The 72089-nt window shown below is 35.9% G+C and overlaps 2 protein-coding genes and 1 long non-coding RNA gene across 5 annotated transcripts; all 3 read left to right on the top strand.

Moving 5' to 3' along the window:
* Nucleotides 1-3833: 3833 nt before the first annotated feature.
* LOC110887994 lies at nt 3834-5505 on the top strand. Its single transcript, XM_022135546.1, has 4 exons — nt 3834-4055; nt 4163-4241; nt 4454-4976; nt 5043-5505. Exons 1-4 carry the CDS (start codon nt 3834-3836, stop codon nt 5503-5505), a joined length of 1287 nt encoding a protein of 428 aa, XP_021991238.1.
* Nucleotides 5506-38973: 33468 nt separating this feature from the next.
* Nucleotides 38974-41561, top strand: LOC110891892. Of its 3 annotated transcripts, XR_002565646.2 has the most exons (5): nt 38974-39141; nt 39251-40603; nt 40711-40926; nt 41041-41157; nt 41239-41561. It is a non-coding gene; the product is annotated as an uncharacterized LOC110891892 (long non-coding RNA). The 3 variants fall into 3 exon arrangements; XR_004872293.1 differs by having other exon boundaries at nt 39251-40589; nt 40711-41157; XR_004872292.1 differs by having other exon boundaries at nt 40711-41157.
* A 16388-nt stretch (nt 41562-57949) lies between these two features.
* LOC118483916 (G-type lectin S-receptor-like serine/threonine-protein kinase At4g27290) lies at nt 57950-59572 on the top strand. Its single transcript, XM_035979677.1, has 2 exons — nt 57950-59252; nt 59352-59572. The coding sequence occupies exons 1-2, from the start codon at nt 57956-57958 to the stop codon at nt 59531-59533; spliced, it is 1479 nt and encodes a 492-aa protein (XP_035835570.1). The 5' UTR covers nt 57950-57955; the 3' UTR covers nt 59534-59572.
* Nucleotides 59573-72089: the final 12517 nt, after the last annotated feature.

Raw genomic sequence — 72089 nt, 5'->3', positions numbered from 1 at the left:
TGGGCCTATACGGATCCAATCAAAAGAAAAGTCGTTGGACCACCACCGTCTTAGACCTAGTCTCGGCCCAATCCTGTTTAGTAATCTTGGCCCAATTCCTGTTTAATAATTTCGGCCCAATCCTCCCTATATGTGCATGTATAGGTAACTTATGCACACAAGATATTTCAAACCCTACTTTCCTCCTCTCCCTCTCGGGGAACGATAACAACCTTTTGTTTCTTTGAAGCCCTCTTCCTTTTTGCAACATCATCTTCCTGATTCCTACACACACTTCACACCCTCATGGTTAGTAATTCTCACTGTTCTATCTGGTAGATAATGGTTGTGTTTATGTTTATTGATTACTTGCATGAAGGGCATGACGTTAATATTGTTTGATCGCATAGAACGTGGTTGATATAATCTGATAATGTTATGTGATGATTAAACTAGTGACATGAATCTGGAAACATGACTGGTGGTTATCGAAGAACTAGGATTTACATGAAATTGGTATTTTAATAATACGTACAGGATGCAATTCGTAGACCCCTCAAACGATTCCTAATGATGTGTCCATTGTTGTGCATAGGTGAATCTTTGATGATAATTGATTGGGTCACAGTTGGGTATTGGGCCAGGTAACACTCAAACGTGAACCAGATTGCATGCCCGGCTCATTGTCATCAATCGCACACTACGGCCTGAGCCACACATCTGATTGTATCGCACAACAATGTTGGGCTTTGGCTTTAGTTGGGCCGATACCAACTGGGCCGCACACTTTTGAGAAAACCATAATAGGCTGGTTTGTAGTGTAGACTAATTAATGTGTTTGTGTATGTGTTGTACGTGACCAATTCTAGTTAATGATATATTGATGGCTTAGAGTTTGTGAGTAACCAAATCTAGATCTTGTCTCAATCAAAATAGGAGCCTGGACCGTATGGTTAATATTAATAATTATAGGGACTTAAATACCAGGGTCTTATTGATAAAACATGAACATTACCTGAAGAGTAAGGGTTGTCAATGATGATGGAAAGGCCGACTGGGTTGTTGATGTTTGTTATCAATGATTGAGAGAATTAGTACATGATGTGGCGTTCTTGTGTGATCTTAGTGATCGTGGAGATTCATTGGAAGCAATGAAAGTAAAATGCTTGAATCAAAAACTGAAAGATGATATGTTAAACGGACTGGGCCCGGGTTGGGTAAACACAATTGGTGGTACACTTTGTTGGATTGGACCACATTAGCGGGCCGCATGATTTACACTTGGTCACATATTACTTTGGGCCGCCAAGTTATTGTTAGTCTAGTATGCTTGTCATATGAAATTACTTGTAACCCAATTGTTTGTTGTATATATTATGTGAACTTGCCTAATTACTTGAGTGTAAACCGAACTGATGATATGTACCATACTTGTTTACTACTCGCGGAATATGTACAAAGAATATGTGTTGTATATGTATACGGAAACTGACTGTCATTGGAACCATATTAGGATTGGGTGTCTAACTGTAAACAAGTAACAAATCTTACCGAGCAAACCAAAGGTGAGTTCACTACTCTTTTTCCAAGCATGCATCCCGGGGAGGGATATCGGGTAACGTTCCGGTGAGGAATGTCAGGTTAATGGGATGTTTGTTATTACTCATTTCTATCATATAAGACCCCTTACATCTACCGATAGTTGCCGGGGAGGCAACGAGGTTATTAGTTGATAACGCTATTAGGTTTGGCACCCTCACACCGTACCGGGGAGGACGGGCTTGAATTAATTTCCTTAAAGCATGACCAATGTTTTGATAAAGACATTGGGGTTGGGCAAATACATCTTGTTAATTACAACATCAAATCAAATTATTGAGCTATTGAATTGGTGAACTGTTTTATACACATACCTGGTAACTAAACGCGTTAACAAAACTTTGAACTCACCAGCGTCGTCTGACACACTTGTCTGCATGCTTGCAGGTCGTTAGATATCTTGGATTTGGGAACTTGCTGTCTAAAGTAGCTGGAGTGGTCATGGGTCGACCGGAGGGATTCATGTGATTGAAATATTGATATCATACATTGGTTTTTGAAACAGTTTAACATTGGTTTACTATTTGCTTCCGCTGAACATGTTGGTTTTCATTTAAACTCGTTGATGGTATTTTACATTAATAATTAAGGATTTTATTTTGAAACTTATACGCGTTCAATGTAATTAGTGGCTCGTTATTGGTACGTCACACGCCTAACATGGACATTCCCTAGGTGGTTTTTTGGGGGTGTGACATTGAAGACATGGATGTTTTGTTTTCTTTACAAGCGTAAATTGTGTTGAACTGTGAAAGAAAGAAAAAATTGTATTTATTTGCTTAAAAATCTATTTTGACTATGAAAGGCCAAGAAAGATAATATTCTCTTTGGAAAGAGTAAACTGCAATTTTACCCTCTGTGGTTTAGGCTAATTGGCACTCTGACCCCCTCTAACGAAATAATTGCAACCCCCCCCAACGTTGATATTATGTCATAATTTTACCCCTTGTCCCATGTTTCCGTCACTGATCAACGTTTGATGTTAATGGTCAAAGGGCAGAAAGGTAAATTCACCCTAATCTTTACCTGCAACCTCATATAATTCCCATTTCATCACTTTGAAACCCTCAATTTAACCTACCTCTAAAATCAAGAATTGTACATGGCGACCTTTTGCTGTGTTAATTTGTTATTGATGTTTGTTTACAGGTGAAACCCAAACTCAATTTACCATTAAATTTCACCATGGAGGTAATTTTGTAGAAAACCCAAATAGGAAATACTTTGGTGGGAAGATGAACTACATTGATCATGTAGATTTTCGAGTGTCGAATACGAATGTTTTAGAGGAGATGGTTAAGAAATTAGGATACAATGATGGTCTCTTTTTCTGCATTCATTACAAGGAAGCCTACTGTTCTTCGGATTTTTGGTCTTAGGACATTAAAATGTGATGTTGACTTAGAGCCTATCTTTGATCATGTGCGTCAAGGAGTCCACATGATAGACATGTATGTTGAACACCGGAGGTCAACAATCTTGATTGAGTTAAGTGAAGTTCCTGTAGGGCCATGTAAAGCAATTGTTCCAGCATCATTTCTAATAAATAATCAGAATCAAAGTCTGAATGAAGATGAGGAAGAAATTGAAGATCATAATGAAGAGAGTGAAGAAAGTGATCCTGATTATGAGTATATTGAGGAAGATAATTTGGTTTATGAAATAGAGGTGGATATGCAGAGGTTCAGGGCTAATGTTGAATTTACTAGGGAAGAACTGGATGGTTCAAGTGATAGGGATCATGATGATGGGAGAAGCGAAGAACTGGAAGGTCATCTGCCTGTAGACCTGGAGGACTTTGAAAGTGGGTCTGATGACAATTCAAGCCTTAGAGATAAGGTTGCCCGGAAGATAAGGAGGAGAAACAAGGGTGGTTTAAAAGGACCAAATGATCTGCCATTCTTTGTTGGTCAGCTTATTGATGACAAGAATAAGATGAATCAGATGGTCAAAGATTATGCTCTTAAGGCAAGGAGGGATGTGTTTATCCTAAAAAAAGAATTGTTAAGGTATAGGGTAGTATGTTTTAGAAGTAATCCACCACTACTTGGTCCTGTAAAAAAAAGGGAGATGAGGGGCAAAATAGTAAATGCAGCAAAGTAGGGCAAAAATACAAGCACTTTAAAAGGCATACCAAGCCCACCTGCCCTTGGGCAGTTCACATCTCAAGGCATACGGCCAAGGATAAGTGGTGTGTGAAGACCATTCATAATCAAGATAATTGTTTGACAACAAGGGCCGTTTCTTTGTACACAATGAGTTCGATTGCCAGAGAGATCCAACCTATGATTGAAAGCAACCCAGACATGCCAATTCATGCAATTCAAAGTCAACTGCTTCGGAAGCATCAGCTAGAAATATCACTACATAAGGTCTTTAAAGCCAAGAGGATAGCAACTACGAGGATTTATGGTGATTACCAAGAACAATATGGTCTTCTAAGGTCATACTGTGATGAACTTCTAAAAGCCAACCAGGTATTATAATTAAAATTGATGTGGAGCCATGTGGGAACTCAGGTAGTCCTACAAGGCAGTTTCGAAGGATTTATGTCTGTTTTGCATCTATGATGACAGAATTTAAGATGATTGGAAGACCGTTGCTGGGTGTCGATGGTTGTTTCATGAAAGGTCCATTTCCTGGACAAATCTTGAGTGTTGTTGGTATAGATGGGAACAATAGCATATATCCAGTTTGTTATGCCCTTGTTGAGGTAGAAACAACACAAAGCTGGAAATGGTTTTTGCAACTGTTGAGAGATGACCTAGGATGTACGGCTGAGTCTTGTTTTACCTTCATCAGCGACAGACAAAAGGTAATGAGTTCTTAAGTGTTAATTCATAATTTTCAATTAACTTTGGTTGCAAAATATTAGGATTAATTGCAATTTGTATCACAGGGTCTGATACCAGCTATGCTAGCTGTTTTCCTAATGGTGAGCATAGATTTTGTTTGAGGCACATCCATGAGAACATGAAATCCATGTGGCGTGGAGATCTTTACAAGAATTTGCTTTGGTCAGCCAGAAGGAAGAAATCTATTCCATATTTTAACAAAGCTAAGGAAGAAATTATGACAACAGAACGAACTATGTATGACTGGCTGAATGAGATCCCATACACCGCTTGGTCAAGAGCATATTTTTCTGGAAGAGCTAAATGTGATATGTTGCTGAACAACATATGCGAGGTTTTTAAGAGACAAATCATAGGAGAAAGGGACAAGCCGATTATCACATGCCTAGAATTCATTAGGGAGTACATGACCAAGAGGATAGTGAATGTCAAGAAATTGCAAGCAAAGTGTATGGGGCCACTGACTCCTCATGCCACTGAGGTCATCGAAGAGATCAAGAAACAGGCTGCTAAAATGTCTGTTTTAATGGTTAATTCAGACAAGTATCAAGTAACAGGTCCGTGATCACAGTGTGTTGTGAATGTTAAACATAAAACTTGTGCATGCAGGAAGTGGGATTTGACAGGGATGCCTTGCAAACATGCAGTTGCAGCCATATGGGATATGTCGAGGAATAGCATTGATGCTGGCATACCAGAAGAGTGGGTTTCTGATGTGTATTGGATGTCAACAAGGAAGAAAGTTTATGAGAATGTGATAGAGCCAATCAATGGGCCGGAGATATGGACTCCTTCACAGTGTCCAACAACGCTCATCCCACCAAAGCATCATACACAAGTTGGAAGGCCAAAGAAGAAACGAAAGAAGGCATTTGGTGAAAAAGAGCTTAAGCAGGAGTTCGAAAAAGGAGGTAAAATGACCAGAAAGGGAACCAACATCAAGTGTGGTAATTGTGGGAACATGGGTCACAATGTCAGGAGCTGCAAAGGACAAGGGGGTGAACAATCCACTGCTTCACAGGAATCACATACTGCCACTCAAGGTGCACCAGTTTACAATCTTTATGAGTGATGGGTGGTTTTTATGGTTTGTAGTATCTGTAGTTGTTTGGTTGTTTGTCAAGTTTCTTCATGACAATGTTTGTTTTCATTTCTGCACGTTTGACTATGGTTTGTAACTTTAGACTATCTTTGTAAGTTTATTATCTTGTCATGAAGATGTTTGGTTGTTGCTGCTTTATTATGTTCACATTTGTGTTCAAACAGAATTTCGGCGAAAAGTGATTCGATTACATTGCAACATTTAGTACAAATAAGTGGTCCAAAATACAACATACAACCAAACAAATCTAGATGCTGCTTTCTACCCTATTTCCAGTGATAATCATCCAAACAAGACCAATCCGAATCAGAACTATTCTCCCCTTCATGTGGGTCAAAGTACCAATCATCCTCTTCATCCCAATATGTGTAATCCCATGCATGTACCAGCACTTCAGGGTCATAATCCTTTGTCGGATCTCCAAATATCTTTTCATTATCTGTTTCTTGCTCCAAGTAAGGTCTGAGTATCTCAGAGTCTTGATCCTCAAAGTATACATAACTGTCTGGTTCTTCGGCTGCAACGACGTCTTCATCCGTAGCAATGTCTTTCTCATTCTCAACTATATCTTTCTCTTTGTCAGCAATACCTACAGAATTACAAACAGGCTACCAAAACAAACATATTCTCAACTATATCTTTCTCTTTGTCAGCAATACCTACAGAATTACAAACAGGCTACCAAAACAAACATAAAGTAAGAACTTGAAAAGGACCATTGCATAATCTTGAAAACTCATAACTCAAATACAATTAGGGTCAAAATACACAAACTAATCCAATTTCTCTCATTTAACTACTTAAGCAAATAAAGTAGAACACTCAAGACCCAAGTAATCCCTAAGTACATCTTCAGTTTGAACACATCGCCATTCTTGTACCGAGCCAACTGGTCTTTGCACTTAGCCAACTCATCCTTATCTTTAATGCTTTGAATTAAAGCAGGCATTACCTCTCGACAAATCGGACATCCCTGTTCTTCACTAACATCAGCCCATTTGAGGAATCTACATCCTCCAACCTATAATCGGACATCATAAGCAACACCACAACTCGTAATAATGACAGAAGTACTTTCAATAAGCATAAAACAGAATTAACTTACACATCGAAGATACCATCTTCCAGGATTAGCCTTGCTTTCTGATTGTTTGTAAACTGTTTGCCCACCACAAGGACAGATAATGTCTGAGGGTTGAGTTTTGGCCATTGTTTCCTTCGATCGAAGCACAGAGGAAGAAGAGCTTGACATGATCAGCAACAACGATGAATTTAAGGCTTGCAGATTTGGGTGGCGATTGAACAATTGGGGGAGAACGGTTGAATAGCGATGGAATTAGGGCAAGAGGTTGGTTTCTTAAATGAGGAAGAGGAAGGGCAGAATGGACAATTCACAAAGGGGGGTCAGAGTGCCAATTGGGTAGGTATTGCAACATAATATCAACGTTGGGGGGGGGGGATTGTAATTATTTCGTTAGGGGGGTCAGAGTGCCAATTGGCCTAAACCCCAGGGGATAAAGTTGCAATTTACTCCTTTGGAAATAAAGAACATAATTTATACGTAAGTAATGGTACTCGAGGATATATATGACATGGGGTTTTGTTTTTGATTTCTTGATTCATTTATGGAGGAAATAGTGACAAAGACCAAATTGGTCTTTGGCTTCCTTTTTGTACTTTACGCATCAATAACTTTAACTTTTAACGAGGCAGGTACCAACCTGTACTGATACCGAAAATCTTTAAAAGTGAGTATCGGTATTGAATATATCCGGTACGGTATGTTTCGATATCGGTAACGGTATTTGAGGGTTAAAACCGGTAAATGTCAGTATTGAAAATGTACATGATTTGATAAATATGGTACCGATACCATTTCCACATTCCTAGGCAACATAGCATATTAAAATTTTTTGTTGTTAATATGTATAATGAGCAATAATATGTTTGATGAGGAGTGTTATAAATCTTCATAACCGTAGACATAATGTATCATCATTATCCCTTTTTATGATTTATTATTATATGTAAATTGTTGAATGGAACGAATGAGTAGTACTTCTCCCGTCTTTCTCTCTTGTTTATTTTAGGAACATTCTTTTATCATTTAAAAATTCAATGAAAATAGAATTTATCATTAAATTCAATGAACAACAAGCTGCGTTACAACCCATTTTTGAAATTGCAAAACTGATCCTATTTTGGTCGATAATCAATTGCAAAGCTGAACTATTAATCGACTAAAAAACTTAAATGCAATAAATACTAGATGCCAAAATACTCGGCTCCAGATTATAATCAAAGAAACATTCACAATATCAAGAACGTGTACAGAGACATGAAGTTTAGAAGTTTAGACTAGTAGGTGTGGTGATGATGCCACATTCTCAAGAGATGAGCCTGTATATCATCCGCCATGTCATCTTTGAAAGGGGATGACCCTTAAGGGATGGAGTAATATATTAGATTACAAGATATATAGTGCATACCAATAATAATGATCGTTGTTGTTATTATTATTATTATTATCTAACTACTATAATAAAAGAAACCACTTTACGGACACTTATAGATAATTATTATTTTAATTTAATCTTTTCTAATTAATTACAGATAATCCTCCTATAAAATATTATTTAATTTAATATCTTATATTATAGATAACTCTCACACTAAATATTATTAGTTTAATATCTTATGAATAATTATTATTTAGTTTAATCTCCTTCTCATTTATAATATTATTTATTTGAATTAATTATATTTGAATGTTTTGTTTAGTTTGGTATAAAATAAATTTTATGAAACTTAAAATAAAATTAACTAATATTATTTATCATTTATACATTTACGGAGTTTTAAATAAAGGGCTAAATTTATTGAGATTTTGTTAACAAATTTTGCAACAACAGAATAATCTATTTTTATCACCAAGACCAAAGTTTGTATTAATATATTAAATATTTTATTTCAGTCTAGTCTTCCTGCACAGATACGAGATGCTCAGGTGGAAGCATTGAAACCAGAAAACGTAAAGGCTGAAGCTTTACGTGGTTCGAGGCAACAAATGGAACAAAAGGAAGACGGCGCCTACTATGTAACAAGGCGTATTTGGGTCCCACTTTTTGGCGGTTTACGCGAGCTGGTAATGGATGAAGCACACAAGTCTCGCTACTCGGTACATCCAGGGTCGGATAAAATGTACCACGATCTCAAAACTACATATTGGTGGCCTAGTATGAAGGCCCACATCGCTACTTACGTCGGCAAGTGTTTGACCTGTGCGAGAGTCAAGGTTGAATATCAGAAACCCGCAGGCCTACTTCAACAACCCAGGATACCACAGTGGAAATGGGAAGAAATTTCCATGGATTTTGTTACGGGCTTACCTAGATCCCAGCGTGGGAATGATACCATATGGGTGATCGTGGATCGACTCACCAAGTCCGCACACTTCCTGGCTATAAAGGAAACGGATAAGTTCTCCACTCTCGCAGACATCTATCTTAAAGAAGTTGTTTCAAGGCACGGGGTGCCCATCTCCATCATTTCGGATCGGGACGCACGATTCACGTCAGAGCTATGGCAAGCGATGCACAAATCTTTTGGCTCACGTTTAGACATGAGCACAGCATATCATCCTCAGACGGATAGGCAGTCTGAGCGAACGATCCAGACTCTTGAAGACATGCTTCGGGCATGTGTTATCGATTTCGGCAACGGCTGGGAAAAACATCTCCCTTTGGTGGAGTTCTCATACAATAACAGTTATCACACCAGCATACAAGCCGCTCCATTCGAGGCATTGTACGGGCGTAAATGCCGGTCACCAGTCTGTTGGGCAGAGGTGGGGGATAGTCAGATTACGGGTCCAGAGATCGTAGTGGACGCCACAGAAAAGATTGCACAGATACGACAACGCATGGCGGCAGCACGCGACCGTCAGAAAGCCTACGCGGGTAAGCGTAAAAAGCCATTGGAATTTCAGGTCGGGGACCGGGTATTACTTAAAGTCTCACCCTGGAAGGGTGTGGTACGTTTTGGCAAACGGGGTAAACTAAATCCGCGATACGTCGGGCCATTTGAGATTATAGAAAGAATAGGCCCAGTAGCCTACCGATTGAACCTACCAGCTGAACTCGGGGCAGTTCATAACGTTTTCCATGTGTCGAATCTGAAGAAGTGCCTGTCAGATGACACCCTTATCATTCCTTTTAAGGAACTCACTATCGATGAGCGGTTGCAGTTCGTCGAGGAACCAGTTGAAATCACGGACCGGGATGTTAAGGTCCTCAAACACAAGAGAATCCCTCTTGTTCGAGTTCGTTGGAACTCCCGACGTGGCCCAGAGTACACCTGGGAACGCGAAGACCAAATGAAAGAAAAGTATCCCCAGTTATTCGGAACCAATACAACTACTGCTGAGGCCGAAGCTACTACCACGGAATTTCGGGACGAAATTCCAGATCAACGGGGGGAGGATGTGACACCCCAGGAAAACCAGTGAACGATGCAACCTATCTAGCTTCCTCAGTAAGTACGTACCAAATTTCGGGACGAAATTTGTTTCAAGTTGGGGATAATGTGACAACTCGAACTTTTGACTTTCACTTTGTATTTAATGCACGTCGACTTTGACCATTGACTTTGACTGTATATGTTGTAATTAGGTGATACGTGTTGTGATTATTACATGCTACTTGTATGGTGTTATAATATGGAACTTGTTTAGAAAAACTTAGATCGTTTAGCACATGAATGAACTCGACGGATCAAGTGATTCGCCAGTCCCAATCTCGACGAAACACAAGCTTGATTCGTCAAACTCCAAAGCTCGACGAAACAGATGGTGATTCGCCGGCCCATCTGATTCGCCAAGCCCAATATAGGCCCAACCCTTGTACGTGATTATATTAATTTAGGAGGTGCACTTAAAACGGTTACTAAAAACTCTCAAACCCTAGGGCTTATCATCTAAGCGACGGCAACCTGGTTACTTCGTAAACCTCAATCCCTCATTCTCTGTGGTTAGTGTTAATTATTACCCTACGTTTATTATTTGATCATCATGTATCGCCTGTGTGTTTGTCGTTTTCTCAATGTCCGAATATAATAGTTAATGTAGTATTGATCATGGTGACTTGTTTAGGGTAATAATTATTGATGTCATAAGATGACGGCTAGTGCATATGTTGGTCCAATCACAGTATGAGAACATAAACAATTACCTTGTCGGCATTTATGTTTCATCCTTGCATAAAAATTGTCAGTAGACATGTGGGAATCGATTGATATGATTATGTGTGCATAAAATATAGATATTTTTGTTGGTCCAATGATCTCAAGTGATGTTATCTAATTGTCGGCTAACATGAATGATTTGTAATGATTAATATGGAATAGAGTGCACATGCTCATAATTCAATGTCTCTAACGTATAATATGTGTGTGTTAAGATATTATTTTTCAAAGTCATGCACTTGTGTGATTGGAGGGATGGGGCGGTCACCCGAATTCTATTGGTTGTGGGCTTGGCCCAATAGCGCTTGAGAACCAAGACTTGGGTAGCTAAATTACACGTGACCGTCACATCTAATTTGACTAATATGTGGTCGGCCCTATGGCATTTGGCGGTGGCTACTGATGTCGGCCACTTGGGTCTGGTGTCATGATTATTTTAGTGAAACGGTTTTGGCTTTGACGAAACAAAAGGGTGTTTCGCCAAAGGGGATCTTGACGAAACAAAAAGTGTTTCGCCAAGGATGTGTTGACGAATCAGAGGGGGTGTTTCGCCAAGGGTAGTTGGCGAAACAGAATGTGTCTCGTCAAATATGTGTTTCGCCAACAAGTGTGATTCGCCAATTTATATACCTTGCACAGTAACATGGTCTAACTCTGTTAAATGATAACTGGATAATTTAACTGCTGTTAAGTGATGTACATAACTTATGTGATAACGATTACATGCTGGTACTTGTATGATTACCTATACGTGCACAACTTGGATATAAACTGATTATGTATACATGCATACTCTAGGACGTGACTGATTTATTTGAGCACATACTTAGAATACCGAGCAAACCCAAGGTGAGTTCACACAGCCAAGGCATGGGTTCCCGGGTGGGAATGGGATTTGATGGATTATTGTGTATACTCAGATGGTAGAACCTAACGAATATGAACCGACTAGACTAGTAACACCTATTGAACTGATCTTCGCACACCTGCCAAGGGTTGGCCGCGATATTATGACTTACTTCGCACACCTGCCTTTGGAAGGCCGCAAACTGAACTTACTAATCTTCGCACACCTGCCTGGTAGGCCGCGATACAAATAAACCTAGTCTAGAACACTTGGGAGAAACATCCCCTAATATCTTCGCACACCTGCCTGGGAGGCCGCGATGGAAATATGATACACGATATAATCGAACGAACATACTATTACTCATACCATACTATTACTGAACTGTTAACTGTGAACTCGCTCAACTAGTTGTTGACTCTCTGCTGCATGCCTTGCAGGACCTTAGGTACTTATGGAGCTTGCACTGGAGGAGCGGGTCGTTGTGGGCAATGGATCATGAATACTATGTTTAACGTTTCGAATATTTGAACTTATGATTTACTATGGGTTTACATTATTATGCTTCCGCTATTGATACTATGTTTGGTTTAGAACATCAATTGTATTGAATTGGGTTTTACGAACTATTTTATTTATATTATGCTATGTTCAATATGATTGATGGCTTGATCCTGGTCAGTCACGCTCCCAAGCGGTGATACTCCGCAGGTGGATTTTGGGGGTGTGACAGATTGGTATCAGAGCCATTGGTTATAGAGAACTTGGTTTTAATATGGGAAAACGTTTTTATTAAAACCAGACTATAACCAGAACAGTGCTCTCAACGATCCACAACGACGCTTCGCTCCACGTGCAAGACTCGACATCCTAGGTAATAAGGTTTATGTTTATTACCTGCTTGCTAGAACTGCTTAGAACTTTGCTCGTAGTATGCTATATTACATTGCTTACCATACGTCGTTATATGAGAACCCTTATGTGCTTACACTCTTCTGTCATCGCTCTATTCGTGAACCTCTCTAACTCATGTTGCATTTGCTATGAAGATCATGTCTGGACGAATTAACATGACTCAAGCCCAGCTAGAGGCTCTCGTTCAAGCTCAAGTTGCTGCGGCACTTGCAGCTGCTCAAGCAGGTAGTATACCCTGCAGTATAGACTCACACTAGGATCTATAGATCCTACATTAACTCTCGTATTTAACTTTGTCCTATTCGTACACAATAGGTCAACACGCGCAGCAGCCTGTCTGCACTTTCAAGAACTTCATGGACTGTCGTCCAAGCTCATTCAGTGGCACCGAGGGGGCGGTGGGACTCCTCCATTGGTTTGAGAAGCTAGAGTCAGTGTTTGAAATGTGCGAATGCCCTGAGGCTCGCAGGGTCAAGTATGCCACCGGCACGTTGGAAGGGATTGCGCTCACCTGGTGGAACGCGCAAGTACAGATCCTAGGGTTGGCAGCTGCTAACGCCACACCTTGGGAGGATTTCAAGGAATTGATCAAGCGAGAGTACTGCACGCGAGACGACATTCACAAGCTGGAGAATGAGTTGTACCACTTGAAGATGACGGGGTCAGAGATTGAGGCCTACACGAAACGATCAAATGAACTGGCTATCTTATGTCCAACGATGGTAGACCCTCCAGTTAAACGCATTGAGTTGTATCTCAAGGGGCTTGCGCCAGAGATTCAGAGCCACGTGACGTCGGCTAACCTCAACAACATCCAAGACATTCAGCGTCTTGCCCACCGACTCACCGATCAGGCAGTAGATCAGAACAAGCTGCCAAAACGCATCAGTGCTACCACTACTGCTACTACTACTCCAGCTACTACTACTTCTGCCACACCCAGCGAGAACAAAAGAAAGTGGGATGGGGATTCCAGCAGGGGATCAGTATCTGTTCAGTCCCAAACACAGCAACGCCGCACCAACGATTATCAGAGTCCGAATCAGCAATTATCAGGCAGTCAGGGGCAGAGTGGTTATAGGGGAACTCACCCGTGGTGTAATAGGTGCAACAAACACCACAGTGGAAGATGTCGCAAGGAACGTTGTCAAAGATGCCTCAAGCCGGGTCATGAGGCTAAGGATTGTAGAAGCTCACAGCCAGCAAATCAGAACCAGCAACTCCCACCGCCAGCTCCACAGAACCAGCAGCAGCAGCCACAGCGTGGAAACCGGGGATGTTTCCAGTGTGGGGCTGAAGGCCACTACAAACGTGATTGCCCTCAACTGAACCAGAATTAGAATCGCAACAACAACAACCACGGCAACGGGAACAACAATAATAACAACAACGGGGGAAACAACAACAACAATGGCAACGAAGCTCGTGGTCGTATGTTCGTGCTAGGTCGGGGTGACGCAGTGAATGATCCCAATGTGGTTATGGGTAAGTTTCTTCTCGACGATATATATGTTACTGTCTTATTTGATTCGGGTGCTGATACAAGTTATATGTCATTGAAAATGAGTAAATTGTTAAAACGTACCCCAACACCCCTAAACACCAAACACATCGTAGAACTAGCAAATGGTAAAAGTGTAGAAGCGGCACATGTAATCAAGGATTGTAACATCGTTCTAGCTGGTCAGACTTTCTCGATTGATCTTATACCCATAGTTTTGGGTAGTTTCGACGTCGTCATCGGTATGGATTGGTTATCCAAACATCACGCAGAGATCTTATGCAAGGAAAAGGTTATTCGTATTCCTCGCTCTAGTCAGGAACCTCTCGAAGTTCAAGGCGACAAGAGTGGTGCTGTGGTTGGCATCATTTCTTTCTTAAAGGTGCAGAAATGTTTACGAAAGGGGCACACTGCAATTCTGGCACTTGTCACTGACGCATCAGCAAAGGAAAAGAAGCTGGAGGATATTCCAGTTGAACGTGACTTTCCTCAGGTGTTTCCTGAAGATTTACCTGGTTTACTGCCTCACCGCCAAGTCGAATTCCAGATTGAGTTAGCTCCTGGAGCAGCACCGATAGCCCGCGCACCGTATCGTTTAGCTCCAACCGAACTGGAAGAATTGTCGAAGCAGCTACAAGAGCTCTTGGAAAAGGGCTTTATTCGTCCAAGCTCATCGCCTTGGGGAGCTCCAGTACTTTTCGTGAAAAAGAAGGATGGCACTTTCAGGATGTGCATCGACTACCGTGAACTGAACAAGGTGACGGTGAAGAACCGTTATCCTCTTCCGCGTATAGACGACTTATTCGACCAGTTGCAGGGGTCGAGTTACTACTCCAAGATAGACTTGAGGTCAGGATATCATCAGCTGAGAGTCCGGGATGAGGACGTCTCTAAAACCGCATTCAGAACTCGCTACGGTCACTACGAGTTCCTCGTCATGCCATTTGGGTTAACGAACGCGCCTGCCGTATTTATGGACCTTATGAACAGGGTGTGCAAGCCGTACTTAGACAAGTTTGTGATTGTCTTCATCGACGACATTTTGATTTACTCCAAGAGCCAAGAGGAGCACGAACAGCATCTACGATTGATTTTGGATCTCCTTCGAAAAGAACAATTGTACGCCAAGTTTTCCAAGTGCGACTTCTGGCTTCGTGAAGTCCACTTCTTAGGCCATGTGGTGAACAGGGATGGGATTCATGTCGATCCATCCAAGGTAGATTCGATCAGGAATTGGCCAGCACCGCGTACCCCAACGGAAATACGCCAATTCTTGGGTTTGGCGGGTTATTACAGGCGATTTATTAAAGACTTCTCCAAGATCGCTCAGCCGCTCACTATGCTGACACAGAAGGGTGTCACCTACCGTTGGGGAGATTCCCAGGAAACGGCTTTTCAGTACTTAAAGGATAGGCTTTGCAGCGCGCCTATTCTCTCATTGCCAGAGGGCACGGAAGATTTTGTAGTCTACTGTGACGCGTCAATACAGGGACTCGGGTGTGTATTGATGCAACGGGATAAAGTTATTGCCTACGCTTCGCGACAACTTAAGATTCATGAACGGAACTACACGACGCACGATTTAGAGCTGGGAGCTGTTGTTTTCGCGCTTAAGATATGGCGACACTACCTGTACGGTACCAGGTGCACGATTTACACCGATCACAGGAGTCTCGAGCATATTCTTAAGCAAAAGGATTTGAACATGCGTCAACGGAGATGGGTTGAACTACTGAACGACTACGAATGCGCCATCAAGTATCATCCAGGCAAGGCCAATGTTGTGGCTGACGCCCTCAGTCGGAAAGACACTCTACCTAAGCGCGTGCGAGCGCTACAGCTTACGATTCAGTCTAGTCTTCCTGCACAGATACGAGATGCTCAGGTAGAAGCATTGAAACCAGAAAACGTAAAGGCTGAAGCTTTACGTGGTTCGAGGCAGCAAATGGAACAAAAGGAAGACGGTGCCTACTATGTAACAGGGCGTATTTGGGTCCCACTTTTTGGCGGTTTACGCGAGCTGGTAATGGATGAAGCACACAAGTCTCGCTACTCGGTACATCCAGGGTCGGATAAAATGTACCACGATCTCAAAACTACATATTGGTGGCCTAGCATGAAGGCCCACATCGCTACTTACGTCGGCAAGTGTTTGACCTGTGCGAGAGTCAAGGTTGAATATCAGAAACCCGCAGGCCTACTTCAACAACCCAGGATACCACAGTGGAAATGGGAAGAAATTTCCATGGATTTTGTTACGGGCTTACCTAGATCCCAGCGTGGGAATGATACCATATGGGTGATCGTGGATCGGCTCACCAAGTCCGCACACTTCCTGGCTATAAAGGAAACGGATAAGTTCTCCACTCTCGCAGACATCTATCTTAAAGAAGTTGTTTCAAGGCACGGGGTGCCCATCTCCATCATTTCGGATCGGGACGCACGATTCACGTCAGAGCTATGGCAAGCGATGCACAAATCTTTTGGCTCACGTTTAGACATGAGCACAACATATCATCCTCAGACGGATGGGCAGTCTGAGCGAACGATCCAGACTCTTGAAGACATGCTTCGGGCATGTGTTATCGATTTCGACAACGGCTGGGAAAAACATCTCCCTTTGGTGGAGTTCTCATACAATAACAGTTATCACACCAGCATACAAGCCGCTCCATTCGAGGCATTGTACGGGCGTAAATGCCGGTCACCTCTCTGTTGGGCAGAGGTGGGGGATAGTCAGATTACGGGTCCAGAGATCGTAGTGGACGCCACAGAAAAGATTGCACAGATACGACAACGCATGGCGGCAGCACGCGACCGTCAGAAAGCCTACGCGGATAAGCGTAAAAAGCCATTGGAATTTCAGGTCGGGGACCGGGTATTACTTAAAGTCTCACCCTGGAAGGGTGTGGTACGTTTTGGCAAACGGGGTAAACTAAATCCGCGATACGTCGGGCCATTTGAGATTATAGAAAGAATAGGCCCAGTAGCCTACCGATTGAACCTACCAGCTGAACTCGGGGCAGTTCATAACGTTTTCCATGTGTCGAATCTGAAGAAGTGCCTGTCAGATGACACCCTTATCATTCCTTTTAAGGAACTCACTATCGATGAGCGGTTGCAGTTCGTCGAGGATCCAGTTGAAATCACGGACCGGGATGTTAAGGTCCTCAAACACAAGAGAATCCCTCTTGTTCGAGTTCGTTGGAACTCCCGACGTGGCCCAGAGTACACCTGGGAACGCGAAGACCAAATGAAAGAAAAGTATCCCCAGTTATTCGGAACCAATACAACTACTGCTGAGGCCGAAGCTACTACCACGGAATTTCGGGACGAAATTCCAGATCAACGGGGGGAGGATGTGACACCCCAGGAAAACCAGTGAACGATGCAACCTATCTAGCTTCCTCAGTAAGTACATACCAAATTTCGGGACGAAATTTGTTTCAAGTTGGGGATAATGTGACAACTCGAACTTTTTACTTTCACTTTGTATTTAATGCACGTCGACTTTGACCATTGACTTTGACTGTATATGTTGTAATTAGGTGATACGTGTTGTGATTATTACATGCTACTTGTATGGTGTTATAATATGGAACTTGTTTAGAAAAACTTAGATCGTTTAGCACATGAATGAACTCGACGGATCAAGTGATTCGCCAGTCCCAATCTCGACGAAACACAAGCTTGATTCGTCAAACTCCAAAGCTCGACGAAACAGATGGTGATTCGCCGGCCCATCTGATTCGCCAAGCCCAATATAGGCCCAACCCTTGTACGTGATTATATTAATTTAGGAGGTGCACTTAAAACGGTTACTAAAAACTCTCAAACCCTAGGGCTTATCATCTAAGCAACGGCAACCTGGTTACTTCGTAAACCTCAATCCCTCATTCTCTGTGGTTAGTGTTAATTATTACCCTACGTTTATTATTTGATCATCATGTATCGCCTGTGTGTTTGTCGTTTTCTCAATGTCCGCATATAATAGTTAATGTAGTATTGATCATGGTGACTTGTTTAGGGTAATAATTATTGATGTCATAAGATGACGGCTAGTGCATATGTTGGTCCAATCACAGTATGAGAACATAAACAATTACCTTATCGGCATTTATGTTTCATCCTTGCATAAAAATTGTCAGTAGACATGTGGGAATCGATTGATATGATTATGTGTGCATAAAATATAGATATTTTTGTTGGTCCAATGATCTCAAGTGATGTTATCTAATTGTCGGCTAACATGAATGATTTGTAATGATTAATATGGAATAGAGTGCACATGCTCATAATTCAATGTCTGTAACGTATAATATGTGTGTGTTAAGATATTATTTTTCAAAGTCATGCACTTGTGTGATTGGAGGGATGGGGCGGTCACCCGAATTCTATTGGTTGTGGGCTTGGCCCAATAGCGCTTGAGAACCAAGACTTGGGTAGCTAAATTACACGTGACCGTCACATCTAATTTGACTAATATGTGGTCGGCCCTATGGCATTTGGCGGTGGCTACTGATGTCGGCCACTTGGGTCTGGTGTCATGATTATTTTAGTGAAACGGTTTTGGCTTTGACGAAACAAAAGGGTGTTTCGCCAAAGGGGATCTTGACGAAACAAAAAGTGTTTCGCCAAGGATGTGTTGACGAATCAGAGGGGGTGTTTCGCCAAGGGTAGTTGGCGAAACAGAATGTGTCTCGTCAAATATGTGTTTCGCCAACAAGTGTGATTCGCCAATTTATATACCTTGCACAGTAACATGGTCTAACTCTGTTAAATGATAACTGGATAATTTAACTGCTGTTAAGTGATGTACATAACTTATGTGATAACGATTACATGATGGTACTTGTATGATTACCTATACGTGCACAACTTGGATATAAACTGATTATGTATACGTGCATACTCTAGGACGTGACTGATTTATTTGAGCACATACTTAGCATACCGAGCAAACCCAAGGTGAGTTCACACAGCCAAGGCATGGGTTCCCGGGTGGGAATGGGATTTGATGGATTATTGTGTATACTCAGATGGTAGAACCTAACGAATACGAACCGACTAGACTAGTAACACCTATTGAACTGATCTTCGCACACTTGCCAAGGGTTGGCCGCGATATTATGACTGACTTCGCACACCTGCCTTTGGAAGGCCGCGAACTGAACTTACTAATCTTCGCACACCTGCCTGGTAGGCCGCGATACAAATAAACCTAGTCTAGAACACTTGGGAGAAACATCCCCTAATATCTTCGCACACCTGCCTGGGAGGCCGCGATGGAAATATGATACACGATATAAACGAACGAACATACTATTACTCATACCATACTATTACTGAACTGTTAACTGTGAACTCGCTCAACTAGTTGTTGACTCTCTGCTGCATGCCTTGCAGGACCTTAGGTACTTATGGAGCTTGCACTGGAGGAGCGGGTCGTTGTGGGCAATGGATCATGAATACTATGTTTAACGTTTCGAATATTTGAACTTATGATTTACTATGGGTTTACATTATTATGCTTTCGCTATTGATACTATGTTTGGTTTAGAACATCAATTGTATTGAATTGGGTTTTACGAACTATTTTATTTATATTATGCTATGTTCAATATGATTGATGGCTTGATCCTGGTCAGTCACGCTCCCAAGCGGTGATACTCCGCAGGTGGATTTTGGGGGTGTGACACCGAGCACTAAGAATCTTCATGATGGTCTCATAAAAAATGAGATTGAGCTCTAATAAGTTACGTATATATGTATATAAGTAATTGTATAAAATTATCATAAGATAAATCAATAATATATTTTTTATTATATGTATAAAAGTTATAATAATGTTTGAAAATAAATATAAACGTATAAAATTTACTTAATAATTAATGAGTTCAGGTTTTATAAATACTTGAGTTTAAACCTCATAAATTAAACAAGCTGAGCTCGGGTATAGATAACTCATAACTGGCATGGCTTGGCTATTTATTATTATTATTATTATTATTATTATTATTATTATTATTATTATTATTATTATTATTATTATTAAACCTCCAAATGACAGGTGTCATCTATTAAGGTCATCTTTTTTTTCTTTTTCTTATTGTAATATTTTAAATTACTTTAATTAGTTTATTAAAGAGTTAATTACACAAATGGGTCCTATGGTTTATACTTAATTTCGCCTTTGGGTACTAACTTTTATTTTTAACAGATTTAGGTTTTATGGTTTCAATTTTATAACACATTTGAGTACTACCACCTAATTTTATTTAGGTTTAAATCAATTTTACAAAATCTATTTATTTTTTTATTTTCATCTTTTTATTATATCTCTTAATTAACATAAAATCTATTTATTTTTTTTATTTTTATATTTTTATTAAATTTCTTATTTAACATAAAATCTAATTGTTACACCAGTATTTTTTTAAATAGATTTTTTAAATAAAATCTACTAGCTATATAGTTTTATGTAAATTAAATTTATACTCGTTTTAAATAATGTAAACCTTCCTCGTTTTCAATTTTGGATAAATATGATTGATAATAATAAATATCTTTCATGTAAAAAAATTAAGCCTTTTTTTAACTCGTTTTTTGTTCATTTACATTTTACTATTTTAGAAAGATATTTAATTTACATAAAATCTGCTAGTTACACTAGTAAAATCGATTAGCTATATAGTTATGTGTAAATTAAATATCCTTTTTTACAAAAAAAAAAAACGAGTTTAAAAAAGGCTTAAATTTTTTTAGTTTTATCTAAGATACCTAGTTATATAGTTTTATCTAAAATACCTTACTATATAGTTTTATGTAAATTAAATATCTTTCCAAAATAGTAAAATGTAAATGAACAAAAAACGAGTTAAAAAAGGCTTAATTTTTTTTTACATGAAAGATATTTATTACTATCAATCATATCTATCCAAAATTGAAAATGAGTAAGGTTTACATATTTAAAACGAGTAAGAAATTTAATAAAAATATAAAAATAAAAAAAATAAATAGATTTTATGTTAATTAAGAGATACAATAAAAATATGAAAATAAAAAAATAAATAGATTTTGTAAAATTGATTTAAACCTAAATAAAATTAGGTGGTAGTACCCAAATGTTTTACATTGATAAACTTAAAAAAATGCAAGGGTATTTTAGTCATAATTAACAAATTTTGGCGTTAGTACCCAAAGGTGTCACAAAATTGAAACCATAAAACTTAAACCTGTTAAAAATAAAAGTTAGTACCCAAAGACGAAATTAGGTATAAACCACAAGACCCATTTGTATAATTAACTCTTTATTAAAATTGATAAGATTTATGGGTTTTAACTTTTTATTATTTAATATTATGAAAATTATTATAAAATTATTTTTCCATATGTTAAACAATTCAATACCCCGATCATATATATATATATATATATATATATATATATATAAGAATATTCTAATAAATAAAATAATGGAAGATATAGCTTTGTAAGCAACATAAAATTTAGTTTTTCCACTGATTTCTTAGGTTAAATAATAGATGTCACGTGTTAGACTTCTGATGACCTATAGATTTTGATAAATATATGACATGTTATTGAAAATAAATATTTAAAAAAAACATTTGTTCAACATATGTAATACACGGGTCTACCAAATTTTGGTAAGTTAAATATTGAATATTATATTTTATGTTAATTGATATAATATCAGATTTAAATTCATACTTAAATTATTTCCAAACTTTTTTGTCTATAATTTTAATTTTATGAATTAAATTTCTCATTTATAGTCGTCCTTTAATAACAAGTTACTATTAAATTTACTTATATGTGTAAATTATATAAAAAACATATAGCTTAAGAAATATCAATAAATACGTATATTTATTTTATTTAGCCCCATGTATTTGTAACACATGGGATAAAAGAAAACAATTTTCTCTTAGTGTATCTTTACTGATTACAATAAATAAAATTCATGAATAATTGTTATCTATATATGGTTTTGTTTTTAAAATAACCACTGTTTTCACATGGTCTGAATATGTTTTTTTTTTTCATAGTCAAAGTAGAGATGGGCGTAAACTGTTAATTGTTGTTACATATGGTAATTTTCCGAGTAGGATATTTACTGTTGTCAAAAAAGAAATTTTTAGAGTTTTGTAATTTGTATTAATAGATTTATAAATTATAAATGTAATATTAATTTGTATTTTTTTCATTAGTACATGTAATGTAATATGTAATTATTTATTATGAATACTTTTTATTGCATCATTTCTTGTACCAAATTATATGTAGTACACGGGCTATTAACCTAGTATGCAATATATATAAAAGTAGAAATAAATTAAACACTAAAATTAATTATAAAGTTTACATTTTCACAAAAAGAAAAATTAACAATAAAGAACTTTAAAATAATACGCAACTTATATAAACATTACATAACTTCAAAACTAAAACAATACATTACTTAAAAGTAATTTAAATTTTTGATAACTATCTCATTAAAATTTATATTAGTTTAGAAAAAGTTTAATTGTTATAGGGGGTCAAACATTTCAAAACCTCAAACCATCTACGTTCTCCCTCCATTCTTAAATCTGCAAAACCCAAACCTCCATCTCCAAACTGCAAGTGGTCAACCACATTCCGAACCATTCGTACATTCGTAGAGTTAGAGAGAGTGAGTGGGTAAAAGAAAAATGAAAAAGAAATAAAAGCGGCCGTCGAGATTGTCGAGGAAGGAACGGGGAGGATGGGACGACCCACAAGGGGGGTGTAGTCGTGCCTGGACGGGGCTCGACGGCCCTGGGCCTCCCCCACACCCACTAGCCTTATTATACAGTGCCTTTGCGAGACTACAAGCAAGAACACCATCCCCAACAATAATGACGTCAATATTTCCATCAGTGCCCTTAAGTTGCAATCCATTGTCAAAGGCGTTACTAACACATTTTCGACCAAGCTCCTTGGATTTATGCAACATTTTCAAATTCAAACTCAAAATATATAACCAAACATAGAATGATAAGTGATAAAAATGGAATGTAGGAAGCAAGAAGATGATAGTTCCAAGTGTTATTATAGCATCCAACTATGGAAGAATCAAAATAAAACAACATATTATGATGAAAATCTTGAACCGCAAGCATAATATACAAGATACGATAAAAAGCCAAACAATAAAAAGTCAAAACATCATAACCCTATTGAAACACTGATAAGCAATACTCCAAGCATATACCATAACCGTGAAAAGAAAACCAGACCTATTTGAGAGATTAAGCAATGTCAAAATGGATACCGCCAGGAAAGAGAGTGGCATGAATCAGATTGGGAGAGGTGGAAGTACAGTTCCGATCAAAGGATGAGCAAAGTCTACCCGTAATCAACCATTCCATCGGAAAACTATCCCTGATGGTGGTAGTTTTAAGGATAGTTTTTCGAAGGAGTGGTTGATTAAGGGTAGGATTTAGGGTTTTAGGAATATCCCAAAATATGTCCTACTTTAGCATCCTGAACTTACTTCCTTGTTTTTTATGCAGCGGATTTCAGAAAATTAGCTCCTCCGACTCTAGAATCAGAAGCAAGGATAAAGGCCATCTACGGATTACCTGAGATTGAAAGAAGGTTTTTTCCCAACCAACCAAGTTCTAGCCAACACTCCAGTTCCAACATGTCTGGTAAGGATATTTGTTTCGAATGTTCTTGTACAAGTTGGGTTAATCAGGATATAGTATGATAAAATTTGAAAGTACTCCCTTTTTGTGTAGATTTTGCCAAGGTCCCTATCGTCTTTGATCTTGAGGAACTCGACAGCTACTCCAAGCCTATCCTGGTAAAGAAAGAACCATCTGGCGCTACTAGCTCCAAGCTTTTAGCTCCTCCCAAGCCTACCACATAGAAAGGTCCTAAGCTTCAGGGTCTAAGAAGAGAAAAGGTTCCGACACCGCTGCTACTGCCCCCGAAGGTTTCTCTTATGATGACCTTGGCATCATGGAATCCATCGAACCCATGACCTCATTCCTTAATAAGCTAAATATCTAGATCCTGTATCCTGTACACATATACTGAACCTGTATGACCTCATTCCTTGATAAGCTAAATATCTAGATCCTGTATCCTGTACACATATACTGAACCTGTATCCTAGTTAGTTTGTTTTCAATGATACCTGTATTTTGCTTTGAAGGGTCTGAATCATCTACTGGTCCTGTACACCGAGGCCTGCGAAGTAATCAAGATTTTGGAGGCCAAGCTGAAGAAGGCGGAGATCACCATCACGGACCAGGGGAAGATTGCCGAAGCCAAGACCCAGCACTATGAAGATAAGCTGAAGAAGGTCACCCTGGATGCCGAAATCAAGCTAGCTTCTGTCCAGGCCAATCATGAGCAGGAAATGGTCTCCTTTAGGGATGGCCTTAAAAATTTTGTTATGGTTTCCCTCCTTCAGGGCAGGATAAAAATGGCTTACGAGGCCAAGGAGGCAGGCTTCGAATGCCCCTCCTGGTCCGTAGATGCCTGGGTAGCCAAGCTCAAGGACCTGGGAGGAAGCCATGTGACATATCCTGCTAAGTCTGGCACTGGTGAGCCTTCCAAGGTGGTAGAAGCAGTGGTGGAGGCAAGCGGCAAGGCGGAGGCTGGAGCAGGTGCTAGTTAGGGTGGAGCTGAAGATGCTGGTGATGGTGCTGATTCCCTATAACCAAGTCTTTGATACCAATATTTCTTTAACACCCCGACCGCGTAAAACAACAAACCGCGGCGGAAACGTCAAGGAGTCATGTTATAGAGAAATTGTTTCACAACACATGGTACATAAACTTTTGTATTATGGAATTGTTAAATTGCATTGTCTTTAAATAAAAACAAACTAAACACAACAATTGTCTTTCAAGTTTTAAGATAACTAAGGCCCGTATCCGTCCTATGTGTAGCATGCTCAAAATCATCAAACATTAGCTTCTCAAACATATGTGAAAATAAACGTCAGCATAAAAATGAATGTGAGTAACATAAGTTTTGTGATGAAGACTTATGGCTTTGAATGTTAAAAGAAATGTTTAAACTATTCCAAAAGTAGCCATGAATCTATAACAAAGGAGAATTGAGGGTTGGTACATAACTACTTAGAACTCTATAACCCTTAGAACTGCCTTACAACCTCCAAATCTAGAAGCAATTTTTTATTTTAAACAGGGTTTTGTTTTTGTTTCTGATATGTAGGCTGAGATTTGTCGAAATTCTGTTTCTTTTTAACGAGAATATTATAATCTATCTATACTACATAGTAAAGTAAATCAAATAGAGGACACATAATCTTTATGAGATTTCTCACCTAAAATATATTTATTCTCATTTATCCCTACTTATTTTTTAAAATCACTTTAAACAATAAAGGATTCAAAATTATTAATAAATATAGTTGATTTATTATAAATTATTTTTTTAAAATCTCTTTAAACAATAAACGATTCAAAATTATTAATAGATATAGTTGATTTACTATCAATTAAAGAAATAGATAAGCATTATCCCTTTTTTCTAACTTGAAAGGACATGAAGTAACTTATTTTATTTAGATTATTATATCAAAATACTAAAAAGCCTATCATAATCTAATAAACTTAATATATGACTTATAATCTAACATGTATCAGTTTTATAACCTTTATCTCAAAATCATTATTTAAATTATAATTAAGATTTCCATCTTATATAAATTTGTGATCTCGCATCTCCTACTTAATTATGGATAATTATTTAAAAAAACAAAAAAATGTTAAAAAAAATTGGGTTTACAAAAACTATTTTAAAAAAAAAGAAGGAAAAAAACAAGTGTAAGAAAAAACACTAAAAAAATCAAATAAAGTCAAAATAAAAAGGAAAATAGTAAAAGGGATACACCGGGAATAAAAGAAAAGAAAAGTGTGATGTACCGGATGAGATAAATATTTTGTAGGATTCGAACTTGGATCTATAAATCGATATAACCACTTAGGCTTTGGCCTAGTCGTCAAAAGCAATTATCTCTTGTGGGAGACCAATATTCAATCCTTGAAAAAATATAATTTAGTATAGGATTTATGAGTAGAAAGCTTAGCCGTTAAAAAAATTGGTATAAATATAGCGCATTAATAACTACACAAACTATATTTTGACTATTCATAACTATTCTGAACCAACAAACTTATATACAAAAACAACTGCTAAAAATTAAAAAAAAAAAGTTACATAATGACATTATAGCCTAGTGGCATCTTAGGGGTGAGATAAGGCTTAGAGACAATTAGGTCTTGAGTTCGATTCCCATAAGTGGGTTTTCCCAGGTTTATTAGGTTTCCTCTTGAATTTGTGTATATGCATTATAGCCTAGTGCTGATGGATATGATCGGGTGGTTACGTTGGTGGCATTATGATACTCTAGTGGTCCGTCAATAATTCAAAATTTTCGGTTAAAAAAATATACAAAAACAACTGCTAGAAATTTAAAAAAAGTTACATCAATAAAAAGGCCGATACGTGGATTAAGATCTTAGTTATCGTTAAAAGATCTTTCTTTTAACATATAATAATAATTATTTATATTAAAAGATAAAGAATAAGGATTAGTAATATCTATAATTAATTACTTAAAATTAAAATAAAATATAAATAAAATTTTGAGATTGAAGAGAATAACACGTGATATTAATTGGAATTCCTTATTAAAATTTAGATTCGGTTGTTTGAAATAACCGTGGATAATTATTACATGTACACTTAACACATACATACACTTGTTAGTAAACATTATATAATTAACCAAATAAATTTAATATGAAATTATTTTCTAGTATTTTAGATAGTATGATATATATTACTTTATACATGTATATATTACCTTATAGGGAAGGGTTCATTGGGGAACACTAAAAAAATGGGGAACTGGGGAACAGGGGCATTTTCGTCCATATATATTTAAGTTTTAAACACGCCACTGAATACGTATTTTCTCCAGATCTTTGACTTCTTCGTAGCTCTTTTCCGGCGATGTTACGGCAGCTCCGGCGACCGTTCTACGCACGAGAAGATCTCCATCCTCAATATGCTCTCCATATTACTCTACATATACAATATCATCTCCGTTCAACAGATCCGCCACAACGGCAAACCGTTACTCTGCCTAGTATTCGAGTATCTCGACACCGATTGAAAAAACGGTACACGATCGCGGCCTTATTCAGTTGGTGTATCCTTCCACGTCTTGTGACGGACCTGATTTCAACCACCGTCGCTTACGGCAGCGGTTCCGAATGTCGCTATTTGCCTCACCTCCATTCATCATTAGTTGATCTGATATGAAATAACGATTGCAAAACAGTTTTCTGTTGATGATGTCATCAATGACGGTTCCGAATCCGATAACGAATAACGCAGGCAGAACACGTGATTCATCGCAACGAAGAAAGAGAAACAAAATTCAAATGCAATATATTGATAATGGTACAGATCTGAACGCTTGTACTTGTAATTTGTTCGATTAATTGTTCGAATCATGACAGGTAATTTCAATTCCATAATGTTGTATAAAACTCAACGTTTTTGCATTACCTTCTGATGTGTTTGGTTTGTTAGCTTTTCAAATTTGTATTTATTGAAATGATTATAAATAATGGAATTAACATAGGCCTAATTGTAGTTGTTGTGTTTATTGAAAGAAAACAAAATTTCGTGCGATTTTACTTAAATTTACATGATATTTTACATGTTAAACAAACAAAAGTGATTCTGCTTAAATTTACATGATATTTTACATATTAAACGAATTTGTTTTACATAGTTGAATTATTTTGAAACAAATTGGTTTTACAAAGTTAAGTTTTTCTTTTAAAATGTTGTTAACTTGTGTTCTAATTTTTTGTAGGTTAATGTTTGATTCTTCGTTTATGCGCAATCTGTAATGACTGCCGACAACAATATTTCGGCCGCAATAGATAAGGAAATGGTAATTCCGTATGTTTATGTTTATATTGTGCTTTGAACAATTTAATTTGTAAATAGAGTGAGTTCACGGATCCGAATGAAACTTACATGTTCATTCATATTCGTATATCGTACTCCACACTTACACTAAATTAAATTTGATAACATGTAGCATTAGTTATGAACTGATGTTATTTTTGAAGCTTCAGCTAAATTAGTATTGATTTGTTAGACAAGTAACAGGCTGGTTGTCGACTTTACGGTTAAACTGATCAAGAACGATTTGGAATCATGTGGGCAGCCTAATAATCAGGTGCAGCTGTTTAGTTTGGAGGGGCTTAGCGATTCCGAAGGTCAATACTTTCGTTTGGCGGGCTATGAATGGAAGTATACTGACGGCTGTTGCGGCTGTTGCGTTGGAGGCTAGAAGGGTTCTAAATGGAGACACGAGACATGGTGCGTGTAGCATCGATGATGAAATTGTCAAACCCCTGCTGGCCTCTTGCGTTTTCGCCCAGGAAGTGTGGTGGCAAGTATTCGTTTGGATTCAAGTCCCTGTTCTGGCATCCTTCGAGTCCCTCTCCCAGTTAATTTCTCATTGTTTTAGAAGAGGATATGATAAGAAAAAAGAGAAGGCCATGTATTCAATTTGTCTCATGACTGCTTGGTATATCTGGTTGCATCGAAATAACAAAGTCTTCAATGCCAAAAACACCTCAGTGAACATTTGGTCGAAGAAATCAAGACCCGCACTTTTTGGTGGATATCAACTTAGAAGATCGGTGCAGGTTCAGTGGATTTGTTTTATTTTTTATTTTTGTTTCTGTATGGCATGAACTTATTTTGTTTTTGCTTTGGTCTTGTATGACATGTGCTTGTTTTGTTTTTGCTGTATATCCTGGCTCAAAATATAAAAATAAATAAAGTTAATATGTTATATGAGTGGTTTCATTGATTAGCGAAAACTCGATTTGATTCTATCTGATCAACATGTTAACAATAAGTTTTTTATCATAAAGTTTAACATGTTAAATTGAGAGTTTCTATTAATCAACTATGTTCGATTCAACTTTATTTGACTAAATTATATACTAAATTTTGGATCGGTGGTCAAAATATTTAATTAAAGTTTTTTTGTCGAGTCTATGCAGGCTCAAAATATTGAAATAAATAAATTTAACATGTTAAATGAGCGTTAGAATTGATCAACTAAACTCGATTTACCTCTATCTGACCATACATACTAAAATAACTTTTTTGTATGATAAACTTTAAAATGTTAAATGAGAGATTTCATTAATCAACTAGATTCGATTCAACTTTATTTAATAAATTATATATTGAATTTCAGATAAAAGTTTACAATATTAAAATAAAGTTTTGCATAGAGTCTATGTGAACTAAAAATATTAAATAAATAAATTTAACATGTTAATTAGTGTTTGCGGTGATCAACTAAACTCAATTTAGTGTTTGACCAAACATGTTAAAATAAGTTTTGTATGATAAACTTTAAACTAGTTTTGATTCAAGACTAAATTATATATTAGATTTCGGATTAGAGTTCAAAATTTAAAATAAAAGTTTTTGAAATTTTTTTTAACATGTTAAGTTAATTATTTTATAATATATTTAACATCTGAAAGACATGGTTCCCCGATTCACCATTCAGTGTGAAAAACTTAAAAAAAAAAGAGAACCGGGTAAACATGTATTTAACATGTTAAATATATCATAAAAAAATAATTTAACATGTTTAACTTTTTTTTTTCAAAATTTCTTTCGTAGCTTATACATGTAGAAATTTTTTTAGTTAAAAAAAATTTTAAAAAAATCTTTGAAAACAACTAAAAGTGTTCTTTTTTTTTCAAAAATTATTTTTTATTAGAATGCTTCTACACATCTTTGTATATGAAAACCTTGAAAAATAAAAAAAAATTATTTTAACATAATAAATTGAATTTTTTAATTTATTTAACATGTTAAAGACATTTTTTCCTGATTCAATACTTAATGTGGAACACTTAAAAATACAGAAACGGAGAACCATGAATTTAACATGTTAAATATATCAAAAAACTTAGCTTAACATGTTAAAAAAAATTTCAGAATTTTTTTGTAGATTTTGCATATAAATGCATGTAGAAACCTTTTAAATTAAAAAATATTTAAAAAGTAAAAAAAATGCTTTATGAACACTTAAAAATATTTTTTTACAAAAACTATTTTTATTAGAATGGTTCTACACATGTTTTTATACAAAAGCCCTGAAAAATCTTGAAAAAAACAATTTTTAACATGTTAAATTGATTTTTTATAATATATTTAACATGTTAAAGACATTGTTCCCTGATTCACCACTCAATGTGGAACATTTAAAAATAGATAATCGGGGAACAATTAACATGTTTAAAATATCATAAAAAAATAATTTAACATGTTAAAAGTTAGTTTCTTTTCATAGTTTTTTTTTTTTTTTTTTTGGAGCTTTTGCATGTAAATAAATGTAGAAACTTTAAAAAAAATTTACATAAATGAATTTTTTATTAGAATGCTTTTACACATCTTTATATACAAAAGCCCTTAAAAAGTTTAAAAAAATATTTTTTAATATGTGAAATTAATTTTTTATAATATATTTAACATGTTAAAGACATGGTTCCCCGATTCACCACTTTTTTGGTGTTCTCTTTTGAACCTCACACTTTATTATCTTATTTAATTTTTTAAATTATTATGAGAAAATTATAAGTTCAAATTCAAAATGGAATCTATGCGATCTCAAAATATTAAAAAAAAAATTAACATGTTAAAATGTTAAATGAGCATGTTTGATGCAACTTTTTTGTAGTTATATGATTTTGCGGTGTAAACTTTAACTTATTTTTACATGTAAATATCTTTATACGACCATATTATATATTGAATTTCGGATTAGAGTTCAAAAATAAAAATAAAGTTTTGTGTGAGAATGTATTTGGTAGGGTTTCGGGCATTTGTGTAGTAGGAAGAAGGAAATTGCATCTATGCGGACTCAAAATATTAAAATAAATATATTTAACATGTTAAATGAAAGTTTAAATTGAGGAACTAGATGTGATTCGACTTTATTTGACCAAATTATATAATGAATTTCGGATTAGAGTTAAAAAATTTAAAATAATGTTTTGTGTGAGAATTGATTTGGTAGGGTTTAAGGCTTTTGTGTTGCAGGAAGAAGGAAATGTAATATGCGGGCTCAATATATTAAAATAAATAATCTTACCATGTTAAATGAAAGTTTGCATTGATCAACTAGATTTGATTCAACTTTATACGACCACGTTACATATTAAAGTTCGGATTAGAGTTAAAAATTTTAAAATGAAGTTTTGTATGAGAATTGATTTGTAGAGCTTAAGGCATTTGTGTTGCAGGAAGAAGGAAATGTAATCTACGCGGGCTCAATGTATTAAAATAAATAATCTTAACATGTTAAATGAAAGTTTGCATTAATAAAAAAGATTCGATTCGACTTTATATTACCAAATTATATATTAAAGTTTGGATTAGAGTTCAAAAAATTAAATTAAAGTTTTGTGTGATAACGGATTTGGTAGGGTTTGGGGCATTTGTGTAGCGGGAAGAAGGAAATTGAGTCTATGCGGACTTAATATATTAAAATAAAAAACTTAACACGTTAAATCAAGGTTTGCATTGATCAACTAGATTTGATTCAAACTTATACATCAAAATTATATATTGAATTTTGGGTTTGAGTTCAAAAAATTAAAATAAAGTTTTGTGTCAGGATAAATTTGATAGGGTTTGGGGCATTTGTGTAGTAGGAAGAAGGATATAGTAGTCTATGCAGGCTCAAAATATTAAAATAAATAAATTTAACATGTTAAATGAGCGTTAGAATTGATCAACTAATCTCGATTTACCTCTATCTGGCCATACATACTAAAATAACTTTTTTGTATGATAAACTTTAAAATGTTAAATGAGAGATTTCATTAATCAACTAGATTCGATTCAACTTTATTTAACTGAATTATATATTGAATTTCGGATAAAAGTTTATAATATTAAAATAAAGTTTCGCATAGAGTCTATGTGAACTAAAAATATTAAATAAATAAATTTAACATGTTAATTAGTGTTTGCGGTGATCAACTAAACTCAATTTAGTGTTTGACCAAACATGTTAAAATAAATTTTGTATGATAAACTTTAAACATGTTAAGTTGATTATTTTATAATATATTTAACATCTGAAAGACATGGTTCCCCGATTCACCACTCAGTGTGAAACACTTAAAAAAATAGAGAACCGGGTGACCATGTATTTAATATGTTAAATATATCATAAAAAATAATTTAACATGTTTAACTTTTTTTTTCAAAATTTCTTCCGTAGCTTATACATGTAGAAATTTTTTTAGTTAAAAAAAACAAAAAAAATCTTTAAAAACAATTTTTTTTTTTAAATGATTTTTTTATAAGAATGCTTCTACACATCTTTGTATACGAAAGCCTTGAAAAATTAAAAAAAAATAATTTTTAACATATTAAATTGAAATTTTTATAAATTATTTAACATGTTAAAGACATTTTTTCCCGATTCAATACTCAATGTGGAACACTTAAAAATACAGAACCGGGGAACCATGAATTTAACATGTTAAATATATCAAAAAAATTTAATTTAACATGTTGAAAAAATTTTCAAATTTTTTTTTGTAGCTTTTGCATATAAATGCATGTATAAACTTTTTTAATTAAAAAATATTTAAAAAGTAAAAAAAAAACGCTTTAAGAACACTTAAAAATATTTTTTACAAAAACTATTTTTATTAGAATGGTTCTACACATGTTTTTATACAAAAGCCCTGAAAAATCATGAAAAAAATAATTTTTAAGACGTTAAATTGATTTTTTATAATATATTTAACATATTAAAGACATTGTTCCCCGATTCACCACTCAATTTGGAACATTTAAAAATAGAGAATCAGGGGAACAATTAACATGTTTAAATATCATAAAAAAATAATATAACATGTTAAAAGTTAGTTTCTTTTCAAAGTTTTTTTTTTTGAGCTTTTGCATGTAAATAAATGTAGACACTTCAAAAAAGATTTAGATAAATGATTTTTTATTAGAATGCTTCTACACATCTTTATATACAAAAGCCCTTAAAAAAGTTTGAAAAGAATATTTTTAACATGTTAAATTAATTATTTTATAATATATTTAACAAGTTAAAGATATGTTTCCCCGATTCACCACTTTTTTGGTGTTCTCTTTTGAACCTCACACTTTATTATATTATTTAATTTTTTTAATTATTATGAGAAATGATAAGTTCAAATTCAAAATGGAATCTATGCGATCTCAAAATATTAAAAAAAAAACAAATTTAACATGTTAAAATGTTAAATGAGCATGTTTGGAGCAATTTTTTTGTAGTTATATGATTTTGCGGTGTAAACTTTAACTTACTTTTACATGTAAATATCTTTATATGACCAAATTATATATTGAATTTCGGATTAGAGTTCAAAAAATTAAAATAAAGTTTTGTGTGAGAATGTCTTTGGTTGGGTTTCGGGCATTTGTGTAGCAGGAAGAAGGAAATTGCATCTATGCGGACTCAAAATATTAAAATAAATATATTTAACATATTAAATGAAAGTTTAAATTGATGTACTAGATGTGATTCGACTATATTTGACCAAATTATATAATCAATTTCGGATTAGAGTTAAAAAATTTAAATGATGTTTTGTGTGAGATTTGATTTGGTAGGGTTTAAGGCATTTGTGTTGCAGGAAGAAGGAAATGTAATCTATGCAGGCTCAATATATTAAAAATAAATAATCTTAGCATGTTAAATGAAAGTTTGCATTGATCAACTAGATTTGATTCGACTTTATACGACCATATTACATATTAAATTTCGGATTTGAGTTAAAAAATTTAAAATGAAGTTTTGTGTGAGAATTGATTTGGTAGGGTTTAAGGCATTTGTGTTGCAGGAAGAAGTATATGCGAGCTCAATATATTAAAATAAATAATCTTAACATGTTAAATGAAAGTTTTCATTAATCAAAAAGATTCGATTCGACTTTATATGACCAGATTAGATATAAAAGTTTGGATTAGAGTTCAAAAAATTAAATTAAAGTTTTGTGTGATAACGGATTTGGTAGGGTTTGGGGCATTTGTGTAGCCGGAAGAAGGAAATTGAGGAACCGCGAAACCATGCATTTAACATGTTAAATAATTTATAAAAAAAATCAATATAACATGTTAAAAGTTGACCTTTTCATTTTTTTGTTGAGATTTTGCATTTAAATACAAGTAGAATGCTTTTTATATAAAATTTCTAAAACTAAAAAAAATGCTTAAACAATTAGAAAGAAGGTAAAATTTTCTTTTACAATTCAATTCAAGATGTAAATTTTTTTTCAATCTTTTTGAACTTTTGAAAATACAAAAACATGTAGAAGCTAGGAAAGACCATGTGTAGCTTCGATTCCGATTTGCTTTTAATTTCTCATTTTTTAACCATCATTATTCAATATTAATTTCTAGGGGTTGGATTCAATAGGAAACAACAAAAAGTGGATAACTAACCAACCAACATTTAACATGTTAAATATACTGTAAAGAATTAAATTTAACATGTTAAAAATTTATGTTTTCAATTATTTTTGAGTGTTTGCAAATAAAAACATGTAGAAGGCATTTTTATAAAAAAAATCAAAAACCTAAAAAATTTTAAAAAAAAATGTTTAAAAACAATTATAAAAAACGTTAAAAAAATTTACAAAATTGTTTTTTTTTAATTTAATTTAACATGTTAAAAATTATTTTTTTTTAATTTTGTTTGAGCTTTTCAAAATATAAACGCATGTAGAAGCCAGGAAGAACACTTGTAACATCGATTCCGATTTCCTTTTTGATTTCTCATATTTTTGAACAATCACTATTCAATATTATTGCCTAAGAGTTTGGTTCAATGAGGAGGAACAACAAACAAGCGGGAAACGAGGAACCATACATTAAACATGTTAAATATATTATAGAAATTCAATTTAATATGTTAAAAATTAATGTTTTCAATTGTTATTGGGCTTATGCATATAAATACACGTAGAAGGCTTTTTTATAAAAAAAATCTAAAATTAAAAAATTAAAAAAAATTATTAAAAACAATTAGAAAAAAGATAAAAAATTTACAAAATTGTTTTTTTTTAATTTAATTTAACATGTTAAAACTTTTTTTTTTCAATTTTGTTTGAGCTTTTGAAAATATAAATACATGTAGTAGCCATGAAATAGCATGTGTAGCTTCTATTCTGATTTCCGTTTTGCTTTCTCATTTTTTGAACCATCACCCGTCAATATTAATGCCTAAGGGTTGAATTCAATGGGGAACACCAAAAAAGCGAGGAACCGCGGAACCATGCATTTAATATGTTAAATAATTTATAAAAAAAAAATTCAATTTAACATGTTAAAAGTTAACCTTTTCATTTTTTGTTGAGATTTTGCATTTAAATACAAGTAGAATGCTTTTTTATATAAAATTTCAAAATTTTAAAAAAATGCTTAAACAATTAGAAAAAAGGTAAAATTTTCTTTTACAATTCAATTTAAGATGTAAATTTTTTTTTTCAATCTTTTTGAGCTTTTGAAAATACAAATACATGTAGAAGCTAGGAAAGACCATGTGTCGCTTTGATACCGATTTCCCTGTTAATTTCTTATTTTTTTAACCATCGTTATTCAATATAACATCTAAGGGTTGGATTCAATAGGAAATACCAAAAAGTGGAGAACCAACCAACATTTAACATGTTAAATATATTATATAGAATTAAATTTTTTTAAGCATGATTTTATTTTTTAGTTTTTGAACTTTTTTTTATTTAAAACGCTTCTACATGTATTTATATATACAAGATCTGAAAATTAATAAATTAAACTTTTTTTGTGATATATTTAACATGCTAAAGGAATGGTTTTTCGGTTCCTCATTTTTTTTGGGTGTTCCCCATTGATCTCAACCCTCGTTCACCATTTTAAAAATTATTTATTTTCTCAATTTTTTTTGAAGTTTTGTGTAGAAGCCCCTCTAATTAAAAAATCATTTTTGTAAAAAAAAGATTGTTACCTTTTTTAAAGTATTTTTGAGCATATTTTTATTTTTTGATTTTTTTATTAAAAGATTTCTACATGTATTTATATGCAAAAGATCTGAAAATTAAAAATATATATATATATATAAGAATTTTTAACATGTTAAATCAAATTTTTATGATATATTTAACATGTTAAATGTGTGGTTTCTCGGTTATCCTTCTAGATCGGATTCTGGCCGAGATTGACCGCGTTTGATCGATTCCGAGTAATTAGTCGGAGTTAAAGATAGTCGCCTCGGCAACCTACCTTGTAGCGACTATTCGGGGAGTACTCGGCCTTGGAGACCTTGTTTTACAACCATGCCAGCAGGTGTTCGACAATTTCATCATCGATGCCACACGCACCATGCCTCGTGTCTCCATCTAGAACCTTTCTAGCCTCCAACGCAACAGCCGCAGCAGCCGTAGGCATACTTCCATTCAAATCCCGCCAAACGAAAGTATTAACCTTCGGAATCGCTAAGCCACTGCATCTAAACTGCTGCACCAGGTTATTAGGTTGCCCACATGCTTCCAAATCTTTCCTGATCTGTTTAACCGTAAAGTCGACAACCTGCCCGTTACTTGTCTAACAAATCAATACTAATTTAGTTGAAGCTTCAAAAATAACATCAGTCCATAAGTAGTGCTACATGTTATCAAATTTAATTTAGTTTAAAGCAAAGCATGGAGTACGAAATACGAATATGAATGAACATGTAGGTTTCATTCAGATTTGTGAACTCACTCTATTTACAAATTAAATTGTTCATAGCCCAATATAAACATTAACATACGGAATTAACATTTCATTATCTATTGCGGTCGACATATTGTTGTCTGCAGTCATTACATATTGCGTATAAACGAAGAATCAAACATTAACCTGCAAAAAATTGAAACACAAGTTAACAACATTATAAATGAAAAACTTAACTTTGTAAAACCAATTTGTTTTACATGTAAACTTATATAAAACTAACTAATTTGTTTCAAAATAATTCAACCACGTAAAATTATGTAAAACAAATTCGTTTAACATGTAAAATATCATGTAAATTTAAGTAAAATCGCACCAAATTTTGTTTTCTTTCAATGAACACAACAACTACATTCAGGCCTATCTTAAATCGCACCAAATTTTGTTTTCTTTCATTAAATAATACAAATTTGAAAAGCTAACAAACCACACATATCAGAAGGTAATGCAAAAAAGTTGAGTTTTATACAACATTATGGAACTGAAATTACCTGTCATGATTTGAACAATTAATCGAACAAATTACAAGTACAACCGTTCAGATCTCTACCATTACCAATATATTGCATTTGAATTTTGTTTCTCTTTCTTCGTTGCGATTACTCACGTGTTCTGCATACGTTATTCGTTATCGGATTCGGAACCGTCATTGATGACGTCATCAACAGAAAACTGTTTTGCAATCGTTATTTCATATCAGCTCAACTAATGATGAATGGAGGTGAGGCAAATAGCGACTACCGCTGCCGCTTCCGCCGTAAGCGACTGTGGTTGAAAGCAGGTCCGTCACAAGACGTGGAAGGACACACCAACTGAATAAGGCCGCCATCGAGTACCATTTTTCCAATCGGTGTCGAGATACTCGAATACTACTACTAGGTAAAGTAAGGTTTGCCGTTGTGGCGAATCTGTTGAACGGAGATGAGAATGAATATGTAGATTAATATGGAGAGCATATTGAGGATGGAGATCTCACGCATGGAGGTTGTCATCCATGGCGGATTGTCGCCGGAGACGGAATTAGGGGGTGACGGTTAAGAACAGAGGAGGATCAAATGTAACTTTTTAAATTCCAATTTTAACCCTCCGTGTATTTCATTTAGATTTCCGTTTGATGGTTTAAAATAAATCTCAGCCGTTTATTAATTAGATCTAACGGTGATTAAAGGGGTTCCCCGGTTCCCCACTTTTTTGGTGTTCCCCAATGAACCTCACACTTACCTTATATATGTATACATTATTAATGTGCTTCCTAATTTAATTTTTCAAAAAAATTATTAATTATTTCTTGAACTTTGTACCCCTGGCAATTCTTCTACCAACGCTGGCGACATGCATAAATTTAAAAAAGTGCCTTTTGGATAGATCCAATATGATGGATACCTAAACAAAAAATTTTAACAAGATATCATCATCAAATAATAATGTTAAACAATAACTTAACTAAATCTATTTATATTTCATAAATGATTTAAATAATGTTTATTCTCATCGTCTAAAAACGGTTTACAATGTATTGCAATTTTTTTATTAGACATTTTTAGTCTCAGTCATAAAACTTTAGAGTATGTATGTAACTAAAATGGGATTTCAATACGTCTTAATCCTATTATATTTTAATTAAAAATTGTATTATTAAATTTGCCATTAAAATAGAATTCCAGTGCGTCTTAATCCTCTTATATTTTAGTAAAAAAATAGTACATCGAAGTTTATTTTTATAAAACATATCTAAATGACTATATGTGTAATAAACGAGTTTATTCAACCCATGCAATGCAATACATGGGGTTTTAACGATTTTTTTTATTTAGTATATAAAATCATATTTATTCAATCCATGTAATAAAAGAGTTTCTAACCTAGTATATAATATACTACTTATACACCAATTTGTTATATATTTGTAAATCTATATCTATATCTATATATAATAAAAGAAACCATTGGGGGACACATGTCACCCCATGGTTAAGCCTCATAAGCTGTACATGGGGCATAGCTCTAAGGCGAGGATTGGAATAGCTTCTCTTATACGCTTCATTATACTCTCTCTCTCTCTCTCTCATTCTTCTCATTCAAGCGGCTTCCAGGATACGTTTCTTTTACAAAACCCTAGCATCGGAATCTTTAATCGCCACCATCGCAATCTTGGTTTTTTGTCTGTCACCGTCACGTTTTACAAATCCTACAGGTGCTTCTTCTTTTTTTTTCGTTAATCGTTGTTCTAACACTTCGTTTTCATTTTGATTTTTAATATTTCATAGATTTTAGATATCAATGTTTCTTCATTTTTTTTCCAGATTCAGCATTTGTTTGAAGGTTTAAATCGAACAACTGATATGATGCTGTTATATAGAAGAAGTATATATTTCTTGTAAAAAGGGCACCTTCAAGTTCATCGCATGAATACCGAATCGTCTACAGTAGCATCATTAAAGTTTAAGTTTTGTGGGTAATTTGGTTTGGTTTTTGTGGGTTTGAAAAATTAGCGTTTTTGAGGGTTTGAATTTTTTTGCTGTCTGCAAATGTGATTGATGGTAATTTGGTGGTTTTTGAGGGTTTGGTTCAGTTTTCTAGTTAAACTGATGTTGAATTTTGCTAAAGTTTAAGTGTTTGGGGTAATTTGGTGGTTTTTGTAGGTTTTAAAAATCAGGGATTTTGAATGAATTATTTTTAGTTTTTTTTTTGTTTGCTTAACTGGGTGGAGTTTGGTTTTGCTATAGTTGAAGTGTTTGGGGGTAATTTGGTTTGATTTTGGTGGGTTTTGAAATTAGGGTTTTTTAGGGTTTGGATTGTGTGTTGTCTGCAAGCGTGAAGTGAACTGTTTTCAGTTTTAAAGGCTGTTATGATCAATTTCAATGCGTCTGAGTGAAATTAGGCAAAGATGAGACTGTCCGCATCTTGGCAGGGCAACCCGAATGGTCATGTGGTTACACAAGACAACCCTAAGTATGCAGCCATGGCGGATTTATCCAATCTGTTTGATTTTTAACAAATCTAAGCCTCATAATCATTTTGTATAGCATATTAAATACCTTGGCTTTTGGATGTTTTACCCTTTATAATGGATGTTTATGGCATGTAAATTGATATGTGTATGCTTGGCAAGAAAGAACTATCTGCAGGTGAAAGTCTAACAGAACCCAACTTTTTATCACCCTACTTATCTCATGACCCGACACATAATCTCTTACACAGGCGAGCAAAAAAGGTATAAAGTTTATTTTCCTATAGGTGTTTCGATAGATAGACTTTATTTGTTCTTATTTTTTTTTTGTTTTGTTTGAATTGGTCACTTTTTAAACCGGTTAAGTTTGGTTAGAATTAATATGCGTTCAGGTCAAAATAAGTTATTTAAGTCAGAGTGGACCTGGGTAAAAGGGATTGCTTCAAGTAATGATCCGTTTTGACATAACACCCCCGAATGCCACCTTTTTTTTTCAGTTTTCTTAATGAACTTGGTTTTTGAGGTCAAATCATTCTGAACTTATTTGGGCCTAAATCAAGTTGTTTTGTGTCAGATGTATTGTATTACTTTGTTTGTAGCTTGCCTTAAGAATCGCGGACGCTGCTCAACGAATAGCGAATGTGACAAAAGGTAACAACTGGTCAGCCATCTTCTTTATCGAGATTCTACAAGTAAGTAACACTAGGTCGGTAATTCAATGAACTATTTAATTTCTTGAAACCCGTGCTATATATATATATACATATATATAATAAACTAACGTGGGTGTGTGCAACTGCAATGTACTTTCAGGTACCTATACTTCTTCGATAAGGGAAACACGCAAATCACAGTTTCTTCAATTCATGGAATTATTGAATTAGTTACAACACTTCTGATGCTTTTTTTAGTACGATCCGCTATATCCGGTCGCAAAAGGCCAATGGCGGAGCCAATGCAGAGAAATTTGAGCAGATCAAATTGAATGTCATTCCAAATTTTTTTAGGGATGCTCACACAGAGAAAGAGGTAATGGCATATCAATTTTCTTCATATTGTTGTTTTTACTTTCTATATTACATGTTAGAATTTTGATTTGATTCTAGCCATTGGTTGCAAGTGAGTTATTGATTAAGGTTATAGGTGGCAAGACGGGTCAAAATATTTATTTCGATAAATGTCGAACAGGGTAGACATTGATACTTCTGATTACTTTGCTCTTGATGTGCTGCTTAATTGCCTCACTGTACTAAGTTTCGAGTAAGCATCTTTCTTCATATTACTATCATATAATATACACGTTTTTTGTTTTTTTTCGTTTATGGTGTTGTTCTTGGGCAGGTTTTTGGGTATACAACAGGTAGTCTTTGGAGGTCGGTCAATGGGTGATTAGGAAGAGGGAATGAAAAACCCTGAAGATGGATACAAGTACTTTAAGATATAAGGATCGTTGCACTCACAACGTGTGTTTATGGAAAATTGGAGAGCGAGTCAGAAGTAAGGTCTGATGAAGTGAAGACAGTGGACTTGTGAATCCCATAAAGGAGGTTAGTTTAGCCCGGAGATGGTTATTTGGTTAGACTACATGTATACGTGTTTTGTTTAATTATCTACTTTATCAATTGGTAGTTCAATTGTTTTGAACCAATAATGGTGCTACTACACTTAGGGGTGTTCTTCGGCTTATTTTATCGAGTTTGGGGTTAATCGGGTCGGGTTAATCGGGCTTTCAAGGACCCGATAACCAACCCATTCTTGATTCGGGTTGTATGGTTGGTGTTAGTGTAAATCGGGTTTTGGTATAACGGCTGCAATTTGGTGGGCATATTAGGCTATAAAAGTGATGAAACAAGGTACCATATGGCGTAAACAAGCTGAGATTTTGTTCTTTATATAGAAATTAATGCCTACATCTTTTGAGTGATGATGTTTTAAGTGTATGATTTTTGTTCTACGTTGGTTTTAGAATAACTTGCTTTATGTTCATTAGAATTTCAAGTGGGGAATTATAATGATATATCGAGTGATGATGATGTTAAAGGTATCATTTTCTATGTATGTTTGCTTTACAACTGGCTCCTTTATCTTCCTTTGATTTTAGTACATAGCAGAATCACTTATAGATTTGACTTTAAAATTGACCAACTATAGGAGGTGGATTTCTCAAAATTTGACTTTGCCTTTATGTATATCCCAAAGATGATGTCTCTAAACGTGTGATTTGAATAATTTTCTGTTTGTTTCTTCCAATGTATGCGTTTGTACAAATATTAAATTTAAAAGTAAATAATATGTTTTTGGTTCAAGCCGTGTTTAACGCGGGCATTAACCTAGTTATATATATATATATATATATAGGTAGAGGATCCTGTACATTAATCTAAAAGTGTGAGAAGGGTGAGAAATATTGTGGTGATGACAAATGTCCTAAATCTAAATTAATTCAAAAGGGTAAACAAATAATTTTCTTATTGATTTAATTAATTGATAACCTTCCATAACCGCCACCCTTAATTATAGGAATACAAATTAAGAATTAATCTACGAATTTGTGTCATCTCGTTCAGAACTGTATAGTGTTATATATTTTTATATAGTGTTATATGATGGATGTATAGTGTTATATAGTGTTATATGGTGTTATATAGTGTTATTTTAGAGTTATATAGTGTTATATAGTGTTATAGTGTTATATTTTTCTGATAGCATGTCTATGATAGATGTATAGTGTCATATATTGTTATATATTGTTATATATTGTTATATAGTGTTATATAGTGTTACTGTTGGACCGTTCTATGACCCTAAATAGTCAGTTAAGGCAGTTCATCTTTGTGTACAAAGGCGGAATCAATGTAGACAAAGTAACAAAAGCTTTTCCTTTCAATTTCCTTCTCTATTAATGCTTTCTGAGTACATATTGACAAAGTTTCGACACCTATAGCATGACCTGATTTTGCTCCAATGGTTACTAATGAGATCACATGATAGGTATTTATAGTAAGCTTGATTTCGCTCCAAACAGCATGAGCGAAATCACCATGTGACTCTAAAAGCGAAATCACCAAGATACCTATGAGCGAAACCTACTTCTAATGTGCACATAGGAGCGAAATCACCTATCTAACTATTTTCGCTTCTAATAACACATATGTCATTATGAGCGAAATCACCTCTAACAACTCAAATCCTGTTTTTTGACTCCGTACAATCTATCTAGACCTAAGACTTTATTCAAGCGTAGTCAACAGACATTTAGAGCACCAATAGACTCCCCCTTGGATGTTGGCGAAGTCTTCAGCTCTGAGTCTTCAGTCTTGGTCTTTTCTCTAACTCTGTCTTTTCATCGTAAAAAAACTCTATCTTCACAGGTTCAGGTTCACTTCCTAGCTCCATATTCAGATTCCCCTTTGACTGTTGATCCAGACTCCCCCTTTCACAGACTCCCCCTCTCAGTATGCTGGAATCTGAGGTCTTGATCTTGTTCAAGCTTTGACAATTAGCTCCTGTGGGAATGATGAAGTCCAAAACCTGTATCTCAAACATCAAACATTACAAACTTATCTTTTCACAAAAACACACAGTCTATCAGTTCTAGAAATCCACTCAAGTATTCAGGTCCAAATTAATGACCCTGATTACTTAATTAATCTACCAAGTCCAATTTAATGACCTTGGTTGATCTTTTGACAATACAGACTGATTTTGTTTAACTTTTTCAAACATTTTCTGAAAATAATGTAACAAGCATCAAATTAATGAACTTGATTTGACTTTTTCAGCAATTCAAACTCCAATAAGATAAGCTCTCCTCATTCTTCAGCTCAGAACTTTTCCTGCATCTGCTTCAATCTTCGAGAATCCAACGATTAACTCTCCACTTTGGTTTGTCAAAAATAAAGCAGAAATAAAAATTTTCTGAATTTTAATAAAGTATTCTAATCTAAGAAATGAAATACAGAAACTTAAATTGCAGAAAATAAAGAAATTAAACTATTTACAAACATATTTTTGGTGAGCGTGTCAGGGAATCATATCAGCTTTTCAGACAAATTACAAGTACCGTTAAGCTTCATTTCATACTCAGACTTAAACAATTCACCTCGATTGTCGATATACTGATCCATCTTAAATTCTCACACAAATTTCAATTTACTCAGGATACGAATTAGATGTCTTATGAACTTAGTTCATTCATGTGTCCCACCTCTTGAATATACTCCCGTATCCAGAATCCCAAATATTCAGTCTTACAGGTGAGTATACCACAGCTGATATCTGTCAGGGGTTAAATGCGAGGGCCGTGAGAGCTCAGGTCGATACTTCCATATACGCAGAGAGATGACGGCTTCCCCTTTAGACGATCTTTTAGTTACAACAACAGCGACTATTAATTTTATTGTTTCATCAGCTTGCTGAGGGCGATGCTATGTTTCAAGCATTTGCAGAAAGTATTATTCGGGGACTAGGTCAGAACTTCCATTCAGCAGAAGTCCCGGAATAATACCCCAGATATCACTGAGTATAAAGACCTAGTATCTCAGAATATGGGACCTTTCAAACGAGATTTCAGGGGTTACCTATATATCTAAGTAGTGTTCCCCACGAATTTCGCAAGTTTGAAATTTTAGGTTTATATACCAAATAAATCTACTAAATGTGCGAAAACCTATCGACACATCATTAGTGAGACTGTTAAAATCATTTAAACTTTACAATTCTTTAGCATACTGTAATTGTCTAGCCGATGTACTATCATTTTCCCTTTTTACACAAGCTCTTTTTCAGTTTTATATTGTTTTTAGATTTTGAAATTTTATCATGTTTTTGAATTTTTGCATTTTTTATTCTTTTTGTATTTTCTGAAAATAAACTATTTACATCTACTCCCCCTAAATACCAAAACAAGTACAAAATCGACAAACCATTGCAGATTGTTTCTCATCTTCATCCGCAACAGTACTCTCATCAACGCCGATAATGCCATCCGACACCGAAAGAAGCTTCATACCATTCAGTTTTAACAAATATTTAAACCGATTTTTATCAAAAGCTTTGGTATGTAAATCAACTTTCTGTTCGTCAGTGTGGATTTTCTCAATTCGTATCAACTTTTTCTTGAAACAATCGCGAATAAAGTGATGACGAATTTCTATGTGTTTAGTTTTAGCGTGATGTACTGGATTCTTTGTTATATTTATCGCGGCCTCATTATCAACAAAAAGAGGTGTGTTAAGAAACTGCAAACCGTAGTCGCGTATCTGTTGCTGTATCCACAGGATCTGAGAGCAGCAACTGCTAGCAGAAACATACTCCGCATCACATGTAGATAGTGCCACAGACGTTTGTTTCTTACACTGCCAGGTGACCAATTTAGGTCCAAAGAACTGACATCCTGCAATTGTTGATTTTGAATTGACTTTGCAGCATCCGAAATCCGAATCGGAATACCCTTCGAGCGTAAAGTTGCCTGTTCTAGGATACCACAGCCCTAATGAAGGAGTTCCTTTCAGGTAGCGTAATATCCTCTTCACAATAATCATATGCGAAGCTCTCGAGTTAGATTGATATCTTGCTGCGAGGCACGTTGGGTACATGATATCAGGACGTGAAGTAGTTAAGTACATCAAAGAACCTATCATGGATCGATAAAACGTTTCATCAGCCCTATCTCCGGTGAGATCTGGGTGAATCCCATGATTTGTTGCAAGTGGGGTAGCAGCTGGAGTAGAACTTGACATCCCAAATTTCTCTAGAATATCATGAACGTACTTCGTCTGGTGAATGAAAATTCCCTCAGGTAGTTGTTCAACTTGTAGTCCCAGAAAGAATTTCATCTCCCCCATTGATGACATTTCGAATTTTTGCTTCATTATCTGTTCGAAATCTTTGCACAGATTCTAATTTGTCGACCCAAAGATTATATCGTCCACATAAATCTGAACTATCAGAAGATGACAGTCGACCTCTTTAGTGAAGAGAGTGGCATCCACTTTTCCACGTATGAAGCTGTTGGCTAGTAGGTGTTGAGACAAAGTCTCGTACCAAGCTCTCGGGGCCTGGTGTAAACCATACAGCGCTTTGTCCAATAAGTAGACTTTGTTTTTGTGGATTGGGTCAGTAAAGCCCGGCGGCTGACCGACATAAACCTCCTCTTTAACCTTCCCATAAAGAAATGCCGATTTTACATCTAGCTGATATACTTTGAAGTTCTTCCAAGACGCAAATGCAAGGAAAATTCTGATTGCTTCTAGTCGTGCCACAGGATCATAGACTTCAGTAAAATCAATCCCCTCCTGTTGACTAAAGCCCTGAACAACGAGTCGAGCTTTGTTCCTTACAACAACTCCTCTGTCGTCTCTCTTACACTTAAATACCCATTTTGTATTGATCCTATGACCATCCGGCAAATCCACTAGCTTCCACACTCCCAACTTTTCAAACTGACTCAACTCTTCTTGCATCGCAATGACCCAAGAGTCTTCAGTAAGCGCCTCTTTGTAAGTTCTCGGTTCGATCTGCGAGATAAAACAACTTAATGAAAATTCAGTTTGTAAAGGTGCTACTGTAGAATAAAAACATGTAAGGCCCTGGTCAATTTGACGTCTCGTGCGAACGCCTGATTGCAATTCTCCTATGATCAACTCCTCTGGATAATATGAAAGAGTTCGCAGCATTACTTCACTTGGAACATCCACATCGCCTTCCAGATTAGTAACATTTTGATTTGCACCTTGTTCACTCATTTGGTTTGTTTGACTTAAATCCTGAATCTGCTCCCCCTCAGAATCTGAATCTCCATGATCAAAGATCGGCATGTTTTCAGCTTCTTGATTATCATTCTCAACTGACTGATTATCTTGAGCAACTTCATTTTGTTGGACATCATCGTGTTCACCAGCATTACTAGGACCTGCTTCATCGTCATTTGAAGTTTCCCGTGGTCGCCTTGAATACTCAGCTGGGAACCTTTGCTGCGACTCATACTCGCGCAAAATATCCAACTCATCAAAGAAATCTTCTTCTTCTTCTTCATCTTCTCTCATATCAAACGAATCCCACAACTTGTCATAATGATATCGCCATGAATCTCTTGGATTTTGTGGCGGCATAGTATAACCTTGACATTCAACATTTGCAGCTTCAATAATCCGCTTCTCACTTGGAACGAAGACACGTCGCGAAGGACTTGAATAACCAACAAATATACCCTCAATGCACTTCGGACCAAATTTTCCATAAGGCTCTAGAACAGTACAGGGTGACCCGAACGGTTCAAGATACTTCAAATTTGGTTTGCGGTTATTGATTAGCTCAAAGCATGTTTTGTTGAACTTTTTGACAGTGAGAACTCTGTTGAGCGTATAGCATGCGGCGGAAACAACTTCAGCCCAAAAATTAATTGGTAACTTTGAATCTGCGAGCATCGTTCTGGCCGTCTCGATTAGTGTCCTGTTTTTGCGTTCTGCGACTCCATTCTGCTGCGGAGTGTACGGAGCACTAAACTCATGCAAAATACCTCTTTCATCACAAAATTCTTCCATCTTGTTGTTCTTGAATTCAGTACCATTATCACTTCGAATTCTTTTGATACGCCTTTGGTACAGATTCTCAATTTTCTTGAACAACGCCATCAAACTATCAAACGTTTCGTCTTTCGTCTTCAAGAAAGAAACCCACAAAAATCTGGAATAATCATCAGTAACCACAAGACAATATTTGTCTCCCGTAATACTCTTGACATTCACCGGACCAAACAAATCCATGTGAAGTCTCTCCAGGGATCTTGAGACTAAATTGACTTGCTTTGTAGGGTGTTACTTTTTCTTCTGCTTGCCTTTAACACAGCTAATGCACTCCCCTTCCAGATGAAAACCATTGACATGGACTCCAAGAACTAAATCATTGTGCACCAAATGATTCATTTTTCTAAGATGTATATGCCCCATCTTTCGGTGCCACAATCTCGATTCTTTTTCAGTTGCTCTGGACACGAAACAATTAGCCTGACCCGTGGTTGTAGTAGCTACGCTCATATCCAACACGTACAGATCATTAACTCTTGGTGCCCTCATGATAATCCATTCCTTAGGGATAACAAATCCTGGTTTCAAGATCAAACATTCTTTATCAGTGAAGTGAGTGGTATACATCCTGTCACAGATCTGCGAGATACTCAGCATATTGTTCTCCAGCTCAGCAATGTAGTTAACTCTCTCAAACGTCACAATCCCATTGGATAACGTTCCTTCACCAATAATCCTTCCTCCTTGATTACCCGCAAAACCAACATAACCTCTATTGATATTCTTCACATCATATAACAATGCAGTCTTCCCTGTCATATGTCGAGACGCTCCACTGTCCATAATCCAGCGTGAAACTAATCTCGGAAGATCCTGCACATATCACAAAAATGATTCAAACACTTCAATAAAGATGCCGATTCATGCTTCGCGATCAAGGAAGCTCCGGCAATTCAAACTGTTTAGTCGAACATTGTGTCCACCCAAGCCTCATCAGACTTAGGTGTAGCCTTGACACTTTTAACTCTCGCAATTTGAATTTTAAAGTTCTCAGCCTTCAGAGGTGGAAAATTTGCATCATCATCAATCGGAATTGAATCCTTAGAAGGTGAAATCTTTTTCTCAGTTTTCGGTTTCCAAACTTGTTGAGATAATGCAACCCGTTTGTAAAATTTGTCATTTTTAGTTAACACTTTCTTTACGGGTTCATTTTTCACTTTGATGTTGTCATTTTTCACACTCTTTTTCTCAACAACCATTGGTGCTGTACCCTTCTTGTCAACTTTCTTTTTTTGAATCTTCACAGTTTCAGTCTTAGGCTTCACGTTGGTACACTTTCGTGCAATGTGGCCAACTTGATTACATCTAAAACATGTTCGAGTGTCAACAACTCGACTTGTGCCTTCAGACTGAGACTGTGAAGCTCTCTTCTCAAAGAATTCTTCATTCGATTTTCAAAAAATTTCTTTCTCTTCATCAGCAAGTGAACTTGAACTGTTCACAAACTTTTTCTTTTCAACAAGCCTCTTGTTCTGAACATTTCTCTTTTGATAACTCTTACCACCCTGATAACCACCCGACCAATTGTTTCGATTTTTGTTATGATAAAAACGTGGTGGAACAACAGGTTTCTTGTAGTATGATTTATCTTTTTCAAAATTCATTTGTCTCTTTGTTTGACTCAGACTGTTCACTTCCGACAACTCAACTTCAACCAACTTGAAAACATTTGTTAACTTTTTCACATTCACATTCTCAATTGGAAACTCTGAATCCGAATACAACTTATCAGATCCCAACATCTTGTACATGACAAGAGTAAGTTCATCATTTAAGTTGTTTTTGGACTTTTGTTTCGGAATGTATTTATCCAAGAAACATCCATCATCTTCAGCTGAATCAGACGTCAAAACACTTTCAGTTGTGCTCTTGCCAATCTCTGTCTAAACACTATCATCAGATGATGAAGAAAAAGTATCATCAATGTTCTCCGGAAGTTTAACTTCATTCTCTTCCTCGATTTCAACCAACCCAGATTGCTTTTTCATATAATTTTCCAGAATCGGTGGTGCAACTCTATGAAAACCCACCCCAGTTCCATCAAAATAAACATCTTCGCTAGCTTTGTTTTTCCCGATGGGTTTTCCGAATACAACTTATCAGATCCCGACATCTTGTACATGACAAGAGTAGGTTCATCATTTAAGTTGTTTTTGGACTTTTGTTTCGGAATGTATTTATCCAAGAAACATCCATCATCTTCAGCTGAATCAGACGTCAAAACACTTTCAGTTGTGCTCTTGCCAATCTCTGTCTAAACACTATCATCAGATGATGAAGAAAAAGTATCATCAATGTTCTCCGGAAGTTTAACTTCATTCTCTTCCTCGATTTCAACCAACCCAGATTGCTTTTTCATATAATTTTCCAGAATCGGTGGTGCAACTCTATGAAAACCCACCCCAGTTCCATCAAAATAAACATCTTCGCTAGCTTTGTTTTTCCCGATGGGTTTTGGAACAATGTGTTGCAAAACAAAGCTTGCGGAGTTGTAACTGTTAAGCTTCAACTGGATTCGCTCATTTTCAATTTCAGCCTCTTGAACTTTAAGTTTCAAATTAGCGATTTCATCCAGTTGTTGGTTGATTGATTCTTCTTTTACCCTAAGCACGGCTTTTAGTTGAACATTTTCTTTATAAGTTTTACCATTTAGATCATCATTATCTTTCATTGTGCTTTTAAGCTTCTCAAATTTTTCAGTGATTTGACGGTTTTCAAGAACTAACTTTTCATTTTCTTGCCTAATCCTCTCATGATCAGTTTTATCATTTTCAATTTTGTTAGTTAATTCTTTTATCCGTTCAGTTGAAGCTTTCAGCATCTTGTCACGATCAAGAATTTGACCCTCAACGCTTCTGACTTTCGCTGTCATATCATCAACCTTCTTACCGTTGAGATATGTGACTGTATTACAAAATTTGCATTCTTTGATGCAATTTTTGCAATCAACATTCCCATTAACTTTCTTACCTGATTCAGTTGTTGACGTGTTTGAACTGACCTGGCTTTTAGACTCAGAGACGGATTTAGAATCTACCTCAATAGCCTTAGCTGCCAGCACCTTGTCAGCCATCTTTTCAAGATTTTCAGCAGTCAACTCCTGAGTAGTGTCAATAATCCCAGTATCAACCTTCTTTGACTTCTCTTTCTCTTCTTTCTCTTTCTTCTCTTTCTCGTCTCCAGTTCCCCACCATTTATTCTGCCAGTAATCATCATCATCTTTTAACTCTTTGATTATGGCCTCTAAATCAAGAGTGTTGTGATCAATAACAATGTTTCCATATGGGTCAAGATAACACTCTCTGTCTAGATCCCATCTATTTGCTCTCTTTGCTTCTGAAAAGATACCAGATATTCTGATCATTCTATTTGTGGCCAACAACCTTCTGTAATTATACTTCTGTTCTTCAGTTCTGTTGTCTTTCCACGGAACAGGTTCATTCTTTGCCATGAAAGCGTATCCAACCGCATCTTCCTCCGGTAGCAGTTCACTCCAGTCATAACCCTCATAATCATAAATCACCGCAAGAGCTCTAGATTTCTCTTTGTTCTCTTCAATCTGCTTCATTCTTGGCGGCTCCGATTTGTTTTGATGATATATCGCCTTCTTGTAGTAATCTTCTCTGAATGGGTTTTCAGACTCATCAGCATACGCGTTTCTGCATTCACGCTTGAAGTGACCTTTTTGCTTACACTTGAAGCATGTCACCTTGAACTTGTCAAACCCCAACTTGGTAGATGGTCCACCAATTGACTTCCTGCCGGTTATTTCCATGAAACGCTGAGCTCGACGAACAGCACTGGCCATGCACCACCTTATGTCAATTAGTTTCATTTCTTAAGGATCTATTTGATCATGGTCCTCTTTTGTTGTGTTGGTGTTGCCAATCTTCCCAGCCACAAGACTTTCATAAGATTCCAAGACCGAAGCTAGGAAAACCATCTGCTGCTTGGCCGACTCCTCACTGAAATTCTGAGCATTCTTCATGTCTACAGCGATGTTGCAGTGAAACAAGTTCTTTGTATCAGACTGGTTTGAATTTGATGAAGATCCACTGTGATAACCACTGTGATATTCACTGCTTTGACTTTCTTTGTTCGTTGTGGAGACATTCTCAGCAGAAAACGCAGTTTTGGGAGAATTGTTCTTTGTCATCATGCTCTTTGGATAATACAAATCCAAGTTCTGCTGGTACGATGAGTGATTGACTTTGTGTGTCTTCTTCAATTCCAGCTCATGACTGTCGAGTTTCTCAATCAGCAAATCTACAGTTAACACTTCTGGCGCCTTGATAGTATTTTTCAGCATCATCGCATAATATTGTCAATCCATCTCGTCTGGCAATGAATCGAACAATTTGTCTATTAGCTCATCTTCAGGATACTTAATTCCATGTCTAGCTAGTTCCAGCTTCAGGTGCCCAAACCTCTTGATCATTTTTGAAACTGATTCATTCTTTAAACACCCAAACAAATCAAATTCTTTCCTAAGAAGTTTCTTTTTGTTTTTCACGATTTCAGTACTTCCTAAACATTTCTTTTCTAACTTCATCCAGAGATCTTTTGCACTAGAGTATTCGATCAGAGAGATTATATCTTCACGAACAGATTGAAACAGCAGCGCAATACATTTCTGCTCAGCAACAAACGATTCTATCTCATCAGATGTTGATAAAGTTTCACCCTCTTTGCCTCCATTATCGTATCCATTTTTGAGACTCTTCCAGCTCAGAAACGCAAAAGCCATCAACCAATCTTCGAATTTCTTTGCCCACCGACTATACTCCTCGATAGCCATCAACTTCGGTGGTTTGTTGTAAGTTCCGAAAGCACTTTCAACCTCCAAAGCATCCGATAATTTCTTCTTGGCGTTTGGCGGGTTCTCATTGTTGTTGCTTGTAGATGTATCATCTCCCGAATTTCCAGCAAATGCGTACATGTCGCTAAACGGGTTCATGAAAATGTCATCCATCTTGAATGTACCTGAAAAATCAGCAAACACTTAGAAAAATTTTCGAAATTTTGAAAAACAGTGATTTCGAGCGAAATCACCTATGAGCGAAATCAAGATGTACTCTCGAGCGAAATCAGATCAATGTCTGATTATGAGCGAAATCAGTTTTTTGACTGATAAGCGAAATCAGCAGTATGTCCCTACGAGCGAAATTAGGAATTATATGTTCCTATGAGCGAAATCTAGTATTTCGCTCCAAATGGCCAAGTAACTTTTGAGCGAAATCAATTTTTTTTAAAAGCGAAACCAAGTTTTTAGCTAATTTTCACCATTTTTAGTCCAAATTTTAACCTGATTCTTTCTAGGGTTTGTTATTTCTATGTTTTACATGCTATATTCGAAATTCAGGCCATTTCAACCGTAAGAACCAGTTCAAATCAGAAAAGTATGAGAAGAAGTGAGTAGAAGTAAGAGAATCTGGTAGAATCAAGCTGTAGTAGTATGAACTCCTCGTCCTGAGCTCTGATACCACTTGTTGGACCGTTCTATGACCCTAAATAGTCAGTTAAGGCAGTTCATCTTTGTGTACAAAGGCGGAATCAGTGTAGACAAAGTAACAACAGCTTTTCCTTTCAATTTCCTTCTCTATTAATGCTTTCTGAGTAGATTTTGACAGAGTTTTGACACCTATGGCATGACCTGATTGGTATCAGAGCCGTAATTTGTGTTATATGGTGTTATATGGTGTTACATAGTATTATACGGTGTTATATGGTGTTATGTACTGTCATATGATGGATGTATAGTGTTATATATTTCTTGTAGCAGTTACATATTTTCTGGATTTTTTAGAATGTCCGAATTTTAGAATAAGTTTAAATTTGAATCATTAGAATTTAGGAGTGAATCGCTAGAATTTAGGAGAAGTTACCTAATTTGAAACATATACAAAGACACTATTACCTCTACAATTTTCAAATCAGTCCAAATAATTAAAACACAATTTATAATTTGGTCCTTATTGATCTCAACCATTAGATCTTTATTAGATCAAAGATCTAATGGTTTAATACATTCTCACACTTTTGAATTAATGTACACTATCTATACCCTATATATATATATATATATATATATATATATATATATATATATATATATAGTTTACGAAGAACGGTGAATAGTAACTTTATACATATAGTTTACGAAAGAGGATGAATTTAATATATTATAATAGTTTATTATTACATTTACTTTTAATAACATATTTTAAATTTTTTTTACTTTTTTAAAACCATATTTTTCCTTTAACATTTTTTAATAATTCTCTTTTCTCTTTTTAGAACATATATTAATTTATCAACTAATTTGATACTTCTTTAATAATTTACGTTTTAAAACTTTTTCTAAAAACTTGAGTATGTAGTTATGCTTGATTTTTTCTCTCAACTTCTGTTATAAGTTTTGTTAAAAAAGAAGTTGTATTCAAAATAAAGTATTTATTTGGTATCATAAACCGGTACAATGATAAATTAAACTGTTTTAATGGTTTGACTTTATAAACAACATGCTTTATTTTCAACTCACGTTTGTTTTACACTATCATTTGCTCGTTTTCGCCGCAACGCGCGACGTACAAAAACTAGTTCGTAAATTAAAGTGCAACTGTGATAAATAGTGATTTTGTTTTTAAGTATTTATTAAGTAAATAAATTCTTATTATTGAATAGTATTTTAAATATTAAAGATCAACTTTATCACCATTAAAAGTTTTAGTTTTTTGTTTTAGTCACAAGTTTTCGACCACTAAAGTTTAAACATTAACTTTATAGTTAATTACATTATTAGTTTTTGTGGTTTGCCTAAAGTAACATACTTAGGTACTAATAGTTTAAAATCACATTTTAGGGTATTAACTTTTCATTTTGTAACATTTTGAGGTACTATGTTAATACCCTAGAAGTTAATACCTCCAAACGTTATAAAATAAAAAGTTAATACCCTAGAAGGTAATTTTAAACTATAAATACCTAAGTATGTTATTTTGTGCAAACCATAAGAACTAACTATGTAATTAACTCTTAACTTTAGGTACACTAACTTTTTTGTTTTATTTTATGTTTTGGCCACAATATTTTATCGATTAAAGATTGTTAGTTTGCAAAAAGACCCTTTGGCTTTTATCAAAATCATTTATGCCTTTTTTTTAAAATGTTTTACTTTTTAAGACACAAGATCAAATACAAATACACTTATCATACAAAACGTACGAATAGGATGAAAAGATAAAAAAAAAAAAAACGCACTGACATTTTCGTAATTATTTACTTGTAGAGTAATTATCAAAATTACCCTACAAATAATCTTCTAGGGTAATTTTGATTTTGTAGGGTAATTTTGTAAAATGTTCTTGTAGAGTAATTTTGATCTTGTAGGATAATTTTGATCTTGTAGGGTAATTTCGTAAAATGTTTTTGTAGGGTAATTTTGATCTTGTAGAGTAATTTTATAGAGTATTATAATTACTCTACAGATGATCTTATATGATAATTTTGATCTTGTAAGATAATTTTGATCTTTTAGGGTAATTTTGTAGAGTATCATGATTACTCTACAAGTGTATCAAAATTACTCTGCAAATTTCAAAATTATCCTACAAGAACATTATACAAAATTACCCTACAAGAACATTTTACAAAATTATCCTAAAAGATTAAAATTACCCTAAAGCGGTTTTTTTTTTTTTTTTTTTTTTTTTTTTTTTTTTTTGCTTTTTAATGTCTTTCATACGTTTGACGCCTATGCTTCACTTTTCTTACATAAAATTACATATGTTGAAGTTTCATGAAGATATTAAGTTTGTTGCGTGTATGACGTTTAAAGTTACAAAGGTTATGAACAACATTTGGGTTTTGTTTTTCTTATATAATGTTACGTAGATGTTTCGACTTTAATTTGCTTGGTTTTATGGTATATCTTCATATTGTTTTACCGAGTGTCAATATCATATTAATACCACAATGAAGCAAACCAATACTAATCAAATTGATATTTTTTCATGGTTTTACGCTACCACTTTCTTTTATTTTTTTCGGTTTCAATTTCACTCCTTATAAGATAGATAACATACCCCTATAACTCATTTAGTTTTTTTTAGTAATTAGTTTTTTCTCTGACAAGTTGCATTCGTTTACGACACCAGTTTTAATTTTTTTTCTCTCAACCTTTTTGTAGACATTTTGTTGAAACCGGAGATTTATTCAAAGTTGAGTATTTTTATGGCATAGTAAGCTATAGCGGCCCAGTGTCGTGACAAGTTGAACTGATAACGACATCGGAATCAATATTATTAGACCCGGTAAGAGTATTTTTTTATTATTTTTTTTTGGAATCTCTTTGCTATACAAGTATCAGTATTATATCGTCAAATTCCACTACAGTACGAACCAAACAGATACTGACTGAATTCCCGTCACAAAGCGCGACTAGTTTAGTTTAATAGATTTCAGCTTGAATTCTCTATTATCCAATGTTCATAGACAAATGAATAATGACGTTATCTGGAATGGTTGAGGACATGGACAAATGCATAATGACATTATGTTGAATGGTTCAAGACATGGACGTTTTGTTTTCTTTACAAGCGTAAATTGTGTTGAAATGTGAAAGAAGGAAAATTTGTATTTATTTGTTTAAAAAATCTACTTTGACTATGAAAGGCAGAAAAAAGATAACATTCTGTTCGGAAAGAATGAACAGACTTTATTCGTATGTATGATACTCGACAACATATATGAAATGGCGTTTTGTTTTTGATTTCTTGATCCATATATAAAATAGCTAGTTTGTCTAATCTTATCTTCAAAACGAGAAAAATCCCGGAACAGTGGAGGAGTAGTGATGTAGTGCCCTTGTATAAGAATAAAGGAGATGCCCAGTGTTGTGGGAACTACAGAGGGATTAAGCTACTAAGCCACACTATGAAACTTTGGGAGCGGGTAATTGAGACTAGGATTAGAAGAGAAACTCAGGTTACGGTAAACCAGTTTGGTTTCATGCCAGGGCGCTCAACAACGGAAGCGATTCACATTCTACGAAGATTAATGGAAAAGTACAGGGAGAAAAAGCGAGATCTACATATGGTTTTCATTGATCTTGAAAAGGCTTATGACAGTGTGCCACGTAGACTGATTTGGGAAAGCTTGGAGGGTAGGGGAGTTCCGGGGAAGTATGTAGACTTAATTAGGGATATGTATGATAGGACTGTGACTAGGGTTCGTGCGCCTGTAGGAGATACAGAGTCCTTCCCCGTGGAAGTAGGACTCCACCAGGGGTCCACGTTGAGCCCGTTGCTTTTTGCGGTTATCTTGGATGAGTTATTCAAGTCTATTCAAGAGACAGTTCCGTGGTGCATGCTTTTCGCGGACGATATAGTGCTAGTTGCTGAAACTAGACAAACCCTAAATGCGAGGCTAGAGGAAAGGAGAATAGCGTTAGAAGGCAATGGTTTAAGGATTAGTCGGTCTAAGAGTGAATACCTTTATTGTAATTTCAGTGGTGCAGGTGACAACGAGGACACTCAGGTTATCATTGAAGGTCAAGTGGTCCCACAAAAGACTAAGTTCAAGTACTTAGGATCGTTTGTGCAAAGGGACGAGGAGATAGATAGTGATGTATCTCACCGCATCTAGGTTGGTTGGTGTAAGTGGAGAGCAGCCACTGGGATATTGTGCGACAGGAGGTTCCCGACAAAATTGAAGGGAAAATTCTATAGGATAGCAGTTCGACCGGCTATGTTATACGGGACAGAATGTTGGGCAATCAAGAAAACTCAAGCGCGCAAGATGGAGGTAGCGGAGATGAGAATGTTGAGGTGGATGTGTAGCCACACGAGGTTAGACCGAATAAGAAGTGAGGTTTATAGGGACTTGTTAGGAGTAGCTAGTATATCAGACAAGTTAAAAGAGGGGAGATTGAGATGGTTTGGGCATGTGAAGAGGAGGCAGTTAACAGAACCAGTTAGAGCAGTGGAAACCATAACAGTGGAAGGAAGAAGGGGTAGAGGCAGGCCCAAGTTGACTTGGGATGAAAGACTTAGGAAAGATTTGGTAGAGATGCACCTCTCTGAGGACATGGTTCAGGATAGGAGTTCGTGGAGACGTAGGAATAAGGTTAAGGACTTGTAGGTGAGGGTATAGACGTGCCCTAGCTTTGCCTTGGGAAGGGGGGGTTACTTTTTTTTTTTACACTTTAGGTAGGTTAACATATGATGATTTTCTTGTATCTATGCCTATGTGTGCATGCTAATGATCTATCTGACACTGCTACGCTATTTACTTATCCATCTTTCATATATCTACCTGTTGGTTGTTTTGGAGCCGGGGGTCTCTCAGGAAGCAGCCTCTCTATTCGTAGGATAGAGGAAAGGTTTGCCTACATCCCACCTTCCCCAAACCCCACGAATAGTTCTGCTATTTGTGGGATATACTGGGTATGGTTGTTGTTGTTGTATCCATTAATGGAGGAAGGATTGACAAAGACCAAATTGATCTTTGGCTTCCTTCTTGTACTTTACGCATCAATAACTTTAACTTGTACCCATGCCGCTGACACCATATCTGCAAACCAAATCTTTAGATATAATGAAACGATCATTTCTGCCCACGAAACCTTTGAACTTGGTTTCTTTAATCCCGGTAACTCCACAAACTATTACGTCGGAATCTGGTACAAGAAAATACCCAAACGAACCTATGTATGGGTAGCCAACCGGAACACACCAGTCACCGATACCTCCTGCGAGCTAACTCTCACCCTTCAAGGAGTTTTAATAATCCAAAACGCCACCACAAGCGATGTCATATGGCCTTCAGCGAACTCATCAATGACGACAGTGAGGAATCCGATTGGTCAACTTCTCGATACTGGCAACTTTATGATTTACAGTGACAACGTCAGTCACGTGAATCCTATATGGCAAAGTTTCGACTTTATGACCGACACTTTACTTCCCGGAATGAAGCTAGGCTGGAACTGGGTTACCAGAACCGAAAGATACTTAACGTCGTGGAAATTCCGCGATGATCCTGCTTTGGGTGACTACTCGCTCAAGGTTGATACCAAAGGATACCCTCAAATGATCCTATGGGATGTCGAGAAAATAAAGTTCCATGCAGGTCCACGGGACAGGCTCAGATTTAGTGGAGACCCTGATTTGAAACCGAACCCTATTTACAATTTCACCTTTGTTGTTAATCAGAGAGAAATTTACTACCAATATAATCTTATAGATACTTCATTCATTACAAGGCTGGTGTTACAACCAAGTGGTAATATAGAGTGCTTGTTATGGGTTGATAGCATACAAGATTGGAGCCTTTATTTGACTCCGGAGGGTGATTATTGTGATCGATACGTGGTGTGCAAGGCCTTTGGGAGCTGCAACATTGACAAATCCTCTCTTTGTGAATGTTTGAAGGGGTTTGAACCCACCTCACCTGAACAGTGGAGGGTTGCAATTTGGTCACAAGGGTGTCGACGTACGACCCCTTTGGATTGTGGGCCTAGTGAAGGGTTCAACAAATATATCAATATGAAGTTACCGGACACGCTTGGGTCATGGTATAACCAGACCATGACACTTGTAGAATGTGAGAATATGTGTAAAAGCAATTGCTCTTGCACAGCTTACACAAATTTGAATGCCTCAGGGACTGGGAGTGGTTGCTTGCTATGGTTCGGTGACCTAACTGATATTAAAACGATTGCTGAAACAGGCGACTCTCTATATATACGAATGCCACCTTCTGAGTTAGGTAACTGAAAAACAATACTATTTTTATTTTTATTACTAAATTGATCATTAATATCTAGTCTATATCTCAGCGTACTTAAGACATTTTCGTTTCACACAGATTTAATAGAAAACAGTAGAAGCTCAAATGCAGGGAGAAGAGTACGAATTATTGTCCCCATATCGATTGTAGCTTTGGCCATACTAGTTTCATATGCTTATTTTACCGTTTTCGTACGAGTACGCATCATCACCAAGGTGTTTCTCTACTTTTGTTTAGAAGTTAAAACAAATGTATTTTGAATCACAAAAAACCTGCTAAATCGTTTTCTTAAATAATTTAACATCACTAATAATCATTTTGTGATACTAATTTGTTATAAACAATTTTAGTATTTGGGAAAAAAATATTTCTAACCAACCTGACGTCTATTCTACTTAAAAGGGATACCTGAAAATAGAAGTGGTGATGAAGATCTAGAGCTACGTCTGTTTTGCTTATCTTCATTACTTACTGCTACAAACAACTTTTCAATGGATAACAAACTTGGAGAGGGCGGCTTTGGACCGGTTTACAAGGTATTCTATGACTCCATTGTTGGATCAGTTCTGTTAAACATAAGGGAAAACATGTAAATAATACCTGTTACAGCAGACAGGCCAGCAGAGAATCCAGTCAGAGATGCAGCCATTGAGTTCGACATAATTGTCAGGATGATCCGGTTCCTCCTTAGGGTGTAAAGTTATGATGGTGATGAAACCGAGACTAGGGAAGAATCGGTTGGGAGAGAGAGCCGAAATAGATGTTATGAGGGTTGTGTGAATTGTGTAATTGTCTAACCCTTAAACTCTCTAATGATCTCCTTATATATATACACCCAAGAGGAAACCTAATTAGTTAATAAGGGTAATATGGTCCGTCAACAATTACCAACTAATTATTAATAGGTTATTAATATATTTTGATCTATATAATATAAATGATTATAAAGGCTACAAGATTAAATAACATAATGTTAATATATCTCACATTCTCCCACTTAGCCGAGTAATCATTTATCATGAGTATCAGATGAGCCTGGCTAGGAGTTAACACTCATTTTAGCCTTAAACCAAGAACTATAGCAGAGAAATACAGCCGTTGAATCATCATTCGACTCAGGACCCCCATTAATCATACTATAGCCTCAATTTAAAACTTAATAGTTATGATCAACATATGCATAAGCCCTTTAGCGTCTGATTTGTATTTATATTTGTCTATGTGTCATTACACCGGCAGAACATATGTTAGAGACATACAAAATCAAACTGAGGAAATTTCATTAATTAAAACATAAGCTAGTACAACATGCCATTAAATAAGGTCTTTAGTAAGTCCCATATTCGATACATGTTTTTCGAAAACTTTAGGTGGGAGACCTTTAGTCATCGGATCCGCAAGCATATCTTTAGTACTAATATACTCAATACAAAAATTATTTTCCTCAACTCGTTCACGTACGAACAAATATTTTGTATCGAGATATAAACCAGCTCCAGTCGAACTGTTACTGTTCGAGAAACTAACGGCAACTGAGTTATCACAATAAAGCTTCAATGGTCTAGAAATGGAATTAACGATTTTGAGTCCAGTGATCAGATTTCTAAGCAACATTCCATGACAGGTTGCGTTGTAAATAGCAATGTATTCTGCCATCATTGTGGAAGTTGTAGTTAACTGTTGTTTATGACTCTTCCATGAGATAGGTCCGCCTGCTAACATAAAGATGTAGCCCGAAGTGGATTTCTTGTCATCTTTGCATTTGGCAAAGTCAGAATCAGAATAACCTACCACTTCTAAGTGATCACTTCTTCTATAATTCAGTTTATAGTCTTTCGTCCCTTGCAGATATCTAAGGACCTTCTTAGCTGCTTTCCAGTGATCTAGACCAGGATTAGTCTGATAACGGCCTAGCATTCCAGCAATATAAGCGATATCTGGGCGAGTACAGACTTGAGCATACATCAGGCTCCCAACTACTGACGCATAAGGTATCTGGCTCATTTGCTCCTTTTCAACTTCTGTTGTCGGACACTGGAATGAACCGAAAACATCTCCCTTAACTACTGGATCGACGGAGGGTTTGCACTGTTGCATGTTGTAACGTGTAAGGACACGATCTATGTAAGTCTTCTGAGACAATCCTAAGATCCCTTTTTATCTATCTCGGTGAATTTCGATGCCAATGACGTAAGAAGCATCTCCGAGATCCTTTATGTCGAAGTTATGCGAGAGTAACCGCTTCGACTCATGCAACATGTCTAAACTATTACTTGCCAATAGAATATCGTCTACGTAAAGACAAGTATAGTAAAGTTACTCCCACTCATCTTGAGGTAGGTGCATTGATCAACTTGATTCTTCATAAAACCTTGCCTCTTCATGACTTCATCAAACTTAAGGTACCATTGACATGATGCTTGTTTTAACCCGTAAATGGATTTCTTCAACTTACAAACCAGATGCTCCTGACCTTCAGGTTTAAAGCCTTCAGGTTGTTTCATGTAAACATCTTCGTCTAAGTCTCCGTTAAGGAAAGCAGTTTTGACGTCCATCTGATGCAGCTCTAAATCAAAAGGAGCTACTAGGGCCATAACGATCCTTAATGAATCTTTACGAGAGACCGGTGAAAACGTCTCTTGATAGTAAATTCCCTCTTTTTGAGTAATGCCCTTTGCAACCAATCTCGCTTTGTAGCGTTCAACGTTCCCATTCGGATCCAGTTTTGTTTTGTACACCCATTTACAACCTACAGGTTTGACACCATTGGGTAATTCTACCAAATCCCAAACGTCATTTTTCTTCATGGATTCAAGCTCATCAATCATTGCTTTGTTCCATTCAGAAGACTGATCACTGCTAATGGCTTCATTATAAGAGATAGGATCATTGAGCTTTCAAGCATCCACTTCAGTCAGGTAGGTAACATAATCATCCCAATTAGTAGGCCTTCTTTGCCTAGTTGACCTCCTGAGTTGATTATCGGGTTCAGCGTTGTCTTGGTTTTGAGCGTTTGATGTGCCTTCGTTATGAGGTATAATGGGTTCTGGTTGTGGAGATGGAATTTGTGCAGTGACTTCAGGTGCAGTTGCATGGGGTACAAGAGGAGTAAACGGAGTAATGGTAAGCGACGAGTCTCCCCCCCCCCCCCCGCGTCTTGTACTTCTTGCAATTCTTCGTAAGGGTTGGTACTGCTCCCACTGACCTTGAAATCCTCCAGGAACGTAGCACGCTTGGTTTCAACAATACGGGTGACATGGGAAGGACAATAGAAACGATAACCCTTCGAATGATCAGGATACCCAATAAAGTAGCAGGTAACTGTTTTAGGGTCAAGTTTCCTTAGGAAAGGATTATAGAGTTTTGCTTCAGCAATGCAGCCCCATACTTTCATATATTTAGGAATCGGTTTCCTTCCTGTCCAAAGTTCATAAGGAGTTTTAGGGACAGACTTAGAAGGAACTCTATTAAGTATTTGAACAGCTGCTTTTAACGCTTCAGTCCAGAGGAATAATGGTAAATTAGTGTTGGCTAACATACTGCGCACCATGTTCATAAGGGTACGATTTCTTCGTTCAGCGACACCGTTCTGCTGAGGTGTACCAGGCATGGTGTATTGGTTCACAATCCCCTGGCCCTTACAAAACTCATAAAATGGACCAGGAGCTTGACCCACATCTGTTAGTGCATTACGTCTATTGACTTTGTCTTGTATCATGTATTAGATTAAGATAGAATAGGATATTCAGTGCACGAGGTTCGAGAAACGAAATTTAGAATTTAAGGATGTAGTTTCGCTCATATGGACATGTCCATATAAGCGAAACCATAACAACAGTTTCGCTCATATGGATTGTCCATATAAGCGAAACCCTGTGTAGTATATATAGGGGCACTTGTTGTTCATTTGGTAGGGGTGACCTTCGAAAGTGTAACGAAGTGCTGCCAAAATCTGTCCAGGTAGTAATTGTTGTTACAAGCAATAAAAGTGACAGATATTAGAGTATCAAGCTGTTTACGCGTCTAGTTCTCTGATTCCGCCTTTGAACCAGACTTAAAGCTCTTCTAATCGACTCAGTCGGGTCAAACAACGATCCTACAAGTGGTATCAGAGCTCAGGAAGAAGAGTTTAGCTTGATATCATCCTCATTATGACTTCTACACCTTCTTTTATTATTTCAGAGAAATTTAACGGCAAAAATTCGCTCAAAATTTCACAGATTGTAGATAATTGGACATAGATAAACCCTTGAAAGTTTCACATTCAAATTCGGACAAAAAATGACCAAAACAGGACTCCGATTAGGTTTCGCTTATTCGGACAAGGTGTAGTTTCGCTTTTATGTCACCATAGTTTCGCTCATATGTCATCTGATTAAAGGGTTTCGCTCGAAAGACATCTGGTTTCGCTTATTTGACAACATAGTCTCGCTTATTTGTCAATTGGTTTCGCTAATGTGACACAAAACTTAGTGATTTCGCTCATATGTTCAGCTAGTTTCGCTTTTGTGGCACTACACATTAAGGTTTCGCTCAAATGGTCAAGTAAGGTTTCGCTCAAACGGTCAAGTAAGGTTTCGCTCAAACGGTCAAGAGAGGTTTCGCTCAAACGGTCAAGAAAGGTTTCGCTCAAATGGTCAAGTGGTTTCGCTCCTAGATACATGGGGTTCCGCTTATAGGGATCAACCTGATTTCGTTTGTGTGTCATATTTCGCTCGAAAGTGAACTTTTTCGTGTCGGAATCATTTCACGTCCATCGAGTGTCAGTCTGTTACATTTTATTTGATATTGATTGTACTGATCGTGCTTGCTTGATTATCTGTCCAGGTTTACATCATGGCTGAGGAATTCTACAGCACGTTTTTCAACGCGTTCACATCCGAATCGTCCGAGATTGTAAATGTTACACCAAAAACCATCACGAAGGCGATTAACGAAAACATCAAGCATGATAACTTTTACGGAACTCACTCAAAGCCACCAACTTTGGAAAGCATTGAAGATTATACCTGGTGGAAAGAACGTTTCATCAAATGGGCGAAAGCATATGCCCATGAAAGCTGGTTTTGTCTGGAGTTTGGATATGAACGGCCAAAAGATGACAAAGGCGAAGTTTTACCATTCAAGAGATTTTCAAAAGATGACAAAGCAGAATATGCAGCTGAACAAAGAATGAATTCTTTGATCCAGACAGCAATCAGAAATGATATATTTGCCTTGCTCACTCATGATGGATCGTCAAAGTCAGTTTGGGAAGCTTTACGAGTTAAAGCTGAAGGGGGAAAACAGATTAGAAAAAATAAAATTTCGATACTTAAAAAAAAATTTGATCTGTTTGACAATATAAAAGGAGAGACAGTGAGACAAATGATAGAGAGATTCTGTCACCTCAAAATCGAACTTGAACGTTTTAAAATTGACAAAACAAGAGAGGAACTTATTGATAAAGTCATTGAAGCGTTACCACGAGCAGATCAGTGGCAAACATTTGTTTTTATCTTAAAAAATGATGCTTCATATGATGAAATTTCTCTTGATTCTTTGTTTGAAAAGATTGAAAGTCATGATCTGAAGTTACAAAAGCAAAGCAAGACGACTGGTTCTTCACATCAACAGAATGTGGGCTTGTATTACAAAGGTAGTGTACCTTCTGATAAAGGCGTTGGTTCACCAAAAACAATATTTAGTGGTGAGAATATGATAGAACCACAAACAACGTCGACAAGTCATCATTCTGGATATCATTCATCTCCAAAGTCAAGTTCAGATGAAACTGAAGAGATTCTGTGCAACATTGCTCTCAAATTGAAGAATTCTCCTGCGATGAGCATCAATGCAGTAAAGCAGCAAATGAGTTTCCTTGCATCTGTTCTGGAGTCATATGAAGGTCTTGTAGCTGGCAAAATTGGAAATTCCGAATTGACCAACGAAGACTACGACCAGATTGATCCGGAAGAGATGGAGCTCATTGACATCCGTTGGTGTTTAGCTAGTTGTATTAGTAGAGCTCAGCGGTATATGGAGATTACCGGGAAACAATCACTTGGAGGTGCTTCAACAAAACTTGGATTCGACAAATCCAAAGTGACCTGCTTCAGATGCAAGCAAAAGGGCCATTTCAAAAGAGAATGTAGTAACTCTGAAGTTGCTGAAGGAAATGAACGTCCTTTCAATGATGATTATTATCGAAAGGCGATCTACCATCGAAGCAGAGAAGAGCCAAAGTTGATTGAAGATAAACCGAAAGAAAAATCAAGAGCTTGTGCTGTAATTTACGAGGATGAAGGTTTTGACTGGAGCACAGTTCTTCCAGATGAAGATCGTCCTATAGATCGTCCTGTAACAACTCATGGCAGAAAAGCATCAAAGGCTCCGCATTATGTTTTTGTTGCTGAAGTTCAAGATGAAAACAAAGACAAAGACACTTCTGAAATCCGTGAAGAAAAAGTTGAGATCAAAGAGAGAACTCGAGAAGAGATCTTGAGTGAGAAGACTTACAGAGAAAGAAACGTGGTCTACAACAGATTGGATGATATGCGGGAAGAGTATGAAAGTGCTGTCAGCAACAGAAGATGGGATAAGAAGAGAGAGTGTTACTACAACAGAGAAGGTGAACCGGTTGTTCCAAAGAAAGACATAATCTTTGATGATGTTCTTCTCGTTGTCCCGTTGAGAGCCGCATACTATAGAAATGTGATGAAAGATGAAACATATGCTAAGAGGCTTGAAAAAGAAATCAGATATGCCATGTTATCGTGTCTAAGAAAAAGGGATGAAGAGAGAATGAAGAAGAGTGTTGAAGAGATGGTGAACAATCTGAAGAAGGTTGCTGAAGAGGTTGAAACAGAAGTTGTTAAAGTTGAAGTTGTGAAAGAAGCTGTTACTGAAGAACAGCAGATTGAAAAAGAGGTGAAGAAAGAAAAAGACGAAAAGAAGAATGAGAATTTGGATATTGGTGATGCTGGTGATGAAGCCAGGGTTGAAGAAAAGCTGAATGATGCTGATCAAAAGCAAACTGAGACAACTGCAACAAACACCGAAGTGCCAATCACTGAGGTACATTCTGATTCTGAAGTCTTAAAACCAATTGAACAGTGCAAGAAATGCATGGAACCATGCAGAGCTTGTACTGAAAAAGATGAGTAATTCAGAACAAGAGATCTTGAATTCACAAAAATCGAAAACATTTTCAAAGAAAAATGCAAAGAAATGTTAGAAAAAGAAAAAGTTTTTAAAGAAAATGATGAAAAACTTTCCGAAAAATGTAAAAAGATAGAAAAAGAAAATGAAGTTTTGAAAGAAAATGTTTCTAAAATAACAGAAGAGTGTTCTCAAAAAGAAATTGCTTGTCAAGAAATGAAAAAGGAATATGACTCTATGTAATTAGCATATCATATTACAAAAGAGTCATATGAGAAAGTGAAAGATGAAATGAAATATGCTCAATGAAGAATGAATTATCTCTCTGAAACAACTAAAGAACTTAAACTAATGTATGCTATAAAACAAGATGTTGTTAATTCCTATATTGAGGATGTTGCTAAGTTAAAGCGACAGATTGCTGATTTAGAACAGGATAACAACAAGTTAAAAAGTTACCACGTGTCGTCATATGTGCTTGAACGAATTTTCAATATAAAACCGGGAGATGGCGAGTCTGAGCAAAACAAGAAAGGCATTGGCTCAGAGTTTCATCAAGTTCCACCACCGGAAAAGTTTGCATTTTATGATGAGGAAAAGGTCGAAAAAGCTTTCAACATGGTAGACCAATTGCCAGACAACATTGACATAACCTATTCCAAATCTGATGATTCTCATGATTCAGAGGTGGTAGGTAAAGTCGTTGAAAGTGTGTTGAAAGAAGAGTCGATTGTTACAGGTAAATCTGAATCACGGGATGAAGATGAAGGAAATCTTCATGATGGATATCTGAAAAACACAAAATCCGAGAAAAATTTGAGTGATGATTCAAAGGGATTGGTTTATACCATGATTGGATCAGACAAATTATTCTTAGATGTTGTATTCCCGATTCAGAATGTGATTTCAGAAAAGGTTGATAAAGTTTTCAAAATGGTTGAGATTGAGAAGTCTGAGAGTTCAAAGTTTGTTGGTAAGAGTCATAAAGGTTCGTATAACAAACCTGGTTTCAAAAAGGAAAACATGAAGGCTGGGTTAGGTTATAAGAAGAAACAGAATCGAAAGAAAAATGAAGTGCCAAATTATCAGGCTAAAATGAGTTTTGTTCAAGGAAACAGTTTAGCTGAAGAGAAAGAACTTAAAATTGGACGACAGTCTAATGCTGAGTTTGAGGCACAAAAGAGAAAGCAACAACCACATGTCAAAGATGTGTCCATGAGAACATGTTTCAAATGTGATCAAAAAGGACATCTTGCATGAAAGTATCCAAATCTAAAACCTGTGGATGTTGACAACAAGAAGATTGATTCTGAGAAACAAAAATCTGAGAATGTGAGACAAAGGTCAACCAGATTTGATTCAAAACAAACTTGGAAGTACAATACAAACAAGTTTGCTTCAAATCAAAATTGGAAATCAAACCAGAACAGATTCGATTCAAGACAGACCTGGAATTCTCACACACCCAGATTCAGAACAACACAAAGTTGGAAAACATCAGTTGATACGACAAAACCCCAAGAGTTTTGGAAACCAAAAGTTGTTGTTCAAAACCAAAGTGTTCAAAAAGATTCACATTTTTACAAACGTGGTACACCGAAAGGTCAAACATGGAGTGTTAAGAAACATGTTGATTTGATAAAAGATGAGAAAGTTGAAGTTAAAATTGAGAAACTTTTTGTGAAAAATGATAAAGAATTTCCAGCATTGAATGAAAATTATTGTGTTGAAATGCCTAAGGTCCAACAGACCTGGGCTAAATTGTTCAAGTAATTCAATTAGTTGAATGTGCAGGTGCTCAAGAATACTGAAGACTGTGAGATTGAAAGTTGGAGCAGCCTGGCACATGAAGAGGAAGCAGAGGCTGCTGGACCCTGTGTTGGTTGAAACAGGGATTTCGTATGTTTTTCTGTACATAAATAAACAATATTTCAAAAACCCTAAAAATTAGAAAAATTAAAAACCAAAAATATGTTTGTTTTTAATTTTTGTCAAAAACAGAAAATTACAAAAATATATGTTGATTGAATACGCCGAAACCCTCACGGCTGAACAAACATGATTACATTCATCAGATTGAAGAACGGTTTTCAGATTGTAAAAATCAGTGTGTTGTAAATCATGGGGGTACTTTATGTTAGTTTTTCTGCTAACTATGCTAAATAGTATGTTATGTTTTCTGTAATTCGGTACACGAGAAGCAGAACATGGATGGCGAGACAAAGCTATCAGCATCGTGTTATCAAATTTCCTTTAATGGTTTTGCATTTTAGGGGGAGAAAAATTGTCAGAAAGTACAAAAACATTAGAAAATTTGAAAAAGCCAAAAACATGATAAAATTCAAAAATTTGAGTTTTGCGTAAAAAGTGGAAATGATAGTACATCAGTAGACAGTTACGATATGCTAAAGAATTGTAAAGAATTAATAAGCGTTAAACAGTCTCACTGATGATATGTCGATAGGTTTTTATACACTTAGTAAACTTTTTCGGGATATAAACCTAAATTCAAACACTTGCTTATTTCGTGGGGAACACTACTTGGATATATAGGTAACCCCTGAAATCTCGTTTGAAAGGTCCCTTATTCTGAGATACTAGGTCTTTATACTCAGTGATATCTGGGGTATTATTCCGGGACTTCTGCTGAATGGAAGTTCTGACCTAGTCCCCGAATAATACTTTCTGCATTGCTTGAAACATAGTTTCGCCCTCAGCAAATTGATGAAACAATAAAATTGATAATCATTGCTGTTGTAAAAAAAAGATCCTCTAAAGGGGACACACCGAAAAGTCGAAGCCGTCATCTCTCTGCGTATACAGAAGTATCGACCTGAGCTCTCACGACCCTCGCATCTAACCCCTTACAGATATCATTTGTGGTATACTCACCTGTAAGACTGAATATTAGGATCTGGATACGGGAGTATATTCAAGAGGTGGGACACATGAATGAGTTTTAGTTCTTAAAACATCTAATTCGTATCCTGAATCAGTTAAAAGTTGTATGAAAATTTAAGTGGATCAGTATATCGACAATCTAAGTGAATTGTTTAATTCTTAATGTGTAACGAAGCTCAACGGTACTTGTGACTTGTCAAAAACTGATATGATCTTCTGATGCATACTCAAACAAAAATATTGTCTATAAATATGTTTGTATATATTTCTTTACTGCTTTATATTTTCAGAAAATACAAAAAGGATTTTGATTCTGCTTTATTTTCGACAACCGATGTCTGAAATGCTGATTCTCAAAATCTAAGTAAGCTGATTGTGTTTCTGAAAATAAAACAAGGTTATTAATTTGATACTTGAATTAAAATCAAAAATTTCAAAAACAGTTTGTGATATCTCCAAGGTCATTAATTTGGACTTGGAAGATTAACTGTGAGGGAGTTGGATTCTTTAACACTGCCATATCTGTAAAGTTTGTTGATAGGGGGAGTGGTTTAGAGAAGGTGATTAATAATACGAAAACATTGTATTTATGAATGTTTGAGTGGTTGCATATAGTCCAGACTACGATCCCAAGAGCAGAGTCTAAGGGGGAGTCTGAAGACAAGCATGAAGCAAAGATAAGCTTGTGGATGGAAAGCTAGGCGTCGATCCCAAAGCACGGAAGCTTGATGAAAAGGGGAGTCTGAAGCTGATAGAAGAAGAGAAAGATTGAAGGATGCTTACAATGTTACAACTTTAAAGAAAAGGCAGAATGATTAAGACTGAAGATGTATCATATTGAAGATTAGTCACTGAAGACTTCGTCAATATCCGAGGGGGAGTCTGTTTGTAACACCTCGAATTTTCGCGTCCAATAATGTGTTAACACGTGTCATTTGTTTACACGTGGCATTAATATTGAATAAAGGATTAATTTTGACAAACCTTGAAAGTATATAAATTCGAGGGTTATAAATGTCAACAAGGGTAAATATACTGTATAGTAACCCTAAATAATGCTTGTACCTTCAAACGAATAGAACATAGATCGTACGGAAGCGAAACGCGGAAGAAAGTGAGAGATTACGAGCTACAGGGGTTAACTGTGTCAACATGTTTAATTATACCTCTGAGTGACCCTTTAACGTTCCCAAGGCTTCGTAACAGTATTATACGCTCACTAGAATATACTGTATAAATTCCGCGAAGTTCCGTCTTAAAACGAGAGAGTTATACTCAAATTCGTATGAGAAGGGTTAAAAGCGTCAACAGTGAAAGTTAAGGCTTTCCAAATAATTAATAAACTAACCGGGGACTTAATAATGCGGGTAAATAACACGAGGCCCCTATCGGTAAATAACCGAGGGCCAAACCGCAAAGTTACCCCTTCAAACCCGAAAGGGCAGGTTAATAATTACGAAAGATTTCGTTATTAATTACCAAGATTTCGTAATCATTTCAAAAGATTTAAAATTTCTGGAAACCAAGCCTCTCGCGACCCGCGTGATGGTTAAGGTTAAGTTGAGGCGGGCCGCGAGCCTCCTGTTTTACGCGTCTGATATATGAATCTCAGGCGACCCGCATTAAAAATGCATGGGACTCCCATGCGGGCTGCGTGGGACGCCCAGATGCAGAAAGTTGTAACTACTTGCCTTTTGGAGCCTTTGAACGATCAAAACACCAATGAATGAGGCATGGGCACCCTACACTTGACCCATATCACTTAGGGACACCTGCCCATGATCCATGATCAAATGTAGACTGAGTTGTGATGATCTTAGGTGCTTTCTTTGGCTATAAATAGCATACTTGTGAGCATATGTTCACCACACCTCAAACACACATCTCTGATCATTCTAAGAGCTCCCAAGCATCCATCTCTGCTCTATAAGCAAGAAACAACTTCTGTAAGTCTATCACAATCAATATGGTCTTGCATTTCCATAGTTATAGTTTATAAACACAACCGTCGTAACTAACGGTTGTCATTACAATAACTTGCAAATGGTTCAGTCTTATGACGAATCAAAAGTGGTTTTGAGTTGGTATTTATGTGGGTAATAAACCTCTAAAAGGGTTCCCTCTGATCACCACTCTAACTATGTCAAATAACGAGTCAAACACGCACTTAAAAAGTCAACAGAAAGTCATTTTGCCGTTTTCTACATAATCTGTAATGTACACGTTATGAAACCTGTTTTGATGTTCATAAAACATGATATTAAGCATATAAACTTGTTTGCGCTCGTTTGAATCGACCATTTGCTATATTGACCCGGTTCGGAGCCGAATGTTGCAAAAGTTTGACTTTTGCTTTGACTTCAGTTCTGACCCGTTTTAGTGAGGTATAGATATACCTTAGGACCCTCTTAGGACCAGGTCACATGTTGGTATAAACCTCTGTGATCGGTTCACGAGTTATCCGAGTCTTTTACGTGTTTCCGTTAATCGCCTAAAAGTTGACCGTAACGCCATTTTGAAAATAAAACGAGTATTTCGGACACGTGAACAGACCAGAACCTTGCTTATTAAATTATAAGCATGTCCTTAAAGTTTCACGTCAATCCGAGGTCTAGAATGAGAGTTATGCTAAATGGCGCATTTAAAGTAAACTTTAGTAATTAACGGCGCAATTAGCATAACGCCCATCTAAACCAAGATTTCGTCACCAAAACTTTTACCCACTGTTATAAATTAATATTTTGGGAGTTTTAAAGATTTTTAATAATTTTTACC

This window comes from Helianthus annuus, chromosome 11 (assembly GCF_002127325.2).
Source record: "Helianthus annuus cultivar XRQ/B chromosome 11, HanXRQr2.0-SUNRISE, whole genome shotgun sequence".
NCBI lineage: Eukaryota > Viridiplantae > Streptophyta > Magnoliopsida > Asterales > Asteraceae > Helianthus > Helianthus annuus.
This window is presented reverse-complemented; position numbering and strand designations above follow the sequence as displayed.

Bases quoted from the DNA above. Each gene is read 5' to 3' on its own strand.
- LOC110887994 (XM_022135546.1), top strand. From the start codon at position 3,834: ATGAGTTCGATTGCCAGAGAGATCCAACCTATGATTGAAAGCAACCCA. The intron at 4,242-4,453 runs GTATAGATGGGA...GCAAAATATTAG, and splicing joins ACAAATCTTGAGTGTTGTTG to GATTAATTGCAATTTGTATC. The intron at 4,977-5,042 runs GTATCAAGTAAC...TTGTGCATGCAG, and splicing joins TTAATGGTTAATTCAGACAA to GAAGTGGGATTTGACAGGGA.
- LOC118483916 (XM_035979677.1), top strand. From the start codon at position 57,956: ATGGAGGAAGGATTGACAAAGACCAAATTGATCTTTGGCTTCCTTCTT. The intron at 59,253-59,351 runs GTAACTGAAAAA...CGTTTCACACAG, and splicing joins AATGCCACCTTCTGAGTTAG to ATTTAATAGAAAACAGTAGA.